Below are 72,089 nucleotides of genomic sequence, written 5' to 3'. Positions count from 1 at the left end.
AGAACCAAGTCGCTATCAGCAGAGTGGTGCTGATTCTGATCTCAGCCACTGTCAGCCTGTTGGGATCACTGATACTGGTGGAAATGGCGGTACTCTGACAGTCTGACTGCCAGGTTCGTAATGTGGCAGTCGGACCACCACAGCAGTGGTGGTCCTGACAGCCACCGCGAGGCTGGCGGTCTCAAGCCCGCCAGACTTGTAATCATACCCTTAGCGCCTGGGAGAAAATGACTCGAAATAGAGAGAGAGAAAGATACCAAAGATGAACAAAAATACCAATAAGGCATTACAGAGGTGCAAAATGGGATGATCAACATCAAAGATGGCCAAGGAGTATAATATAGGGAACCGGATTATCTACTGTCATGACAGCTGAAAAAAGGTGATAAATCGGAAAAATTTGAAAAAGTCAAAAAGAAAAAGATTAGAGGGGACAAAGAAACTAGAAATGAGACAAAATCTGATACTGATTCCGGTGATTATATTTTAGACTAATTATTAGCTACATCCCCACCACCTTATGTGAGACCAGTATCAAATGTTGAGGCACAATTGATTAGTAATGTGACAGTAGCTATGGCCCTTGTAGGCTCTAATGCATTCCAGGTTACTGGTTTGATGAAGTAGTACAGCCAGTAGTTGCAGAACCAGTACTGACACAGTCTCCTATGACACAGTCAACTGTAAAACAGCCTGTAACAAGTGTTCTAGCACAAATGGGAACTGCTCAAACCATAATGCCAGGGGCTACAATTTCTGTGATAACGACTTCTGTACAAATTACTGGATTATGACACCAGCAGTAGCTGCACAGGTTGTCTATATTGCAGCTACAGTAGTACAAAAAACTTACTGGAGGTGCATTGGTAACAGGATGTACTCCTTCAACTCAGAATTCACAGATTATGGTGTTGACAACACCACATGGAATACAAGTATTAGAAGAAGGAAGGCGACTCGTTTTTTAAACATAGCAATTATAGAGAGAATCATATTTGGTAGGTGAATGGATTTCCCCCCCATGGTTTGAGGAAGCCGTAAGGAAGGGTGCCAAAGCAGAAAATGCAGAAAAGCTTAGAACTAGTACAAGTGCACAGATGCAAAGAGCATTAAGGCCCTCATTACAACATTGGCGGTAAATCCTGCTTACCGCTGTGCAGAAGCCCGCCAACACACCGCTGCAGCGGCAGAATTCCGCTGCAGCTATTACGACCAACAGCTCGGAATCCACCAAAATCCAGACACCCACACAAGTCCGCCACACCAAAGGTCAGTGACAAACTGGCGATAACAAAACCTCCCCCGTCACGCCAACAGGAATACGCCCACACTATCACGACCCATGAATCCACGCGGCGGTCTTTCAACCGCGGTATTCCATTGGCGGTACACACCGCTGCGCTCAAAATGCACACACATTTACAAAACACAACCAGTTTGGACAAATCGAAATACACACACCTGATACACATACACACACCACTCCCACACACCCAATCCAATATAAAACACACACCCACATCACCCACAAGCCCTTACGAACAAAATTGAGAAAGAAGGCCAGAGAGAGACACCACCAGAAACAACACTAGCATTCACAGGCACACAACACCATCACTCACACACCATCCACGCACCTCAGACAACACACACAAACACATCCCCTCACACATCAGAACCAACACCACCTCACACATCACCCACACCACATCATGGCACCTCAACAACACCCCAGGTTCTCTGAGGAGGAGCTCAGGGTCATGGTGGATGAAATCGTCTGGGTAGAGCCACAGCTATTCAGATCACAGGTGCAGCACACCTCCATTGCAAGGAAGATGGAGCTATGGCGCAGAATCGTTGACAGGGTCAACACAGTGGGACAGCATCCAAGAACTAGGGATGACATCCGGGAGAGGTAGAACGACCTAAGGGGGAAGGTGCGTTCCGTGGTCTCAAGACACCAGATTGCAGTACAGAGGACTGGCGGCGGATCCCCACCTCCTCCCCCTCAACTAACAACATGGGAGGAGCAACTCTTGGCTATACTGCATCCTGAGGGCCTCGCAGGAGTAGCAGGAGGAATGGACTCTGGTAAGTCAACTCTTAACTATTACATCCCCCACCCTACCTGCATGCTATCACATACCCCCACCCTCACCCTCACCCCAATCACTCTAACACCTCACAAATGTCCCACTATCACAACCCACACATCCCAACACCAAGCCCTGCATGCAACACCAAAGCATGGACACCCATCACCAAAGCATGTCCACAAAAGATACCCACACAGATCCCAAATCAATTATCACACAAGGTCCTAGACAAGAATGCAAGCACTGGAGTAGAGGGTCACTCACCAATTGCACACAATGGCACACACAGATGCAATAATCATTCCTTTACACCCCTGCAGGACCCCTACCCAACGTCACTGGACAGGAGGTTCCAGACATGTCCACTCCCCCCACAAAAGAGGCCCACAGTGATGACAGCAGTTCTGTCCAACTGGATCAAGATGACCAGCCCGGCCCATCTGGGACCTCGTGACAGTCGGTTCCCCTGACACTGGCACATGCCACCACAGAGCCTCCCCCCTCAGGAAACACCAGCACAGCACCCACCCAGCGGGCTCATCCCTCTGTCCCCAGGACATGTCAAGCAGCAGTGTGTCCACCACTACAGGGAACCCAGGCAAACCCACCACCCCAAAAAATGAGGGACCTGGGGGCAGTGACAGTGGGCACACGGTTCAGGGGACAGAGGCACAGGAAAACAGGGGAACTGGGAGGACAGCTGTGTGACAGGGGGAGGACAGGCCCAGTGAACCCACTCTCCACGAGGCCCTCTCCAACATCATGGGAGCGTACCATCATTCCCAGGAGATGATGACAACGGTACTGGCCAACTTTCAGGAGACCCAGCGGCTGCAGGAGGAACACTATCTGGGGATCAGGGAGAAACTCAACTCCATCACCACCACCCTGGTCACCATTGTAGGGGTGCTGAAGTACCTTGTCAACACCAGGAGGGACACTGTGGCACAACAAGGGGCCCCTGACACTAGCCTGGATGATGAACAGCCCACCACCTCCTCCGGCGCTAGTGGACAGGAGGTACCGCCACAGGACCACAACACCAGAACCCTACCCCCTGCAGGTTGAGAACCACCCCGCAAACGGTCCCTGAGATCCAGGAACAAGACAGAGAACAATGCCAAGACCACCGCCAGGAAATGAGACCCCCCTGAATGTCTTCCTTCTGTCCCGCTTTGTCACCCTGTCCATCCATCAACTGCCCTAGCTCCACTTCCTATGCCCCTTTGGACAATGCACCTGTGAAACAAATAGACTGGTCTCTGCCATGGACATTCCTCCACCACCATCACCCCTGCCCATTTTAAAACCCCCTCCACTTATTTGCACAGAAATAAACACCCTTGAATCACAAAACAATCTGGAGTCAGTCTGTGCTTTCACAAATGTGTATTTACAATAACTATGGAATATAGCAATGTCACTTTCATTGTCAACATACCGATGTAACACAGCTCTAGTCCCTGGGGTAATATAGCAAAGGTCACACAGTGGGACCCACATCTGTTAAATGGAAAGGCAAAGTGACAAGTCAGGGTCCATACACTGGGTAAACGTGACAGTCTTATGATAGGTCAAACAATTGTATGAGATGTGTGAGGCAGTGATATCTTACCTGTGTCTCACTGGAAGTATTGCTGGATAACATTGTTTCTGTTGTCGATATCCTCTTCTTCTGCCTCCTCTTCCTCACTGTCCACAGGCTCCACAGCTGTCACAAGACCTCCATCTGGACCATCCTCATGCAGAAAAGGCACCTGTCGTTGCAAAGCCAGGTTGTGCAGCATACAGCAGGCCACGATTATCTGGCACACCTTCTTTGGTGAGTAGTAGAGAGAACCACCTGTCATATGGCGGCTCCGGAACCTGGCCTTCAGGAGGCCGAATTTTCTTTCTATAATCCTCCTAGTTCACCCATGTGCCTCATTGTAGCGTTCCTCTGCCCTTGTCCTGGGATTCTTTCCTGGGGTCAGTAGCCATGACAGGTTGGGGTACCCAGAGGCACCTGCAAATGTCAAGGGACAACTGTTAGACACACACTAACCCATAGGGACAACCCCAGACACAGACAACTATTCACAGGGTATAGGGTCCTTGTCCTCACCTATTAGCCACACACGGTGCCTCTGGAGTTGCCCCATCACATAAGGGATGCTGCTATTCCTCAGAATGTAAGCGTCATGCACTGAGCCAGGAAATTTGGCATTCCCATGGGAGATGTACTGGTCGGCCAAACACACCATCTGCACATTCATAGAATGGTAGCTCTTCCGGTTTCTGTACACCTGTTCACTCCTGCGGGGGTACCAAGGCCACATGTGTCCCATCTATGGCACCTATGATGTTGGGGATATGTCCCAGGGCATAGAAGTCACCTTTCACTGTAGGCAAATCCTCCACCTGAGGGAAAACGATGTAGCTGTGCATGCGTTTCAGCAGGGCGGACAACACTCTGGACAACACGTTAGACAATATTGGCCGGGACATCCCTGATGCAATGGCCACTGTAGTCTGAAAAGACCCACTTGCCAGGAAATGGAGTACTGACAGGACCTGCACTAGAGGGAGTATTCCTGTGGGATGGCGGATAGCTGACATCAGGTGTGGCTCCAACTGGGCAAACAGTTCATGGATTGTTGCACGATCAAGTCTGTAGGTGACTATTAGGCGTCTCTCTTCCATTGTCGATAGGTCCACCAGCGGTCTGTACACCGGAGGATGCCGCCATCTCATCACCTGCCCCAGAGGACGTGCCCTATGGAGAAGAACAGCGAGCAGAGAGTCAGCCAACACTGAGGTATTACAAACTGTCATTTGCACACATTTGTTACTCGGCAATGTGCCTGTTACTGTGTGTATGCAAGGCCTAGAGAGGTGTGACGCAGTTATCATTAATGCCATGTGGCCCCCTGAAATGGCGGCTGCCTGACTTGTAAGGTGGGACAAGGGAATATGAGGTAACTGCGCTAGCGTTCTACACCATCGCAGTAGGCGGTCGAAGACCGGGGCGCAATCCTGCACTGGTTAATGTTGGACCCTATGGGTCCTAGGATCCAATGACGATGTACACCGGCGGTGACGGTACACACCGCCGCGGATGTGACCGTCACTTTCTATCTGTACACTCACTTGGTACCTGACCTTCAACAGAAGAGGACCTACACTGCAAGTGCTGCTGTGCCCTCAGTCTGGAAGCGACGATGGCTCATGTTTCTGGAGAAAGGGCCCCTGCCTTCACTTCAGAGGAGTTGGAGAAGCTAGTGGATGGGGTCCTCCCCCAGTACACGCTACTCTACGGTCCTCCAGACAAACAGGTGAGTACACTGTGAGCATGCTGCATGGGCAATGCCTGTTTGGAGTGGTGTGGATGGAAGATACATGTGGGGGGACTGAGCCCTGCCTGAGCGGACCGTTAGTGTATGTGCTTCAGGGTAAGGGTGGGAACGTGGGCCAATGACTGTGACGGTTCGGATGGTTAAAGTTTTTCCTTGTCCCCTGTTCTATTCCTGTAGGTCAGCGCCCACCAGAAGAAGGATATTTGGCGTGACATCGCCATGGACATCCGGGCCCTGGGGGTCCACCACAGATGGAGCACCCACTGTTGGAAAAGATGGGAGGATATTCGCCGCTGGAGCAAGAAGATGGTGGAGGCCCAGCTGGGGATGGCCTCCCAACGTGAGAGGGGTGCCCGTCGCACCATGACCCCCCTGATGTTCCGAATCCTGGCGGTGGCTTATCCGGAGATGGATGGGCGCTTGAGGGCATCACAGCAGCCACAAGGGGGTGAGTACAGTCACATCCATCTGACTCTGCGCGCATTACGAGGTGTCTGGGTGGGGGAGGTGGGCAGTGGGTTACCCTAAGCCAGGGCTAGCTTTGTAGACAAGGTCCCTTTGTGAGGCAGGCTATGTTGCACCCCAACCCCACCAGTGGTAAGAGCCATCTACACCTATTCAGGCTCCTGTGACTCCCATGTGTGCAGAAATCGGACATAGGCCTTGTACCCCATGGCCCTGTGAATAATCTAGGAACTATAAGTGCATGGCGTAGTGCAGAGGGCTGCTGTGTCTGTAGTGTCCGCCAACGGTAGTGGTATTGCATGAACTGAACATGTCTTTCTTCTGTCTCCCCCCCCTTTTTGTGGTCTCCCTGTTCTTCTGTGCAATAGCATCATCAGGCGGAGGAGCAGTGGCACCGGAGCAGGAGGGAGCTGCATCCCACTTGGCCCTGGAGGGCGAGACAACGGAGTCTGAAGCCACCAGTGGGATAGAGGGCGAGGGGAGCTCCAGGGCCACGACAGGAGGTGACAGCAGCGACAGCGACTCCTCCTCTGATGGGAGCTCCCTTGCGGTGGCGTGCCCCTCGGTGCCCCCGCATCAACAGGTACAGCCGCCACCCCCCCTACCAGCACCGCCCTCCCAGCAGCCCCTCAGCATGTGTCCCGTGGCCGCTCACCCAGGAGGGTGGGCATCTCCTTTGCCCTAGGCACCTCAGGCCCTGCCCCAGTCAGCCCTGCAGCTCTCAGTGAGGAGGCTGTTGACCTCCTGAGATCCTCTACTGTTGGGCAATCTATCATTGTGAGTGCCATCCAGGGTGTCGAGATGCATTTGCAACAAACAAATGCATACCTGGAGGGCATTCATTCTGGCTTGGCATCCCAACAGAGAGCATATCAGGCTCTGGCCTCAGCACTGATGGCTGCCATTGTCCCTGTGTCCAGCCTCCCCCCTCTAACTTTCTCCACCCAGACCCAATCCCCTGTACCTCAGCCTATCCCAAGCACACCATCAGACCAGCATGCACACACCTCAACACACAAGGGTGGCTCAGGCAAACATAAACACCACACATCCCACAGGCACTCACACAAGTATCATACCCATGCAGACATACCAACATCCACTGCCTCCACTGTGTCCCCCTCCTCCTCGTCCTCCTCCTCGCTCCCTGTCTCGTCTCCACTCACACCTGCATGCACTACATCTTCAGTCACTACCTCCATCATCAGCACACCCATCACCACACACTGGTCACGTGCACTCACCACCCCACTACCATTCACACATCTCCTGTGTCCTCTCCCAGTGTGTCTGTGAGCCCTCCTCCCAAAGTACACAAACGCAGGCACACACCCACCCAACAGCCATCCACCTCACAACAGCCTCCAGCCCATGCACCTTCATCCACATTCAGTAAACGTACACCTCCTACAACCACTTCCTCTTCCTCCACTGCCAAACCCCCTCCATCTACTCGTCCCAGTGTGTCTAAGAACATTTTCCTGGCTAATATTGACCTCTTCCCTACACCTCCCCGTCGTGTCCGTCCCCTAGGGCCAGGCTTTCCAGGTCCCAACCCAGCACTGCAGCCACCACATCACCAGGCACAGTGGGGCCAGCAACTGCGGGCTATTGGAGAGCGCCAACCAACAGGGCTGCCAGTGTGCCATGGAGCGAGGGCAAGGACATTCCGCCACCTGCAAAAGTTAAAAAGTTGCCCACATCCCGGAGGGAGAAGCAGAGAACACCTGCCACCAAGGGCTCAGGGAAAATGAAAGGGGATAGTGGCAAGACAGCTGCGCCACCATCCAAGGTGGGGTAGGGCCAGAAAATAAAGGGCAGGTCATGAGAGGGCATGGTGGCACCGACAATGGGACCAGTGTCACGCCTTCTGTCCACGTCGACGCCAACCTGTACGGCGGAGAAGACCGCCACCTGCACCGCCACCTGCGCCGCCACCTGCACCGCCACCAGCACCGCAGTCACTGAGCCTGCCACCAGCACCGCAGTCACTGAGCCCGCCACCAGCACCGCTGTCACTGAGTCCGCCGCCACCAGCACCGCCACCACTGAGCCCGCCACCAGCACCGCCGCCACTGAGCCGGCCGCCAGCACCGATGCCACAGAGCCCGCCACCAGCACTGCCGCCACTGAGCCCGCCGCCAGCACCGATGCCACAGAGCCCGCCACCAGCACCGCCGCCACTGAGCCCGTCGCCAGCCCCGAAGCCACAGAGGCCGCCGCCAGCACTGCCACGACTGACCCCGCTGCAAGCACCGCCAGCGGCCCCACAACATCCTGAGCCACTGGCACCACCGCAGACATGGCTGCCATCCCCAGTGGTCAGTCGTCCGAGGCTGGTGGTCAGTTCCAGAAGCCTGGGCAGCTTCCATGATGCACGACTTTCAGTGGAGAAAGGCATCCACTACCTCAGTCCTTGGCAGGATGAAGCACTCTGGGCACAAGGCCCCCTCGAGAATCAGTAGAGACTGTTATCCACTTGAGAGACTTTGCACTCCCCAGGATAAAGCAGTGAGCAAACCACCAACTGGAGAGACTTGAGAGACTGTGGCTTTGCACTCCCCAGGATAAAGCAGTGGGCAAACCACCCACTGGAGAGACTTGAGAAACTGTGGCTTTGCACTCCCCAGGATACAGCAGTGGGCATGGAGCCCCCTCGTGGCACAGTGGCGTCGTGCATTCATCAGGCTGAGATGCCCCTTCTCCCCTGAGGTGCCTATTTTATTTCGATCTGATGCCCCTGCAGTGTTCTCTCCGTTTGACGTCTGGTATCATGTGTGGGCCTCGCCCATGCATTTTGGGCCCAGTGGTCCACGGACAATAATTGGTGCACTATCCGGACTTGTGTATTTGGTGTACATAATTGTATATACTGTATTTTGAGTTTTTACTACTGGATTTTTCATGATTACAATCGTTCAACTCATTTCCTTTTGTCCTTGCGTTCTTCCAGCGGGGCGGGGAGGTGTATATGTAATGTTGCGCCATGTATTTGTGTGTATATTGTAGTGGGTGAGGGTGGGGGTGGGGGGTGTTGCTTGTGTGTGTCACTCTCTTTTCCCTCCCCTGTGTTGTAGGTGCAGTACTCACCGTGGTCGTCGCCGCCATCTTTGGTGCTCCTGATAGAGGAGCAGGAAGACCATCGCAGGGAGTATCTTGAGTTCTGGCTCCATGGTGTCCTGGTTCCTCATGGGGTGTGGAGAGGTGAGTGTTTTCCCTTCCAAGTCCTGTTTCCGCCGTGTTTTTGTTCGCGTTGGTTGCGCCACGGAAAAGGTGGCGGATTGGCATCTTGTGATAGGGTGGGCCGTACATTGTCTTCCGCCTGTCTGTTGGCGGTGACCACCGCAGTGTTTGTTTCTACCGCTGTGGTGGTCGGAGTGTTAAAGTGGCTGTCTATGTTGGCGGTTTCCGCCGTGGTCGTGATTCCATTTTTTTTACCGCCGGCCTGTTGGCGGTCTTACCGCCGCTTTAACACCGACCGCCAGGGTTGTAATGAGGGCCTAAATGTCCCAAGATTTAAAATTGAATCAGAAGAATGAATTAGAGGATGATCTTGATCATGTAAATCAGTATCAAGAAAATTAAATGGTTTATTTATGTAAAGAAATTATGAGAAACGCTGCAACTATTCATGACAGAATAACTGAATTGACAAATAATTGCCTGATTTAAAATTTTGATGGATGAGGTTACTCTCTCACAAATATGACGGATAGCCTGTCCACTGTGTTGTGATACCCATTATATCGTATGGGAATTGTAATATGGTGGTAGGGTATCCATCACATTTGTGACGGAGTAACCCGTCCATCAAACTCTAAATCAGGCCATAAATATAGCGTGGAAATTTCAAAAAGTGTTCCATTACAAAGAAGTTTTAGGGTACAATTGGATGATAAATCAATTAAAAACATACTTTTTTCAGTAATGCGAATTTGCCTTACTGAAATAATAAAATGTGAATGCAGATGGAGTAAATTTGGTGCATTAGAAACTAAGGGCCTCATTGCGAAGCTGGCTTCTTCAGCCCGCCAGCCTGCAGGGGTGGTCAGGACTGCCGCTGCTGCAACTGCTGCTGCTGCAGCGGTCCTACCGCCACATAAAGACACTGGTGGTCACACCGCAATGGTTATGCCAACACTGCCGGGACCCATGATCCCGACGGCCTGGTAGTGGCAGAGATGGCAATCCACCAGGGCAGCGCTGCCCTGTAGATTACAACCTTGTTCTCCGCCGGCCTTTTCAAGGCTGGTGAAGAACAGGTGCAGAGGGCATGGGGGGCCCCTGCACTGCCCATGCACTTGGCATGGGCAGTACAGGGGTCCCCCTGCCCATCATCATTTCAATGTTCAATGTCTTCTGTGCAGAAAATGAACATTGTGAAGGTGTTATTGCACCCTGCTGAGATAGCATTTCCGATGGGTCCATTACAAGCCGGAGACAATGCGGCCACCTGTTTCCCACTGGGCTGGTGGGTGGAAACCTAGTTTATTGCCCGGCAGCACAGCGAGAAACTCTTAATTGGTCTGGCAGGGAGGTAGCCAGTGTGGCGGCAACCTCCCTGTCAGAGGTTCCGCCAAACTCCTAATGAGGCCCTAAATTGCTACAGAAACATGAAAAGAAAAAGAAACAGACAGGAGGAACTGAGGGAAAATTAAAATTGTTAGACCTGTTATCCTTGGCGTGTTTTCCCTTGACTTTTTTTGCCTTCTGACCTCCTGTTATACTGACTTCATTTTTGCTGGCTCTAGGATTCTGGACACTTTACTGCCTCTTTACCAGTGCTAAAGTACACATGCTCTTCCCCTAAAACATGGTAACATTGGCTTATCCACAATTGGCAAATCTAATTTACTTATAAGTCCCTATTAAAGTGTACTACATGTGCCTAGGACCTGTAAATTAATTGCTACTGGAGTAATGATTATGCCACTCACTTCAGCAGCCCTTCAAGCAGGACTCAGCGCTGCCATTGCAGAGTCTGATGTGTAGCGTTAAGCTGCCATGTCGACCTGGCAAGTTAACCCACTTGCAAGTCCCAAACTTCCCTTTTTAATAAATATAAGTCATCCCAAGGGTAGGCCCTGGTTAGCTGTAAGGACATGGTGCAGTGTATTTAAAAAGTTGAACATATATGTTTAAGTTTTACATGTGCAGGTAGTCAACAACTCTTACATTCACTAACTAGTGTGGGATATTTTTGTGTAGTGTTTTCACTGTTTTACTGTTCTACGCAGGAATACTTTACACATTGCTTCTTAAGTTAAGCCTCCCTTCTCAGTGGCAAGCTACCACATGGTGACCACAGGTTAATTTATGGTGTGTTTCTGACTTACCCGAACTAGGGTTGTGGGCTCTACCTAGGGTGCATACCTCAGCCAACTAGAGACCCAATTTCTAACAAAAACAAACTGCAGATTCTGATGAGAATAAAGGGATGACGGCTTACCCTCTAAGGGAAGTTCCAGGTGGAGGCTATGTTCATGTACCTGTGAGTAGAGGAGACCTTGCATTATTTATGAACAATTTCACAAAGCTGAGAGAAATTCCAGTGCAGTGATACACACAGGTTGAGAAGTTTGTCAAGATTTTGAAGGTGTTTTGTGTTCACTTTAATACATTCTTTAAAGTTATTGTTCCAAATGATTTGTGGACTGAATGTAAGATAGCTGTTCCAAGGCCAGATGCTGAACCAGGTAGAGAAAATATTACGCAGGGTTAGAAATGGCATTTCTGGTTGTCTAGGGCATGAACCTAAGTCAGACAGAACCCATCACGCTAGTCAGGGCAAGGAATTTACACACCAAAGATAACCTATGCTCACTCTGTGGTAGCTTGGCAGAGAGCAGTCTGGCTTATCACAGAGGTCATGTGTAAAGTGTTTGCACAACACATTCACACCATCAACACAATAAACACACCACAAATGGGACTTCACACAGGATTATAGGAAAATATATGTATTATACTGTATTGTGAATATCTATCATAGTCCATAACGAATATTATGCAGATTGTGCCACTACTGGAAGGGTAGTTAGTACTCTAATCATACACATAGCAAACTGGTACACAACATACTTGCTGCTTATGAGAACGTAGCATTTTAGGAGGTGTTGAGACAAAATATTGATTACAAAATATTGAGGTACAAAAACAAAGAGTTTTACTACTTTGACACAGAAATATTGTGTGCAAAAATATTGTTGACAGATACTGTATATCTATGATTTAAGGTAAATAATATTGTTTTTTAAGTTTCTTTATGTGTTTAAATTATGTTTGAATTGTCTGTGTTTTATACTGTTTGTGTAATTGTTCCAAATGTTTAAAATAATATTTGTAATTTTAAGATATTTATACATTTAATTTAATTACAAAATAGTAATTTATAATCTCGTAGCGGTTCTGAGGTTTGAAGGGATGAAGAGTAGGAAGTTAAGTATAATTCATTTCAATATTTTAAAAATTATTAATAATGATTTATTTGATTGTTAAGTATGTAAGTGGTGTAAATAATGTTATTTTATGTTATATGTTCTGTGCGGGCTGTTGGGTTTGTAGGGGTATAAGATGGGAAGTTAATTAAATAATATTTGAATAACTATTCATAACTTATTAATTATTAATTATTACTTAATTATGTAAATTGTTTAATTATTATAATTTTGTAATTTATATTTTAGGTGCAGGTTGTTGCATTTGTAGGGATTTAGGCTGGGAAGTTAATTGAATAATTAATTGTTAGTTATTCGTAAATTGTTAATTAGTTCAATATTAATTAATTAATTATGACAATTGAGTAATTATTATAATTTGTATTTTAGATTTTAGGTGCGGGATGTTGGATTTGTAGGTGTATAGGGTGGGAAATTAATTGAATTATAATTATTGAATTATAATTAGTTATAAATTATGTATTTATAATTAATTAATTGTTGATTTATTATAGAAATTGTGTAAATATTATATTTTTTATTTAGATATATGTTTAATGTGCTACTATAGTGTGGGAATTTAATGAAGTAATTATTAAATAACATTTTTTTAAAAAAATATCATAATTTTAATGGTTTAAATGTTTTTTATATATATGTATTTATTTTATCTGAATAGTTGCATAATTGTATTAAATTAATACTTGTATTAAAATAAGTTTTGTGTTTGACGGTTGAAGTGAGGTACTTTCACTACTGTTGTACCGATTGGAGTGGGAATAGCAAATTTCACTACTTCTGAGTACAACTCTTTTCCTACTGTTGAACAGAGTGGAATGGTAATATTACTTTTTACCCCTGTTGAGTACAATGCTTTCCCTACTGTTGTACTAAATGGAGTGGGAATAATAAATTTTACCCCTCCTGAGTCCAGCGCTTTCCCTACTGTTGCACTGACTGAGTGAGAATATTATATATATTATTTCTAGAAACGTATAGTTTTTTTAAATTGTTTAAAATTATATTATTATTACGTTTCTGTGTATTTTAAATGATTTTTTGTAATTAGTGTTGTTTGTAACCTAGTGAATTTTTAGTAAAATTTATTTTTTTACATTTTGTACAGGTAATTTATTTATATATATATATATATATATATATATATATATAGCTATATATACATATATATCTTTATCTATCTATCTATCTATCTATCTATCTATCTATCTATCTATCTATCTATCTATCTATCTATCTAAATATATATATATATGCATACATATATATACATACATATAGGGGGTAATTACAATTTTTGCGGCCGGAAACATACGACCGCCAAACTCCCAATAAAGAGACCGCCACGGTGCTGACAGTCTCCCCACCATTCCCTATACAACTTTCCCATTGGGCTGACGGGCAGGAACCAAGGTTCCCACTATTTAGCCTATTTGAAAAGATGGGGCAGCATTGTTCCTGGCTCATAACTGAGCTGGCGGTAATGCTACCGCACAGAGGGTGCACCAGCAACCTTGAAATATGCACTGTCTGCACAGTGCACATTTCAAGGGTGCTGGGCAGGGGGACCCTGGGCATGGGGAGTGCAGGGGCTCCCCTGTGGCCCCCTGCACTTGTTCTCTGCCAGCCTTTTCAGAGAGGTCAGACCGTCATAAAAGGCTGACAGCGAACAAGATTGTAATCAACATGGTGGCGCTGACTTCAACACTGTCCTCGCTGATTGCAACCAAGACCTCCATCATCCCATCGGGATCAGAGATCCTGGTGGAGGTGGCAGTCCCCTGGCAGTTGGACTGCAAGGGTCATAATGTGGTGGTCAGACCACCACGGCTGCTGCGGTCCATCCATCACCTCGTGTCTGGCAGTCTTGAGACTGCCAAACTCATAATGAGGCCCGTAAACCTTTTAAAAAATAATAAATTATAATATAAATTAAAATTATTAGTTTAATAATATTATATGTGTGTGAATAAACATACCCACACACATATATATTTATATATTTGTGTTCAAATAAGTATATATTTACATATATAGATTGTTTAAATATTTTCAATTTACATTATATTACTGTTATATGGTAATATTTTTAATGTTTACTATTTTTAACTATATATATTTTAAAATGCAACATTTTTCAGAATCAACCCAGAACAGTACCCAAATACCGTATGTAGAATATTCATTCTTTTATCCAATTATATCCTTTAAAATATTATTTACACACACTCCTTATTCAAAACTCCCCTGAAAGAATCTTTTGCATGTGTATTGTTTGACAATACAAATAAAAACAATTGCTCAAACATTATCAAGTGTCTCCAAACCACACATGATCATTCACATTAAACACATATATCCTACAATTAAGAAACTGAACATTTTACATATATTATCATCAAAACTTCATGTTAATGGTACAAGCCACTCATGTTCAGAATCCCATCACGTATTTCAATATTTTGGGCTATCCATACATGACTCCTTGGAATAGCTCTTATCTACTGAGCCGACATAAATTAGCAATATTATGCACATTGTGCCACCACTGGAAGGGTCCTGAGTACTCTAACCATGCACATAGCAAATGGGTACACAACATACTAACAGTGCATTACGAAGTAGCTGTTTTCTAAGCAATATATGCATCATCACATTAGAGCGAAAGCTGTGACACTGATTTAGAGGCTAACACAAGGCTGTTCACAGAATTGTAGGGTAAACACATGAATCAACACAGGTTATATCCCTACATCAGAACCCCTTTGGGCATGACCTATATCAGACAAGGACATCAGCAATCCTAAGGGAACTGGGGACTCGGGACAACTGCCCTCCTATTAGCAAGATGATGGTAATGTTCTCAACTCTGGCTTTCTGAATTCAGGGCAAGTTCCTTACAACAATCTCCTGTCATGTTTGAGTACCCCTCTGTCAAGGGGTCTCCCCATGATGCCCACATGGGGCCAGAAAAGCCGCCCCCTCAAGGTCCAGGACACATGGTGCCCCTCAGCGGCCTCTTGGAGCGGGACAAAGTACTGCTCCAGCCTCTTGACATGCACTGGAGCTGCGGTGGGATCCCTGTGGGTCCAAGCTCCTACGTACAGTGTGTGTCAGGGAGGGGTTAGGGCTGCCGCCTACATCCTTCCTGCAGCATTGGCAGCTACCCTACAAGTAGTGTCCCACTGGTTAATTTCCTCACTGGGCCGCATCCCTCTGGGCTCAGTAAGAGAGGCCAAGGACATGGCGGCTGGCTAAGATAGAGCAAGGCGGCTGTAAAACTCCCCCGGGGCCCTACTCACCATCATACATCCCAGGGAGATAAACTGAGCCTCTAGGGGAGTCTTTATCAATGAGTAAGCACCCTTGAATGGTGCAGAGAGGGAGGAATGCTGGCAAGTGGGTCTCGTCAATGGGGACCCAATCACTGGGATCACAACTCTTCTGTGGTAGCTGCCCACGGCAATGCTCTAGGGTTGGGGTATCAGGGGGTCAGCTCTCATGCCTGGCCCACCCACAGCAACATGTTAGGAGGGGGCCACTGCTGCAATGCTTCAAATGCAGCTGAAGGTGAAAATCAAGTGCTTAGGCTGGGATTCCCTCTCCGGGTTGGTGGAAGCTGGCCCTCCGGTCACACACAGCACTCCTTATGCGTTGAAGTTCAATGGCCACTTGTGCAGACTAAGGCATTAACCACACACTACAGGCAAAGACAGAGAGTTAAGTGCTACACACACACTAAAGGCAAATTAGATGTTGCACACTCTAGGGAGAACACAGAGTGCTTCCTATGTGCATGAGGAGGTGAAAAAAGAAAGCGCTCACGATGCGGACGTTTTTGGAACATGCCAAGGAGCAGGAAATCCATGCTCTTTCTGTGCTGGGCTCCTTGGGAGGCACTCAAGGGAGTATAAAAGGGATGGGCAGGCCAGCTAAGCTAGATGGGTCATGGCTCCTTCTGGCAGTCCTGGTAGAGCCTAGGTGATCCAAAGTCAGGGATCAGCTGGCAGCACGGCAAGTCCTTTATCCCACCCAGCAGGTAGCAGGCCAACAGCAAGAGAGCAGTCAAGATGAGTCCCTTTGTAGTTCACCAATCCTTCTGGCAGACCTTCAGTCCCAGTTCCAAAAGGGCTCTATAAGCATGGGGTCGGAGCCCATGTAGTTATACTCCAAAATGTCTTTGTTCACGGGGCTACTTCAAATGTACCCTTTTTGTGTATCACCTTCTAAAAGGGGCATTTCTAAAATAGTAATATAAAATTAAACTACACTACTAAGTAGGATTTTTCACCATTCCAAACATACCAAACATGTCCACCCTACACCTTTCAGATCAGAAATTACCACTCAAAAGTAGAGAAGGGAATTCCCAATGCTAACCTATGAAGGGTGCATCATGCACAGTAGTGGCAAATGAAATAGGCTGTTTTGTCACTACTAGGACATGTAAAGCATAAAGGTACATGTCCTACCTTCTACTTACATGGCACCCTGCTCATAGGGCTATCTAGGGATTACCACAGGGGTGACGTGGCTATAGTAACAAGGGAGTTTAGGCCTTGGCAAGTAGTTTGAATTGCAATGTCAATGGGGCAGTAAACTGCACACATAGGCACTGCAGTGGCAGGCCTGAGACAAGATTGAAAGGCTACTTCTGTAGGTAGTGCAATCAGTGGTGGCGGTCCGCTAGTAACATTTAATATACAGATCATGGATATATGATGTACCACTTTACAAGGGACTTACAGGTAAATAGAAATATGCCAAACAGGTGTAAGCCAATCATATCAAGTTGTAGGGCAGAGAGAACATGCACTTTAGCACTGGTTAGCAGAGGTAAAGTTCCCAGAGTCGTAAAACCAAGTAAAACAGTGTCAGACACATAGGAGGAGAAAGGCAAAAATGTTTGGGGATAACCCTGTAGAAAGAGCCATTTCCAACATCCGGGCACCATCTCTTACCGTGATGACTAAGTATAATGAGGTAATTACATTTCTGAAAGGCAGAGTTCCCCCAAAGGACTGGAATTATGTAAGAATTCAGCAAGAAATGAAGGAGTCTGTACATGATTATTATGAGAGAGTGTTGAAGGTATTTCAGCAGCATACTGGTCAAACGCATTGTGAACCTACACTTTATTTCACAATTTGTGTTAGCATTGAGACCTAAAAAGGTCAGCATACAGAGCAGAATGTGATTTGTTGGCAGATAAAACTCTTAGATGCACTTCTGAAATATGTGAAGTTTTGCAGTGATGAGCAGGAAATAAAGCAGTGTAAACTAAAGGAGAAGTTTATATTGGCCCAAATTGAGTTAAGCAAAGAGGGTTTCAGAATCAGTCATTTATGGGAAATAGTGGTGCGGTACAAGGTGCTAATGGTTCAAATGGAATGAAAACAGCTGGATCTCAAACATAAATGTAAGGTGTTCAGGAAGATATGGTTGTATCTCAGGTTAGACGTCAATGAGCTCTGATTGATCTGAGTACAGGTGTTGATACTGCTACATTGAAGAAAATGACTCCTGTTTTCTTTGTAACAGGGTAGGCCCTTGTAAGTGCAAGTGTATGATCAATTCAGATAGAGTAAACAATAATCAGATGCAGGGAGTAAATCAAATGCAAAATATGAATGGGCAACAAATGCAAGTGCCAATACAAAATCAGATACAAACATTTCCTGTTCCACAAACATCTATGGTGCAGCAAAATCTGGGTAACACCAGACTGAATCCAAAAGAATTGCGGAGTGCAAAATCAAAATGCAATTCAACAATTTCCTATGTTTGAGGATGAGAGCTTAGATTCAGGCACGTCACAGTGACAGTGCCTGAGAGGGGAGGCAAGATACTTGGTGAAGTCTTAGAGGTTGAACAGAGTGGACCATTTGTTGAAGATGAGGTAAATGGCCACCAAGTGTTGTTTCTTATTTACACAGGAGCGTCCCTTTACTCCGTGAGAACATAAGAAGTTCAAGACCTGCCCCTCTAGGGACAGAAGATCCGGGCTTTAGGAGTTACAAATGGACAGATTACAAATCCAATTTCAGAAGAATTTCCTTTAAAAATAGGCTTCTTTGAAGAAAATCAACAGTTTCTTGTTTGTGATTCAAGTCCTGTGACCCTTATAAGAATAGATTTGCTGTGCAAGTTAAATTGCACTATCTTTAGCACGCTCCAAGGAATCAAATTTCAGACTCATGAGGAGGATGTTGATTTTAAAATAGCTCAACAAGAAACTGTAGGTATCTATCCAGTGATGATAACAAAAGACTTACCTCTGGATTTAAAAGGGACAGTGAATCCAGAAGTATGGAATTTCACCGGAAAGGTGATTGGATTAATCAAAGAATAAATCTCAAGCCAAATGTAATTATTTCAAGAACACCACCTTACCAAATGACTCCTGAAGTAATAACACCAATAATTGAGGGCATGATACAGAAAGGGATCATAAAAGAGATACTCAGGAGTCCATGCAAATCACTGATTATGGGATTATGAAAACGTAATTTGAAATATAGGATAGGTCAAGATTTGAGAAAGGTGAATGATGTTGCAATACCATGTTGTCCTGTGTTGCTCAATCCAGCCACCATACTTTATTCAGATTCCACCCACAGCAAAATGATTTATATGAATAGACCTCTGTGAAGCTTTCTTATCGATACCATTACATCAAGGTGGCCAGCACCTCTTTTCCTTCGTGTTCAGAAAGAAAGTATTAGCATGCTGTTGTATCACGCAAGGCTATACTGAAAGCCCATCTATTTTTAACCAGATCTTGAAAAAAAATCTGAAAACATTGATAATGACCTGCAATTCAGTCCTGATGCAGTATACCGATGATTTACTTGTGGTGTCCGAGATGAGAGAATTTTGCAAAGACAACATTATTGCTGTATTGATTGATTTGGCAGAAAATGGACCAAAAGTGTCTCCAAGTTGCAGTATTGACAAAAATAGACCAAATATATTGGGGACATGTCTTTAAAAAAGGAACAAGAAAAGTGTCACGAGATAGATTTGAAGCAATCTTGCAAAAAGGTCCTCCTAAAACACAGAGAGAATTCAGGATTTTTCTTGGGAATGGTTGGCTACTGCAGACAGTGGATACCCAACATTTCTTTGGTGACAAAGGCTCTACTGAGGTTGACACACAGAGAGGTACCAGATCCAATTCCATGGCACAATGAACGCAGGAAAGCTTTCCTACAGCTGAGAGAGAATCTCTGTCATGCCCCGGCACTGGAAATGCCTGTTTATATTTTGTTTTGCAATGAAAGGGAGGGATGTGATCTCTTAGTGCTTACATAGATACATGAGGATACTAAAAAGCCAATTGCATATTTTTCTGTTACACTTGATCCTGCATCCGCTGCTTTACCTGGATGTCTTAAAGCAGTAGCTACATAAGTACAAGTTTGTAGAAATGGGAAAACATAGTCATGGGACATCCTTTGACTGTAATGATACCTCTGCTTACCAGAACTAAAACACAGCACATAACCAGTATATATTTGACTAAGTATAAGCAGCAGACTCTTGCTGTCAATCATAATGTGTTGTAAAGGTGTTTAATTCCAAGTATTTTATTACCTCTTCCTTTAAATGATGTGTCTGAGGAGATTGATCATGATTGTTTTGATGTCACAGCTTTATGCACCAATCCAAGACCAGACATAAAAGATGAGCCATTGATAAGCCCTGATTATGTTCTATTTGTAGATGGGTCATGTCTGAGTGCAAATGCTGTCTGTACAATCTAAGACATAATATAAGCTTCATGGCTGCAAGGAGTTTCCTCAGCGCAAGTTTAAGAATTGATTGCTCTTACTAGAGCTTGAAGCTCAACAGACGAATTAGAGGGACTATATTTACAGATAGTCAGTACGGCTTTGGTGTGGTCCATGACCTTGGGCAGTTAGGTCACAGAGAGGTTTAATTGTCTCACTTGGTTCACCTGTAAAAAATGGGGAACATAAAAGGAGACTATTGGAATCTCAGCAACTTCCAATTAAAATTGCTATGATCAAATGTGCAGCACACAATAGTTATGTCACAGTCAGCAACAGCTAAGCAGACAAAGTGGCTAGTTATTGTGCAATTGTGGCTTGTACATTAAATGGAACAAATGGATCTGAAGAAGAAAATGTTTTCTCTGTGCTAATGAAAATAGCAGACACCTGAATTGAAACTGATGCAAGAGAATATGTCTGAAGCAGAACTACAGGGTTAGATTGGAGCAGGCTATGGGAAAAATGAGATTGACATTTGGGTTTCAGTTCATGGAAGACCAGTCCTAGTAAATGGGGATAGTTTACCATCCCCAATGACAAGACATTTCCATGGACCCACACATATAGAGAGAAACGCAATGGCAAGATCCTTCAAGCAGCATTGGTTTAATCCTGAATTCAGAGCACAGGCAGAAGAATTGTCGATGTGTGACATGTCAACAGATGAATGTAGATAAACTATTACAAGTAACACTGAGGTCCTTATTACGAGTTGCGCGGTCCTGGGACCGCCAGACTTGTGGTGGTGGTCACACCGCCGCCAAAGCAGCAGTCCGGCCTCTACATTATGACCATGTTGGAGCCGCCACGGTCCAAATGCTAGCACTGCCAAGTTGCCCCCGATCGACAGCCTGGCAGTGCCGGTGGTCTTAATCTACCAGGGGATTACAAGTCTCCTCTCCATCGGCTTTTGCATAGTGGTTCCACCGCTATGCAAAGGCTAGCACTTGGCATGGGCAGTGCAGGGGCCCCCATAGACAGCCGTGTCTCGTCGAGTGATGAGTGCTGTCACACCCAACACACTGCAACATTGCAGCTGGCTCGATTATGAGCTGACAATCAATGTTGTGGCCTGTTTCCGCCTGCTGGCCCAGTAGGAAACTCATAATAGGGTGAGTGGGTGGAAAACCGGAGTGGTGGTTTTCCGTCCTAAAGAGTTTGGCGGGCGGCCAAAATGAGGGCCTGAGTCATATAGAGAGATAAGATGGTCCTTTTAACCGGATGCAGACAGAATTCATCTAAATGCCTGTGTGCAACAGACTGCAATATGTCCTTTTCATAATGTGCATTTTTTCAAGATGGGTGGAAGCCTACTCAACAAGGAGAAATGATAGTCTCACTGTAGCACAGTTACTGTTGAAGGAGCTAGTTCCTATATACAATATACCAGTTTTTCTAGTATCAGATTGAGGTACTAACTTTAACAGTGAGAATATAAAAATGTTGTGCGCAGCATTTCAAGTTGAGCAGAAGTTACATTGTAGTTCCCAACCTGAAGCCTCAGGCATAGTAGAGCATGTCAATGGCACCACTAAATCAATTTTGGCAAAAGTCTATGCATCCACTTCACTGAAATGGCCTGATGCTTTACCCTTAGTGTTGATGAGCCTGTGAAGTACACATGACAGAAAAAACTTTTGTCACTGTTAGAAATGGGGTCTCTGGTTGGCAGTCAGTTTGCACTCTGTCCAAGCAGGGACCGTCACTCTAGTCAGGGCAATGAAGATACACTCTTAGAGAACCCCTGCTCACTCCCTTGGTAGCTTGGCACAAGCAGTCAGGCTTTTCTCAAAGGCAATGTGTAAAGTATTTGTACCAACACACACACAGTAATATAGTGAAAACACTACAAAATGGATGCCACATCAGTTTAGAAAAATAGGTAATATTTATCTAAATCAAACAAGACCAAAACAAAAAAATCCCAACATTCACAAGCCAATATAGGAATTTTCAAGGTAAAAAGAGTCTTACTCCATAGAAAACAATGCAAACGTTGGTTTTACACACCTGGTTTGCATCAAAAATAAAGCCGCATGGGCAAGCGTGCATCGGAAAAGTCAGCGATGCGTCGATTCCTTTCTGGCAAGTGAGGCCGTGCGTTGTTTCTTCTCCAATCGGGTTGGCTATGCGTCATTTTCCTCCCCGCAAGAGAGCAATGATGCATCGATTTCCGGACAGGGCACCCTTGAATCCACGCAGGTGCACAATTACTTTGACGCCCAGCCACGATGCATTACTCTCCCAACCGCGATACAGGTGGAGCATCAATTTCAACCACACAATGGGTGGCGCGTTGTTTTTCAGCCGCGTTGTAGGTGGTGTGTCAAAATTTTCCCTGCTTGACTTCCTGTGCGTGGATTTCTGTCCTTTTCCTACCAGCTTCACCTTTCAAGGGCCCAGGGATGGGATAGGACACCACTTGGCAGGGCAGGAGACTCAGCAGAGAGTCCAGCTGCTGGCAGAGTAAGTCTTTGATGGTCCTGAGACTTCAAAGCAGGAGGCAAGCTCAGTTCAAGCCCTTGGAGATTCTTCACAAGCTGGAATATACCACAAAGTCCCCAGACACAAACCAGGGGGTAGAGAACGCATTGTGTGAGGGCAGGCACAGTCCATTCAGGTGTAAGGGCCTACTCCTCCCTCTAGCTCAGATGGCTCATCAGGATATGCAGGTTACACCCCAGCTCTCTTTGTGTCACTGTCTAGAGGGGATTCACAAACAGCCTAACTGTCAGTCTGACCCAGATAAGGAATACACAAGCAGGCAGAGTCACAGAATGGTTTAAGCAAGAAAATGTCCACTTTCTAAAAGTGGCATTTCCAAAAAAACAATGTAGAAAACAACTTTACCAAAAGATGTATTTTAAGTTGTGAGCTCAGAGACCCAAAACTCCTTATCTCCATCTGCTCTCAAAGGTAAACCACACTTTAAGGATATTTAAAGGGAGCCCCTATGAGACAGATAGGCCCTGCAACATTGAAAACCAAATTTGGCTGTATTTCACTGTTAGGACATGTAAAACACATCAGTACATGTCCCGCCTTTAACATACACTGCACCTTTCCCCTAGGGCTACTTCGGGTCTCCCATGGGGTGCCTTACATGCATAAAAAGGGATGGTTTGGGCCTGGCACCCACTTGCCAGGTCAAATTGGCAGTTAAAATCTGCACACATAGACACTGCAGTGGCACTTGACAGTGTACCCACTTGTCAGGCTTTAACCTTCCCTTTTCTTTCATGTAAGACATCCCTAAATAGGCCCTGGGTAGCCCCATCACAGGGGGAAGTGTATATTTAAGGTAAGACATATACTAATGTGTTTTATATGTCCTGACAGTGAAGTACTGCCAAATTCGGTTTTCACTGTTGCAAGGCTTATCTCTCTCATAGGTTAACATGGGGGCTGTCTTTTAAAATGATTAAAGCGTAGATTCCCTTTGGGAGTGGATAGACTTTTGGAGTTTGGGGTCTTTGAGCTCACAATTTAAAAACATATCTTTCAGTAAAGTTTTGAGATTATGGTGGTCATTCTGACCCTGGCGGTCTTTGACCGCCAGGGCGGAGGACCGCGGGAGCACCGCCGACAGGCCGGCGGTGCTCCAATGGGGATTCCGACCGCGGCGGTAAAGCCGCGGTCGGACCGGCACCACTGGCGGGGTCCCGCCAGTGTACCGCGGCCCCATTGAATCCTCCGCGGCGGCGCAGCTTGCTGCACCGCCGCGGGGATTCCGACCCCCCCTACCGCCATCCAGATCCCGGCGGTCGGACCGCCGAGATCCGGATGGCGGTAGGGGGGGTCGCGGGGCCCCTGGGGGCCCCTGCAGTGCCCATGCCACTGGCATGGGCACTGCAGGGGCCCCCGTAAGAGGGCCCCTAAATGTATTTCACTGTCTGCTGCGCAGACAGTGAAATACGCGACGGGTGCAACTGCACCCGTCGCACAGCTTCCACTCCGCCGGCTCGATTCCGAGCCGGCTTCATCGTGGAAGCCTCTTTCCCGCTGGGCTGGCTGGCGGTCTGAAGGCGACCGCCCGCCAGCCCAGCGGGAAAGTCAGAATTACCGCCGCGGTCTTTCGACCGCGGAACGGTAACCTGACGGCGGGACTTTGGCGGTCGGCCTCCGCCGCCCGCCAAGGTCAGAATGAGGGCCTATGTGTTTGAAAATGCCACTTTTAGAAAGTGAGCATTTTCTTGCCTAAACCATTCTGTGACTCTGCCTGTTTGTGGATTCCCTGTCTGGGTCAGTTTGACAGTTGGGCTGCTTGCACTGCTCTCTAGACAGTGACACAAATGGAGCTGGGGTGTTGCCTGCATATCCTGATGAGTCATCTGTGCTAGGAGGGAGGAGAGGAGTGGTCACTTACAACTGAAAGGGCTGTCCCTGCCCTCACACAATTCAATATCCAACTCCCTGTTGTGTGTCTGAGGCCTGGCCTGGGCAAGGCAGGATTTCACAAACAAGTGAAAATGGGTATAAGAACGGCACCCAAAACCACAGACTTTATATCACTTCTGGAGATCAAGAGGAACCTCTGCCTGAAGAAGAGCTAAAGTTCTGAGGAGAAGGGTTGCCCTGCCTGTGACTGTGCTTTGTGGAGCTATCCTGCAGTTGCTGCTCCTGTCTTTGCAAGGGGACACAGACTGGACTTTGTTATGCATTCCTGCTTGTGAAGAAATCTCCAAGGGCTTGTCCTGAGCTTGCCTCCTGTTGTTGAAGTCTCAGAGCCATCAAAGACTTCTCCTGCCAGCACCGGGACTCTCTGCTGAGAATCCTGCCCTGCCAAGTGGTGCCCTATCAGTTCCTGGGGCCTTGGAAATTGAAGCTGGCTGACCAAGGCTGAAAATCGACGCACAGAACTCCATGCAGGGAAAATATCGACGCACCTTCCGAGACGCGGCTGAAAAACGATGCGCTGCCGGCTTTGCAGTAGAAATCAACGCTCCACCGGCATCGCAGCTGGAAGATCGACACACGCAGCTGGAGAAACAACACGCAACCCCGCTGACCGAGGCTGATATCGTCGCAACCCACATTGCGCGATTTTGTTGATACCGTGCAGTAGGATTTTCGAAGCACACATTGCTGGGCGCAGAAAAATGACACAACACCTTCCCGGATCTGAGGGCTGCCCGGATCGATGTAGCACTCTCCTGCGGAGAGGTAAAACTGACACACGCCGACCCAACCTGAGAAGGAGAAACGACGCACGGTCTCGCTTGCGGGTGAGAAATCGATGCACCGCTAACCTTTTTTGACACACACTCGCCCGTGCATGTTATTTTGACGCTACCCAGGTACTTTTCAACACTAACAGTGTTTTTACTGCTTACTAAAGGATTTAAGACTCTTTTGCTTTTAAATTAATAACATGACTTGTCTATGTTGGATTTTTGTCATTTTGGTCTTGTTTTGTTTAGATAAATATTTTCTATTTTTCTAAACCTGTGTTCAGTCATTTTGTAGTGTTTTCACTGAGTTACTATGTGTGTTGGTACAAATACTTTACACCTAGACTCTGAAGTTAAGCCTGCCTGCTTGTGCCAAGCTACCCAGGGGGTGAGCAGAGGTTAACTGAGGGTGATTCTCCTTTACCCTGACTAGAGTGAAGGTCCTTGCTTGGAGAGGGGGTAACCTGACTGCCAAACAAAGACCCCATTTCTAACACTGTGAAACTAACAATCAAAGTAAACCAACCTGAATGGTCCACCATTCCACAGTTCATGACAGCTATGCAATGCCCACTACCAGTATCATTTACAAGCAAATCACAGCTACAGCTGTGTCCCATACCAAACTAGACTCTGAGAAAACATCCCTAGTAATGTCATATACTCCTCACGGAGTCACCTAAATAGCAAACTGGACGCACTTGCAGTACATCCAGACAGAGGCCCACAGCAAAATGTAACACCAATTTTGTGTGCCAGCTCTGACATCATTAGGCATTGTTCAGGTTGTAGTTGGCTCAATGATGCCATACACCTTACTAGAAGAGAAATGTACCTTGTCATGTCTTCACTCAGACAAGATATGAGGGTATTTGCAGCCATTTTAACACCAACATACTAGAAGAGTGTGGAGCATGCTGTATGCAATTACAAATCTCGGGGTACCAGATTGCACTAACCCAGATTAAGTAGCAGCTGTCATTGTCATGTCAGGGGATCATGTAAAGGCAGTATATGTATCTCACATTCCATGTTTAGTTGTTTAATGTATACATCACTTGTTGCAACACTTTCACCAACTGTGTATTCTACTTCTCCTACTGGTAACCTTGCCATCCCCAACATGGAGAGGATACCTGAGACAGACACCACCCCCCTGGATGAAGGCACCAGAGAGGAAAACAGCCCTAGATATCTGGAAACCGAGGATAAAGTTGTCTCATCAGGGACACCTGGTCGGTCAACAGTGGTCAGCCTCACCCTGACGCAACAACTCCTTCCAGCCCTGTTGCAACTACATCACAGTCAACCATTCACCCCCAATCCTATGTATCTAGTATAGTCTCTTCCATTGGGTGTCCCCCAATACAGGCACCTGAGTCTCCTCATGTCACCCTTGACAATGATGATGCTGCCACCAGTGAGAGTAGGCACACTGTGCCATGGGCACAGGTACATGGGGGTAGGGTGTGCGGGAGGGATGGTGTGGGCCAGAGGATGGGGGCTCCAAGGGACACAACTGACCAGAAGATCATCTTCCAAGGCTTGGGATCCTACTAACATTCCCCAGGCATGATGGGCCAGGTACTTGCCATGAAGGGGGAGATCAGACAGCTGCAGAAGGACAACCACCAGGAAGCCAAGCAGCAGTGGCAGGCCCAAAATGCCACCCTGGCTTCCATTGTTGGGGTGCTGAGGGACATCAACACTACACTGAGTCGCTTTGGCACCCAACATTAGGCTGCTTCCACCAGCCATGAGGCATCAGGCCCCTTGACATATGTGGCTTCTAGTGGAATAGAGGCCCTGTAAAGGGAAGGGAATGCATCAGACACCCCACCCTCTGTAGCAGAAGATTCCCCTGCAAACATGGACGTCCACTCAGACATGTAGGAGGAGCAGACTAAACCCAATGCCACAATGTGAACCTCTCCTGATTTGTTCCCTTTGTGTGTGACTGATGCACTCTGTTGACTGTTCTGATGCCTAGCTCCATTGTCCTATAGGGCAAGCACACTGGACTTGTGTTTCCAAATGGTGTAGCAGCTACCCTGATGATTTCATCCTCCATGACTGAACCCTTCACTGTAAACTTTATTTCATTTCTGTTTCAATTCACTCATTTTGTTGCTCACTCCCCAATAAATGCCACTTAATCACATATCCTTTGTAAGTGTGATGTATCAACCGTATACAACTTTCAGGTATGACAACTATTGTACCAAAATGTTCCTCTCCAATGTTATACCTCAGTTATGGTCATCACACATCTAATGTGCAACCACAATACATATTGCATTGAGTCTGTAGCATACACATGACACACTTCACCTGTATTGTACATCTCCACATATTTATTTGGACAATGGCAATCAGCACATTGTGAAGTCATGCTGTGGACTTCAGTGTTTCATCTTAGGTGTAATTCACTATCAACCCACAGAATACAGAAGTTAGCAACATGTCAGTCTATCACCAACCCAGGAGGCAGACAGATTGGTTCAATGTATCATCAGCTAAAGCCTTATCACATACCCATACCTTATCCTTCAAAATGACCAAACCCATGAAACAGACAGAGGTCAGTACTAATCTCCACAGTCATGGAACATTCCACTTACCATAGGCAGGTATCTGTAGGTCTGTCACTCACCTATGTCTGTCTTCAGACACATGCATATTGGTCAACAATGAGGAAACACACTGACAGCCATGCACAAGTTAGGTCATATACAAAACAAACCATAATGATGGTAGAGTGCCTGGGTGCCACATTATGATATGTATTAGACACAAATGTACACACACATGCCAACATTTGAGCCACCTCCAACAACAAACAGATCTATGTGGTTGAAAAGAACACTTCCAAACCACTGTCCTGACAGCCTGGGCACAGAATTCACGCACCACAAATCTCATGCAAAACAGTACCTGGTTTAATCCATGTCCACTGCTCATGTCAGTCTGCAGATCCCATCTGCCTGTGACACTGTCTGACAATTGCCAAATGAGGATGAGCCAATCAGCCAATCTGCAAGTCTGTTATTGACAAAGATAAAGTATAGGCCAGAGTGGAACACAAACATCACATTGTCTATTCATAACTACATATGTGACTCTGATTGTGCATTTTCTAAACAATAGACTATATACATAACAGTTCTGTCCATAACTTGAAGGAACACTCAACATGCTCATCTGAATCATGGGCTTCGGAGCCACTTAAGACCACATTGATGGTGGTAAAACGAACATTACATGGAATGCATAACCTCAACAATACCCTGTGGAATCTCTATTGTAAACTCACATCATATACCTTGAGTCAGTTGATGTACTGATTGATGATATCTGCCCTGATGTCTGCTGCTTCACCCTCGTCATGCTCATCTTCACTTGGCATAGCTGCATTTCCACCCACAGGATCTGCTGCCTCCTCCCTCGTCTGTTATGAATGATATCTGATGTCTCAGGGCAAGGTTGTGAAGCAAGCATCAGGCAACAATTATTTGACATACCTTGTATGGTGAGTAGAGGAGGGCTCCTCCAGATTTGTCTATGCAGCAAAATCTCTCCTTCAGGAGCCCAAAAGTCGCTCCATGACATATTTTGTCCTTTGTGGGCCTCACTGAAGCGGACTTCCCCTGCCATGGTTGGGTACCTCACTGGTGTCAATATCCAAGGATGGTTTGGGTAGCCAGTGTCCCCTATAAGATTTAGTGACACCAATCCATACTTTAATTTTGGACATCCACATATATAGTAGCAGGAAAAAAAGTAAAGACACACATGACATAACTGACTTACCAACAAGTCAGGCCCTCTCTATTTGTAGTTGTGTCTTCAGCCGTGGAATATTGCTGTTCCGCATGAAGAAGGAATCATGGACTGATCCTGGATACCTTGCACAAACCTGTGAAATGTAAAGGTGAGCCAAACAGACCACATGGACGTTTATGAAGTGGACGTTTTTCCTGTTCCTATATACCTGTTCGTTAGCACTTGGGGGAACCAATGCTAGATGGGTGCCATCTATGGTCCCAACAACACGTGGAATGTGGCCCAGAGCATAGAAATCAGCCTTCACATGGGCCAAATTCTCACACTGGGGAAATCTGATGTAACTGTCCAAGTGTTTTAACAATGCAAACAGTACAGCCTTCAAAACTAGACTGAACATGGGCTGAGACATGCCTGCAATTAGGGCCACTGAATTCTGAAAGGACCCAATCTCCAGGAAGTGCAGCAGTGACATGATTTGAATGATAGGAGGCATGCTATTGGGATTGCGAATGGCAGGCACCATATCTGGCTTCAACTGACAACATCGATTCATAATTGCATGCCTATCCAGCCAATATATTTGGATTACGTGTTGCACCTCCATGGTCTGCAGGTCTGCTAGTGGACGGTACACTGGAGGTTGTCTTGCTCTCCTCAGGCCGGGGCTTCTATGTGGGACAAAAGCAGAATGTATGCGAATTACTCAATCCATACATCCTAACTATGATTACAACAACATCAAACGAATATTTAAATCATGTCACATGAAAGAGTGAATATGTGGTATTCAGCACATATGGATCCAAAATATGAAAGTATGCTGGATTCAACTCGCCTAAACCCTTGCATGTACTGTACTTGGAGAAATGTGTCACTGGCAGTGAAAGTTACATCAACCCTGTAGACATGTAGCACATATTGGTGGCACATATATCATCTTCAGATTGTCATTAGTATGGTGACAACACTGTTTCATTTACATAACCAAAAATACCTAATTTCACTATCTCTTCTAATGACACGAACATTAATACTTATAAACAGTAGGCCTACACTTCAGACATTTTTTATAGAGGTTTCAGTAAATAATGCAACTTTCATTACTACATCATAAATATTTGAGCCCTAAAATGGCAGCTGCCTGACCTACTGCATTGGACATCAGGAAGTGACCTGACTACGCCGGCGGATGTCGTCATGGCGGTAGGCGGTTACAACCACAGTGGACATTGCCACTGGAACACACTGCTGCCCTTGGCAGACTTGGGCCAATGGTGACATCCGGCGGCGGTGACGTGACCACCATCTTCTGCACAATCCTTCACTTGACTCCTGACACTGCTGCCAGTAAGACCTCCATGACCTGAGCTGCTGTGTTCTGCTTCTGGGAGCAATCATTCCACGTCCTGCATGTGATAGGGCCCCTGCCTTCTCTCCGGAAGAGCTGGACATGCTTGTGGAGGAGGTCCTACCCATGTACGGACAGCTATATAGTGCACCAGAGGAGCAGATGAGTCCAATGCAATGCCAGTGAGTGAAAGGTAGAGTGTATGATGAGGTAGATGAAATGTGCATGAATGAAGGATTGAGCTGTCATGTCTGGGTAGCTGGTTATGTGCACATATGTATAGAAAGACTGTTACCCTGGATACATAGTAGATAGAGTGTGATATATGTACCCTGATCCACATATGTACATTACAGCATTTACATCAATGTTTGTGTGACAAATAGTTGTAGAGAGGTACCACTTTAAGGACATACTTGTGGTCTGGTCCTGTATTTCTAGCCAAAACCTAGAACTGGGTATGCATGTTTTATGCCTGACTCCACTTCACACATGGCCTGACTGCAGAGGGTGCATTGCAAAAGAGTTTGAGAAGTAAGGAAGGGTATGTTTGGCTCCTTGCACTAACTTGATTGTTCACCATACTTGTTTTGTGATGGTGCATGTGTACAGGACTCTCTCCTCTTGTCTGTGTCATCCATGCAACGCTCATCAGAAAAAAGGAGTGCCATTGCCAAGAAACTGCGGACCTTGGGGGACCATATTCGGTGGAGCACCCACTGTTGAAAGTGGTGGGAGGACCTGAGATGCTGGGCCCGCAAGACCGCTGAGTCCCAACTGGGGAAGTCCTCCCAAGGACAAAGGGTTGCCCATCGGACCTTGACCCCCCCATTGGCTTGCATATTGGTGGTGTTCTACCCTCAGTTGGATGGAGGTTTGAGGGTAGCACAGCAGTCACAAGGGGGTGAGTACTGACAAAACTTATTTACATTCCCCTGCAAGGTCAGAGTATGATGTGAACGACTCTAAGCTATGACAATGTGGTAAGTACAAAAGGTAAAATATCTTTTAGGAAAACCCAGGTGTAGAGTCCTCAACATTGGTACATGTAAAGGGGCATACTACTCCCCTATGTCATCCCTTCTGTACAGTAGCATATGATGATGCACTGGTGACTGTGTCATATGTGTACCACCGTACTGCTCTTAGTACCCTGCTGGTTGTTCCTTGCAACCTACAAATCCACACTCTCAATATCCTGATGGTAAGTTGTCCTGGTCTTTGCCCTCTGTCCATTCAAATGCCCCTTGACCCATCTCTATGTGCAACATTGAGTCTGACAAGTTGAGTATGTGCCTACTATTCCTGATGATTCCAATGAGTGTCAACTTAATGTGGGGCTGTGATCTCAATCTGACATTTCACATGCCACACTTGCTGCACTTACTCAGATCTGTTAGGAGGTGTCTCCATTGGTAAGTGTGGACTAAACAGTGGCATGTGTGATGTTTCCGCAGAATGGACATCCTGCATGTACTAAACCATGGTGGTATAACTAGACTCCTAGCGCAACCCATGTCATTGATATGGGAGCTCAGAATATTAGTACCATGTACATGTTATTTGGATGTTAAGTGGCTACACAACATTTTCCTATTACAATGTGTTGTGGGCATGCTAAATAGGCTACAACATATTGGTAATTTGACCAATCTGAACTGTTTTTTGCCAACATCATTGTTAGGTCTAGACATATATCAACATTGTGATGCAACTTCTACATACCTACATTTGCAATTGTGGATATGTTTTATAGGCTTTTGGTATGGAATCCTATAGTTTGTACTAACTGAATTGTGTTGCAAGTGTGGTATTTCACCTTCACATGTTGGGAATAGTATGTGTAGTCAGTCATTTGACTTGTTTGAAAGTATATGTCCCTATCATGCTAAGCTCAGTAATGTGTTGTAGAATTGTAATGTTCATATACAGACGTACGATTGCTCTTTTCTGAAGTGTGGATAGGGATGCTGCCACGTGGATAATAGGCTATTGATGTTGCCAATCATCATGATTAGTTGAACTCTATGTGGCCTTTATGCACATGACAGGTGTACATTTTATTTAAGGTGTTGGTATGGTACCTGGGCTTGTCTATGGGTAACTCCTGTGGGCTGTGTTCACCCCTATTAGGGTACATGACTTTATTAACAAGTGGAGAATGACTTAGATGAGTAGCTCCACAAAGTATGTCTCATCTTTTCCTACATGACTATTGAGACATTTGTTGCTGACGTGTTTAGACTCTATCATACTCCAATTATTGAAAAGGTAGGTATAGTTGTTGCATGTATGCAAATGTCAATTGTGAAGGTTGTGGACTCTGAAATGGTTTTGGCTTCTATGCAACATGCAGCCCTGTGTTTGGCACATTATGTGGTTCCTTTCCTGGTACATGACATCAGCAACAAATGTAGGTATGTGTGGATTTTGTGTATGTGATATGATGAAATGAATGTTACCACTATTTCCCATTGTTTGGTTGTTGGTTGACTATGTTGCTGTGGATAGGGACTCATATTCATGTTGGCAAGTCAGGTTGTCATGGAATGGTTATTGTGATTGCTCTACTGATGTGATGGTATAGTAGGTGTGTGATAGGTGGCTTAGCTGGTGTGTGACATTGTTGTAATGTAGGGTTGTAGGTGGCATCTAGTTGTGACATTCTGGTCTACCTGGGGGTGTAGTACAAGTGGTTGTAACATGATTGATGTGTACAGTGTGATGTTAGTGTTTGAAAAGAATATGATGATCCTACCTCTCTTTCTGTTTCAAAGCATCAGCATTAGCAGGCAAAGGAGACAGGGCACAGCCGAGTGGGAAAGCTGCTGGCCACAGGACCTCAAGTCATGATACCACTGACACCAAGGGACAAAGTGGCCCAGAGGGCGAAGGGAGTGCCACGGGGGAGACAGAGTCCAGTTCATCATCACTGGAATCCTCCTCCAGTGGACACTACCTGTCGGTAGTAGACCCATCTGGGACCACCCCAGCACCATCTCTGTTCGCCACCCCCCCTTTCTACTACCACCCTTTATGTAGCTTCTCATCCAGTTGGCAATGCCCATTCACCCAAGAGGGTGGGCATCTCCTTTGCGAGAGGCACCTTTGCCCCAGCCCCTGTCAGCCCTGCTGGCCTCAGTGAGGAGGCTATTGACCTCCTGTGGTCCATCTCTGTGGGTCAGTTGACCATTGTGAATGTCATCCAGAGACTGGTAACTCAAATCCAACAGAGTAATGCGTTCCTAGAGGGAATTCACAGTGCACTGGCTGGCATACCAAGATCCTTTCAGGCTCTGGCCTCCACACTGACGGCAGCCAGTCCCCCTTCATCTACTATCTACTATCCCCCCTCCTTCTTCCTCTTCCCAATCCCAAACTCCTCTTAACAGACACAGCCAAATCACACAAACAGACAGGCATGCATCCACCTCAACATCCAAGGGTAGCTCAGACAGACATAAGCACCACAAGACACACCACCAGCATGCACACAAGCAGCATTCAGATGCACACACAGCAACAGTCACAACCTGCCCTAAGACCCCTACCACTCCCAGCATCACACACAACACACCTGACACACCTGCATGTACCACACCTACATTCACAGATCCAGCCACTAAACCTATCCTACCCACAGACAGCACCACAGCAGCAGACACTCAGACATCCACTCCAGTCACCACACCCACCAATACAACAACCACTGACACTCCTACATGCAGTACATCCATCCTCACTCACCCACCCAACAGACACCCAGCACCCACAAGCATACTTCGCACAAACATGCACCCAGGACATCCAAACCAACACCTCTTACAACCACTCCCTCGCCTTCCATACCCAAACCCTTTTGCTATGACCGTCCCCGTGTGTCAAACAAAAGCCTTTCTTTTGGAGTTTACCCTTTCCCTGCTCCTCTCCACCCGTGAGACCCCTAAACATTTAGCTTCCCTCCCCAAGTCTGTTCCTACCACCTCTAAGGCCTCCCCTCCCTCTCTGCAAGTACCCATGCCCCTCCCCTTGTCAAGAAATCTACCCCTCCCACAAAAAGCCAACCCCCCTTATGCCTAAACCTAAACTCCCCCCTCCCAAGCCACATCCCAAAGACCCCCCTCCCAAACCTCCCCTCCACCACCCTTTCCCGATAATGCCTGAGGTGCCTTCCTGACCCCTTGATGCCCCTACCTGTGGAGGTTACATGGCAGTTAGGAGTCAAGTTTGGGGCACACATATGTGCACTGGGTGCGTTCAGACTGTTGCCTAAGGACCTGCCTATGGCCCTTGTTTTTCAAAATGTTGAAATCTAATAATAGTTTAAACCAATCTGTTGTTGGTTTAGTGGTTACATCTTTGTCATGCATTTCTTTTCATACTATGGAGTTGTTCCTGTCTGACTATGATTGTGTGTCAGTATTTGTGGAACTTGTGCTACCTTCATTATTTGGGCAGTACGTGAGGTTGTGTGCTGTGCTTTTGTCACACAGTGATAGTGTGTGTGTTGTGTGATGGGCATGTGTCTGTTCGAAACATTTTGTTGTCATGCTATTCAGTGGTGTTTGTGTTAACATGTGTTTGTTGGTGTGTTGTGTGGCTTGGTGTGTTTTGACATGTGTGTGAGTGCATGTTTAGTGCCTGCCTGATAGATACGATGTGCTGTGTGTGATGAATATGTTGAGTGGTAAGTTGTATGGTTGTGTGGTTGTGTGTGTTCGTTGCCTGATGGTTGTAGGTTGTCTTGTATGTGTGATCTGTCCCTGGATAGTGTCTATAGTGAGTGCCTGCCAACGTATTGACAATGGGATGGTTGTGCTGTTGATGTGATGTGTTGTGGTGCTGTGTGTTATAGTGTATAACTGGGCCAATGCTATGTTCCGGCGTGTGTGTTTTTAACACGTGTGTGTTGGCTGTAGTGTGTGTACTGTGCATGTGCGGGTGTGTGTGTGTCTGTATGTGAGTGTGCGTGTTAGTGTGCAGTAGCATGTGGTTGTTGCTCTCGCACCCCCTTCCCGATGGTATATTGTGTGAGTGTACATGCATTGACAATATACAACAGTTACAGGTAAGTGTGTGTACTTACATTTGCTGTGTTTGTCGGCAAAGATTCTGTCGTCTTTGTGCAAGCAAGAGCAGCCGGATGACGTGTACTTCTGGTTCCATGGAGGCTCCGGACGAGTATGGCTTCCGGAAGGTGAGTGTCTCCTTATATGCAGTTAATTTCCACCTGGGTTTCTGTGGTGGTGTGACCGCAGGGGAAACCCTGGTGGTGTGCTGCCTCGTAATCTGTCTGGCAGTAACAGGGTATCCGCCGGCCTGCAGGTGCCTTCCTTCATCCATTGAGGACTGACCGCAGTGGTGGTGCCAGCAGTGTTTTGGCTGTATTCTGTTGAGAATACTGCCATTGTCCTAATTTGGTGGTCTTCTCCACCAGCCTGTTGGCGGTACAACATTAGCTTTGCTGTAATACACATTTGCTGGTAGTAGATGTGATTGTAGAAAAACATGTGTACCTTAATCGGAAACAAAAGCTACATGTTAAATTTTTAAATTTGATGTTCAGGCAATCGTTATTCAGGGAAAATTGTTGTTTAGACAGTAGTTGTTCAGTACTTCGTTGTAGAGACTTTTTAGTTGTTTAGTAGTAGTGGTTTAGGCAAGTAGTTGTTAAGGACCTAGTTGTTCCATCACATATTCGGAATAAGGTACCACATGAGAGGAAAACAACAGTTTATAAAGGGAAATCACCAGGTCAGATGCAGTGAGATTAAAACTGGTGCTAGTGCTGGGTGGGCTGGAGTTAAGGGACAACGGAAAGAGGAAGTAGGCAATAATGATATACAGGCTATCACAAAGAGAATATGGGAGTGAGGGGAGTAGGGAGGAGTATTGACGACATAAATATGGAAGGGAAGGAGAGCCAGAAGAGAAGAGTTGACAGAGCTGGTGAAAGAAACTGGGTAAAGAGGAGCAGTACAGATGGTATTAAAATGTATAAACAGGGTGTGGATTCTCCAAGTGCTATGATGAGAGAAGCTGGATTTTATTGAATACCTAGGGGCTAAAGTTATGCCTTAGGTTCTATTGCTAATTCCAAGTAGTCCTTTTAAAGCTAAACGAGAATCAGAAACAACATTCCAGAATTACTACGCGGTAGTCCAATTAAACCCCAGTCAACTGTTATCCGTCCGTTTGAATCTGCTCTGTGACAAAAATAACCTTTTTGCTTCTAAAATGAAGAGAGCTGGAACAAAAATACAATTCTTGAAAAGCTGCCTCCTCTTCCAAACTTCTAATTAACAGAACAGAAAAGATTAAACTGTAAACGACAAAAATTAATCAAATGTAACTCACATAGCTAGACAGATGAACTTGGCCTATTATCTCATATACGCACGAGACTCATTCATCACAATCCACACCCTTCTAACTATCATCATTGAAACCCATCCTTGTGGTCTCACATAAGAAAGAAGTAAGTAGCTCCCACCATCACTTTAAAATTCACTCGTCTTTTACTCATATTTTTGCAAACAAAGCACCTTGCATAATTTTGGATGATCATAAAATCTAGGGTAAAAGTATTGAAGAATTCTTATTTTTAGCCCTCCATTAGACCCGAACCAAACCGCATCAGTAACGCAAATCTTTTTTAAAATCCTCCAACACATGGACAACGGATATTTTTCTGACGGATATTAAACATATTAAATTTGCCACCTTCATCCTCAGCTGCTGAAAACTCAGAAATCTATTACCTGGTCATCTTTCATACAGTGTCAAAATAAATCAATATCCCATAGGCAATCATACCTAGCCTGGGGAGTATGCCTCAGCTTGACTAGTTTCATGACCCGTGAATCTTAATCAATTGACATTTCTCCAATTAATTTGTGACCTGCAGACACTGCAAATCTGTAGAAATTTATCATTCTATAAATTAAACCTTTTGAATCAGATATGAAATTATATCTGTATAGCAGATGCCTTCAAGGGATCCAAATCCCTTTCCATACACCAATGAACGTAGACCTACCAAACTCCTCTTTATATTGTCCTCATGCCTTGGGCCCAAGACTCATTCAGCAGCTCTCTAGCTTCCTGCAAAGGCAACAAACGGCCTATCTCCCCTGATTTCTTCCATACAAGAAGGTTTAAAATCCCCTGACACTACCAAAGCATGCATCTCTCCATATGGACCTATGCTTACACTGTGCATCACAGGCACCAAGAAGGGCTCTGCAACCACAAGCTCCCATACCCATTCAAAACCATATCTGGCTGACTCCAAATGGAGTTACCAGACGTATTTGCCAATCCTGCTTCCTGACTGTCCTCAGAACTCTCTGAATTATGGAGAAAGTGGGAAATGCATAATCTAACATTCATTCCCAGTCCTGAAGGAACACATGCACTGCTACTACTACTTGGTTCGGCTGCCAACTGAAATAGTCATGAAGCTGAGCTGTTAACCTCGTTGCAAAATGATCCCCACACTGCTAGAATCTTGCTGAAGTCTATCTGAGTCCGCTTCTAGCTACTGTAATCTCTTAATCTCCTCAAATTCAAGTAATCTGCCAAATTCTCCCAACCTTGCAGATATTCCACCCTCAGAGACATTTTGGGCCTCATTTACAAGGAAATGTGTTAGTGCGGAGCTGCACCAAATTTGGTAGTGCCACATTCTGACACTTCAAAAACGCAGGGATGAGCCATATTTACAACAATACAGCACACTGCTCTGTGTTCCCTCAAAGTGGCTCTAAAATTAGCTGCGTAGCGCAAACGCAGGCCCTCTTGCACCACAGTACACGGGTGCCTGCGTTGCAGGAAATGATTGTTTATGTGCAGGAAGGTGGCCCTTCCTACACATTAACAATCAATAATGGTGCTTTGATGCTTCTATGTGTGCTGCAGGATGCAGCACACATAAAAAAAGCAAAAACGAGGAGAAATAAAAGTATTTCTCCTCAATGCACCACTGTAACCCCACCTCTGGCGTGGAGTTAGTTTTTGGTGCTGCCTCAACTTTGAGATTTCTTGGGTGTTGCTTAAAAAAAGTCCACAGCAGCACCCATTGCACACCCCTCTGCTGCAGAACACTGCGTCGGGGGCCCCATATTTACACGGCAGCATTAAGCCACACAAAGTGGCTTAGCCCCACCTTGCAAATATGGAAAAGGGCACCGCGCCACCGGAGCGTCGCTGAAAGTGATGCTCTGGTGGTGCTAGGAGCTTGTAAATTAGCCCCTTTGTGTTCTAGGCCAGTACTTCCCAAACATTTTAGAACCACTACTCACGTTTCAGTACCACAAACTTTTGTCACTTACCTAACTTTAATGGACATGAGGTGGACAATTTTTCAATGTAATTTTAATGAAACTAAACGTGTAGTAGCACATTTTCCATTGACATGGTCCACACATTTGCACAGACATACAGTTTTATTGATAAAACTATATTGCACACAAATGATAATATTGGGAAATTGTGGCTCATGGCATATTTATTATTTGTGTATTACCCTGTAATGTGTCTTGATCTGTTCTGATCTTATTAAAATCTTTGTTTCCTTCACACTTCAAAATTACAAAGAAATGCTTCATTTGTGCGTTCTTAACTGCTGGATGTGTACAGTTAATTTAAATGTATTTACATTTTGTTGTGGGTCATCCTACATCTTTCTTTTCACATTTCGTGTACCCTAGCAAGATTGCCTCTTAATGCACTCTATTTTTCTTTTTTTCTTTTTTTTAGTCCACATACATGGCAAGAGGCAAGAGGTACTGTACATGTACTAGTTGTAGCCTAATCCTAAAGGGGTTAATCCCTTTTAAGCCAAACCTCGTTCAACAACTGGAAGGCAAATGGGCAAAAACCACCCCAAACCTCATCTTTTGTTGAGCCTTGTCTTTAATCAGAGAACTTCTAAAACTGAAGGCAGAACCTCAGTAGAGTTCACCCAGTCCCTGCTTGCAGTATTAGTTGTTTTGGTACATATGCAAGGAAAGGTTCCCAGATCTTTACCCACCTCTCTGATTCATTAGCACAGTCCAGACTACCTATACTCCTCCCAGAGTAAATCCATTCTGTAACCATAGAAGGGGAGTTTGATAACCACTTAAGACAAATTTCTCTGCATGCAATTGATATCAAGAAAAAAGTAATTGAGCTTGACGGTTTCCCAACTCTACACCTGTGCCTCCCGTTTCTTGTATACCAAATATGACTAATACCAGGCTAATCTAAACTTCTGTTCTTATTACTGCCATTAGCACCTTACCCACACCGCCAAAACATATGAACATCATCTTCATTCTCAAGGGTGCACTTCGGGCATCATCTCACCCTCTGTCCTCCCACTTTTCCCAACTTTTTCGGAGACCAGTAGGCTCTATAAGTAGTAAACAGATGGTTTCTCCTGAGAGGTGCAGATTTCACAGCAGACCAAAGTATAAACCATGATACCTGCCATAAGTGAAGTGTATCCAGCATAGGCAGGTCCACTCTCTAAACGTCTTCAGGCAATGTGAGTGGCCCATCCTCTGCCTGTACCAAGATCCAATACCATTTGGAAACCTCCTTTTTAGTCGTCGGGTACTCAGTAACTCTTCCTCCGATGCCACTTTAGTGCCCACCTTAGGTTTAGACTGAAACCAGCTCTCTATTTGGAAATACCTACATTTGGACAGGGATTTTTTGGGGGGCTAGCTAAAGAATCCCATGAGTTCAAAGTGTCTCCCTCAAGAAGCTGATGCCATTTTGATATTCCTGCTTCTATTAACGGGATAGCCTGTATATCTTGATAGCACTGTGGAGTTCCAGGAGAGTTCAATATAGGGGCCATAGTGCTGTAGTACTGTATGCCCAAGATCTTCCTGATTTGAAACCACACCTTGCACACCACTGTTAACACTCTAAATTTAATCTTTTTAAAATACTTAGGATGGCCAAATTTGAAAAGAAAGTGGCTACCTTTGCCCTGTAGATCTGCTGTTAATGCCTGATAGCATGAAAAAAAACAGTTGATAATCTTTGGAGATCAGTAGTCTGATATTTTTTAATTGGAAAGTCCAACATTAAAACTGCAAGTCTGGCCATGCAATACCTCCATCCATTTTATTTTTTCTTCCACGCAATCCTCGCATTCTTGTTGGTCCAAATAAAACTACCCAGCACCCCTGTAAATCTTTGAAACCACTCTGCCCGAAAAGGTGGGGTTAGCGTGCTAAAAGTAATGATAAATTTGGGGAAAATCATAATTTTAATCAAGTTAGTTTTTCCCAAGCTAGAGATTAGAAGATAGGACCATGGAGCCAAATGTTTCTTAGTTTCTGCCATAATCCTATTGAAATTTACCGGGGCTATCTTTTCCAGATCTTTAACCACTCAAACCACTAATAGTGTACTTCCTCCTTCTCTAGGGGATTGTCGGTGGGGCCATTCCATGTCATCAACTCTATTTTATCTGGATTGACTGAGTAACCTGAAACTTTCCCAAAGGTATTCTGAATACCCCAAATTACCAGGAAGGAACGTTGAATGTCTCACGTGGAAATCAAGAGATCGTCGGCATAGAGTGACTCTTTTTTAGCCTAGTGATAGTATTGGAAGGGAAGCATCCTTTGGTCTCTCCTGATCTGCCTTGCCAGCGATTTGATATGTAAATTAAACAATAAGGGAGAGAGAGGGCACTCTTGGCGTGTACCTCTACTAATTTAAAACTGGGATGAGAGGTTACAATTGACCAATATCCTTGCGGATGGTGTTTTATAAATGATCTTTATTGCTTTGAGAAAGTTCTCTCCTAGTCCATTCAGTTTAATTACTGCATATAAGAGAGGGCAACTCACTCTATCGAAAGCCTTGGCACCATCAACCAGACCCAGTCTCTTGGAATGAAGCTACTATTGCTATAATTTTAAAGCCAAACAAAGATCCAAAAAACTGTGAATCATATAGACCTATTTGTCTGCTTAATAGCGATTATAAGATCTTTATGCAAATTTTGACTAGAGAAAGTAATAGGAGGATTGGTTCATGAGAATCAAAAGGGCTTTATGAAAAACAGACAGCTACATGAATTGACTCATGATTTAGTGGGAGCTATAGACATCGCAACACAGACAAATTCCTCCCTGGCCATAATGACTGTTGATGCTGCCAATGCACTCTACTCTTATTTCTCTGGCTGCAAAGTGAGAGGAGTATGTAGCCCCTATGGTAAAAAAAAAAAAAAACATAAGCAGCTATATGGCAAAAGACATAGCCTTACATTTGACCACTGTCTTTGAAGCACAACAAATGTAGCAAGAGAAATACAGAATTTAAAGACATTTTTACATAATGCTTGTCCTTTCAGGATCCACCAAAATCCGGCTTGGGACCTACGTGTGGGTTGCGACCCACAGTTTGGGAAACACTGTTCTAGCTAATACTGCCATAACTCTCTCACCAACTCTGATAGTTAGATTCCTAAGTCTGCTTCCTCCTAAATGATGCATATTTTAAACTGCTGACAAATTGTCCACCTTTAAAGTTGTGAACATCACATTGACTTAAAACACTCTGAAGGACAAACAACCTACTTTAATTTCCAAATAACTTATGTGGGATTGACTTCACCCTTTTCACCATCTGTCCCCAATTTCCAAACTGCCTAATCTTTCTCCCCAGCCCAACAGACTTGCATCTGATTCTATTATGTAATCCTGGACCACAACAAAGTATGCTAACAATTCCAGGCTTCTGTATTGCTCAACCACTAACTCAGAGGAAGAGGCATACATCTGCAGTGATGCTATTCCGTCAGTAAACTAATCACCTTGTCTGACTAGATGAGAACTGGGAAAGGGGGTGTGGAGAAAGAGGGAGAGCAAATATCCCACCTTCTGCTGTTGCAGATGTATAATGCAGCTGTCTGAGAATACAACCTATATACAGGAGAACTAAAGACCTAGAACTCTCGCTAGCATCCTCAAAGTGAACTGATTCCAACTCAACAAGCAGCCTTGATTAACTTTATAACCCTGCCAGGAAGAAACAACATTGCCTTTAGAATATAGACTTGAAATTCCAGCTGCCTGTTCAGCAGCAAGAATGATTACTTTAAATAAACCGGAAAGTCTTCAACAAATTCACAGTCATCTGTAAAAAAATGAATACATCTTGATCCAGACCCATTGTAATCCATGCCTGATTTTCCACCACAGGCCTTTCACATTCTGCCTTTCATATGTTTCTTTATCTATTGGTTAGTTCATTCAAAAATTTAAATATTCTCCGACTGGGGGTGATTGGCTGCCAGCCAACACTTCAAGGTTCAGAGGTGTCTGTTAGGTTAAACAACAAATAGTAGGCTCCTTCATAGGCACTCTTGATGATTTATTTCTTTTAAAACCTTCCTAAAAAGACTCCTTGCAATTGTCGCCTTCAGTTCCATACTCATTTGCCTCAGCTGTATTGTCAAGTTTCACACTATGGTGTGGTTCATCGTCTTAATCATCGGATAAAACTGAGCTTTCATTTATGCCATGACATCTCTCAATGGTACTCAGAGTATACTTGACATCTATTAAAGCCACACTCCATCCCAAATGTTTTACCTTCTGTGGTTTCTTCTGTTCCTCACTGTCTCCTGCAGTGAGTGGCAAATATTCCTCTTTAGGGAAATCATCCTCCTTCCTCGTGCCAAGCACTGAACATAAATGCTTGTTAACAGATAGTTCCACCTGTTTATGCACCATCCTTTTTAGAATGTCTTCATGCTCTGCCTCAGCAATGGGGCCTGCAGAAAACTCAGCTGATTCAACCATGTGTTCAGAAAGACACTAAAAAATGGATATTCCATTTGAAGAAACTCTGTCAGTTTTTCTTAACTGTTAAAATGAGACTGGCTGCTGTAATCATATTGCAGACAATCTAACGCCCAAATCACATGAGAGGCGATGCCACTGAAAGGCCTTCCCATTGTAATGCAATCCTTCACTTTAAGTATCTTGCCACACTGCTCCTGGGCTGGGAATGCTCAAGCTGACAGAAGAAGGTCGGAGGGCCAACACTTTAGAATCAATCACAGGAAGGGCTCCATTTTTCAAGTTTAAGTGGGAAGGGATCAGGCTGCTGTGGGAGGTTGGGGCATAGCTCCAAGGCACACCATGTACAACATGTTTGAATGTTCAAGAGGGCTGTGCAGGGGGACTGGTACAGGGGTGGTGTGATGAAGTGTAACCCTATGATTGGCCAGGGATACTTGCCTCCTATCATTGCTTGAAGCTTGGTTTCCGAAGGGGGCTAAGCAAGAAAGTACGAGCTCCCCGAAGGTCAGCTTAACCTTATTAAATTAGGTTTTATGGGGAGGGGGTGTGCATGGCTCCCCCTAACTGAATTCATTTTTGGCTCTGGGAGTCCATCCCCCATGGCCCCATGACTATCCTGCTGACTCTATTGTCTGGGTCAAAGAAGAAGACACAATGAAGTGCTTCCCATGCCACTGGATTCAAGCTAGCCTGGCTGATGAGGGGTGAAACTCCGAAACCGGTCCCAGGATGCTTGTTTCCGGTCCAGTGAGGACCTGGCTTGGCAGTTCGGTCTGGACTGTTCCCATGAGGAACAGGGTCAAGACTGATTTGCATATTGCTGGGTCCAAACTGGGGTGGCATGGTGAGCAAAAGAACGATGGATTAAACCCAGATCTATGACTGGGGGTGAGTGTTTGACAATGTTCAGCATTCCGTCCATCACTTGTTGTTTTTGCTTTGTCGCCCTAAGTGGGAAGGGTATGCCCAGACGTGGGTCCCGTGCTTCCCATGCCACTGGATTCAAGCTAGCCTGGCTGATGAGGGGTGAAACTCCAAAACCGGTCCCAGGATTCTTGTTTCCAGTCCAGTGAGGACCTGGCTTGGCAGTTCGGTCTGGACTGTTCACATGAGGAACAGGGTCAAGACTGATTTGCATATGGCTGGGTCCAAACTGGGGTGGCATGGTGAGCAAAAGAACGATGGATTAAACCCAGATCTATGACTGGGGGTGAGTGTTTGACAATGTTCAGCATTCTGTCCATCACTTGTTGTTTTTACAATGAAGGGGTCACCACAGGGCTGGGCACATTACCTGTCCCTCGTGCCTATGTCTAGGAGGTAGGGTGTACCAGTATACTACCTCCTCCCTGCAGACAGCATGAGCAGTAGAGGCCCATGCTGCTCTATTATTACTAGCCCAAAACACCTCTGTTAAGTAGGCCTCTGGCTGCTCTGCTTCGTTACCCTGAGAAAGTCAAGTGCTACAATGAGGTAATTTGCTCACAATAAAAATAAAAAAAACTTGCAGACGTATTACTTGTGAAGGGCACAAATCCTTTATAACTAAAAACACAGTTTTCCATAATGTTCAAAAGAATATAAGAAGAAAAATGCCAATGGTTCCTTAAATCAAAATTCCTTTCACATACTCAACCTTTGATCAGCAATTAACTTCACCACCCAAAATAAGAAATCGTTTTCAAACCTGGTAAATGAAACAAAGGTACTTAGCTGTCATGGAGCAATAATGACAAGAGGAAGGACTGTATTTGACAGGGTTTATATGTGCTAAGTGTTCCAATTCTGGAATGATTTACTGGTTATTGTTTGGTTTTAAGAGGGCTGATTGAAGTTAGTAATAAAGAGAGGTATGCATGATGGTAGCCTCCGGTGTACAGAATTCATGAGATTAAGGCATGTAAGGAGGGGGTAGAAAGAACACAGAACATGGAATCTAGTAGAGGCTCAGCAATATTATTTGCAAGTTAAAGCTGATAATGCAGCCGTTCAATAGCCTCTTGCCGAGGAAAATAGTAAAGTGTGCATTCTGTCTATGGACATGGCAGAGCTACAGCAGCGGGTGACAGATGCAGAGGAGGTGGGATCAGCTACGGTCCAATCTATTATGCAACACAACAAGCACTTGGCTCTTATACAGTATAAGACTGTAGATTTGGAAAATCGCCAGAGAAAGAACTATCTGTGGGTGTTTGGGATAACTGAAGTTAGGGAAGGGGGTGCATCCTTCAACATATAGTACAATTGTTTGGGAAAACATTTACAGATCTAGCAGACTGAGATGTGGATTCTCAGGTCCAACGGGCACATCTGCTGCTGCCTATCAGTTGAGACAGAAACAAAACACTTTCCCAATCATGTTTGGAGTACTCTTGCCTTCTGCTGGTCTTTATCAGGAACTTCTTGCTGAGGCAGGATTGCTCTGAAAGTCTGCCCTACAGTACCAGTCACTGTGAATGGCATGCAGATCTTTGCTTGATCAGATCTTTGCAGGGCAACAATGGATAAACAATGGAGGCTGCACCAGCTGATAGATACTCTCAAACCTGTGGGTACACAGGTCTTCTTACAGGAGCAGACCCAACTCAAAATGATTCAGAAAGGTCAGACTCAAATGTGTTTTTCGGAACAGGAAGCCAAGCTGGGCCTTAGTAATTTCAAAGCAGCATTGTAGTGACTATGTTATAGCTTTTGAGTCTGTTTTTTTCTCTTTCCTTCAGTTAATGCCTGGCTTACGAGTTGCTTGGAAGTGGCTGGGTTTGGGTTTGGATTCAGACTTGGCAGGGTAAACATTTGTTTTCCGTTTCTCTTTCTGCATGTGTATTTGTCTGGGTAGCTCAGTGGGTTCAAATGCACCAGGAGGCATGGGGTGGCTGGCTCCCTGGGCTGTTCAGTCATCAGCAGCCTGAGGGTAGGGAAGATTCCCTTTGCCAGACTCAGGGAGAGTGAGTGGTGGGGCAGCTGGGGATGGGGGTTGGGCTCACTACCAAAGTTTGCAGGGAGCACACATGGCAGGCTGGGTGGGCAAAGGGTTGAAACTTACCAGAGCAATCAGTGGTGATGGCCCAAGGAGAAGCGACTGGAGGTGTACATGTTTTTTGGGCTGGTGTGACATGGGAAGGGGGAAATTCTGCAGGCTCCTTGTGATAGTTGATAATGGTTAGATTTAAAGCAAGGTGCTGGAACGTGCCTGAATTGAACTCATCAAATAAATAACAATTGGCTCACGAAGAGATTAGAATGTATGGCCTGCATATAATTTTACAAACCTAGACTCACCTGGCTGATCACCACTTACTCAAATATTTGTGATATACTGTGATTATTACTACCTCACAGATGGTGTGCCTTAGGAGTGTAGCTATTCTGGCATTCAAGAATCTAGAATATAAGGTTGAGGATGGCCTCAGACGCTAGGGGTAGATAGGCGATAGCCCAGCTTATAATTTTTGCGATTACATTTGTGATCTGGGCCTAATATAGACGACCCGGCAATGTTTAACACATTTTGCATGGAATTATTGGATTGGCCTGGGAAAACAATTCTAAGGGGAGATTTTAATTGTGTAATGGATTATGCTCTAGATTCTACCAATTATTTTGCTTCTTGGTGTATGGTGAACATACCAGCAGCTATTCTTGACCTGGCTCGGAAATACGCGCTCACAGATGTCTGGAGGGCCTAATTCCCCACTGAGCCTGGTTATACTTTTTATTCCTCACAGCACAGACACTATTCTAGGATCAGTATGATCTATAATAATAGGTGGCATCGAGGGGATGTAGAAATGAAGATACACCCTAAGGTTTCATCTGAGCATAATCCTATTTCTCTCATTTTCAAACTATCTAGTGCAAGGGCGAAATCACTTCCATTCTCATTCCCAAGGCCCTTGCTGGCTAATTCAAACTTCTGTCAGGTAGTGTCTAACTTTCTCCAGGAGTTTCTCTTAGTAAATCTGGGTGCTACCTCTCCTTTTGTAGTTTGGGACGCAATGAAGGCCTATATTAGAGGTATTACAGCACAGTACATCTATAAATCAAACAAGGCCAAGCAGGACCGGGACAATCAGCTTGGTCAGGAAATATGGCTTTTGGATATTGCGCCCATAACAACTCGATCCTTGTTGAGGGAAGGCCATGAGGATCAAGTTGCGGTCAGTTACTCTCAAATCCATTCAAGTACGGGGAGCAGGTAGGCCATATACTAGCCCATCTGATCTCCGACAAATGGGCTGAGGGACGATTAAGCATATTATCAACTTGGATGGATCTGTTCACACTTTTCCTCAATCCACTGCTTCCCAATTCTCACTCTTCTGTATGGACATATACAGCTAACCTTTGGTTTTGTGTGTGGTATGGCTTATAAAGAGGAAAGTGTGTTATGGAAATTGGACATCACACAGCCTGCATCCCTGCAGGCAGATATCACAGCAGGGGAGCTGGGAAAATGCCCTTGCTGCGTTCCCCTCTGGGAAGGCGGCAGGAGAGGATTCTATCCCATTGGAATTTTATAAAGTCTTTAAAAGCACCTTACTACCCTCCTTTCTCGGTATTGTGCGGTTTATCCATGAGGACAGCAAGGTCCCAGATTCATAAAATATGACTAAGATTATGTTTTATCTTCAGAAGGGCAAACCACTAGAAGAGATGGGCTCATTTTGTCCCATATCACTCATTACCCCATTTAGGCCCTTATTATGACCTTGGCAGTAATCACCGCCAACCGCTGTGCCGACGGTGAACAGAAGGCAGCCAGTGGCGGTGGACTGCACACCGCCGAATAATGATGCTAAAAAGACAAGCCTCCAAAAATCCTGCAACCTCCACCTACCACCAGCCAACGACGGCAGAAAGGCAGTACACCACACCACGCCACTGCCATGCAGACAAATCCTCTGCCCACCAAATAATGATGCACAAATCAGCTTGGCGGATAGTGAATGTCAAATGACCACTGACGGTATGGAACGCCACGGCCAGTAATGGGACAAACCAACAACAAATGCACACATTGGCAAGTCTGAAACCCACACACCTGACACATATCCACTACACTATAAAACACTCACATACACACCCCACAATCCTGTGCATTGCCAATGGCACAATAGATATTGACAACACAACATGCATACACTGAACCCAACATCACACAAGTCACACACACAAATACACCAACAAAACACATACATACCCCAAACACCAGAACAAGCCACACACACAACCACACAACAGCACCCTCACCAATGGACCCACAACACACACCATGGCACACCCTAAGCACCCCCGTTTCACAGACAGGGAGCTAAGGACGATGGTGGACGAAATACTCAGGGTGGAGCCACAACTATTCAGGACACAGGTGCAGCAGACACCCATGGCCAGGAAGATGGAGCTATAGCAGCGGATAGTCAGCAAGGTCTACACAGTGGGAAACTGTCCATGCACAAGGGACGACATCCTAAAAAGATGGAATAACCTGCGCAGGAAGGTTCGGTCAATGGCATCCAGGCACTACATCGCCGTACAGAGGACTGGTGGTGGTCCACCACCTACTCCACCAGAATACACCGACTGGGAGGAGAAGGTCCTGGCTATCCCGCACCTGGAGGGCCTCACTGGACTCACTGGAGGACTGGACTCGGGTAAGTCAACTACAATACCTTAACAGTCGAACGACCTATAATGCATGTATCTCCCCATCCCTCTCACTACCACGAGGACCCCACCCCTACCATTCAACAACACCCACATCCATGTTCGCTGCATACCCACAATCCTACAAACAGATCTCCATCCAGTCCCCTGTGCACAGTCACCTACCCCTGCACGGAATCCCAGTGTCACTACAGACCCACAATGCACCCCCACCCCCCACATAAAATGCAACTAAATGTACACGAAGGGACCTTGCATGCCACAACAGGGGAATATAACCATCATATAGTGAAGAGCAGTGCAGCAATTGCCAATAAAGTACCTGACATCTACATGTCTATTCCTCCACACACAGGCACCACCACCCAGGCCACCCGGACGGAGACGTCAACGAGTCCAACACTCCACCTGAAGACAGAGGCCCCACTCAGGAGAGTGAAGAGGGATCCCTGGAAATAGAGGAACTCCCTGGCCCATCACACAGTCCTGGACTGTCACCCTCCAGAAGCCCCACTCAGGATACCACTGGCACCGCTAGCACCCAGCCACCATCATCGGCTCTGGCCAAACGACCTCACACCAGTTCCTCCCGGCCACGGACTGGCAGCCCACATGTACAGAGGCCAGAGTCTCCACCCACTAACAGGCAGGATGATGAAGGGCCAACTGCAAGTGGGACTGCCAGACCTGTGAAGGGGGCACAGGCACAGGGTGCTAGGGCCAGTGGGAGGGCATCAGATATCACCTCCTAGGGTGCAGCACCCATCCTTTGGCCAGGGGGGTGGCCAAAGGATGGGTGCTGCACCCTAGGAGGTGATATCTGAGGTCCTGGGAGCATACCACCAAACCCAGGACAGGTTGGCCAGATCCTGGCCATCCTGGAGCAGAATCAGAGGCTACAGATAGCACACCACCAGGAGGCCATGGAGCAATGGAAACTGCTCAATACCACCATGGGCTCCATTGCAGGGGTGCTTCAGCACCAGCACCACAGCCAGCCTGAGACCTCCACCCATCTGCAAGCTCCTACCACCTGTCAGGACACTGCCCTGCCTCCTACATCAGCAGCAACTACTGGACTGGCAGCAGGAAGTGACTCCACCCTGAACTGCCTCCCTTGTGTGCCACTGAGCTATCTTGTTGACATGTCACTGCCATCACACCATCTGGCCACATGGACCAAAACCCAGTGCTACCAACAGCTGAGCATATATACCTGAGCATGTTTTTTCACCATGTGCCCACTCCCTTTCACTGTCCCAACAATGATGTATATTTTGCCATTTAATAAATACACCTATGCACTCAAATCACATGTCCCTCATCAATATAAGATATGAATTGTGATTATGTATGCATTAGCCAGTTACTATCATAATCACACCTTTATTGCAGGAGGGGATCCAACGCACTGTAGTGTCTGAAGTATGTCACACTGTACCTAATATTGGGTTCCCTGGCACATTTAGCATTGTCACTGACAAAAGACACCACAGTACTTATTACACGAGTCAGACTGTGAGTATGCAGTGAAGACATCAGCATCATTGAACAGAACCTTAGAGTCACTGGAAGTATAGCCAGATTAGCTGGGTCCTGCAGTTGAGAACTTACCCCTCCTCTTCATCACCATCACTCTCATCCCCTCTCTGAGGTTGCAGGGCTGGTTGAACAGCACCCTTCTCTTCCAGATGTGGGACAGCTTTCCTCACAGCCAAGTTGTGCAGCATGCAGCAGGCCACCACTATCTTACACACCTTTTCAGGGACATAGCAGAGGGATCCCCCAGAGAGATAGAGGCAATGAAATCTAGCCTTCAGGAGACCTATAGTGCGCTCAATCACCCTCCTAGTATGTGCATGGGCCTCATTATAATTCCTCTCTGCACCTGTCCTGGAATTCCTCACAGGTATCAGGAGCCATTGCAAGTTGGGGTAACCAGAATCACCCGCAAACGTAGGTGAAAGAGGACTTTAACAAACTGCCTTTTGCATACAGCCTAGCTGTCAGCTATGTACTTGTCCAGTGTCATACACACTCACCTATGAGCCAACCTCTGTCCCCTTGTATTTGTTCCATCATGTGTGGCACACTGCTGTGTTTCAGGACATATGAATCCAGGGAACCTGGCGTTGAAATGTGATACGTACTGATCAGCAGTACACACCAAGTATGCATTTATGGAGTGATAGTTCTTATGATTCCTATACACCTGTTCATTCACCCATAGGGGTATGAGAGCTATGTGGGTTCAATCAATGGCACCCATCACATGGGGGATATTAGTGAAGGCATAGAATCCAGATTTGATGGCGGGGAGTTCAACCCTTTGGGGAAACTGGACATATGTTTGCAAGTGCTGAACGTAGGCATCCAGGAATTTGGACAGGATGTGGCTGAAAATTGGCTGTGAGACCCCTGCACCCATGCCCACTGTCACCTGAAATGAGCCTGTAGCCAAAAAATGGAGCACAGATAGCACTTTCACTGTTGCAGGGATGGCATGCTGATTTCGATTTGCCAGTTTCACAACAGGATCCATTAATGCACAAAGGTCATGGATTGTAGCTCTATTGAGTCTGTAGGTGATAATGATGTGACGTTCCTCCATAGTGTCCAGATCTACCAGGGGTCCGTATGCAGATGGGGTCCTCCCTCCACACCTGGGTCTTTACTCTATGGGGGAGGAAAGAACACATTATGAGTGTCAACATACACTTACATCCCATGCTGTCACTGTACTTTTCAAAATGCCTCACATAGGTAATGCACACAAACGGAAAGAATGAGGTACACCATCAGGCAAATATGTGCTGAGTTAACTCTGTCATAATGGCATCACAGTGTGGACACACTTCCAGAGATAAGTACATGTGAAGATTATAGAATGATGTCAGCAAGCGACAAAGGGGAGAGAGATTGGGGCCCTGGCCAGGCTATGGAGACGTGGTGGTAGCAAAATGGCAGCCTCCTGCCATCAAGGTATGATAGAGTGGAAGTGACTTCATTCTACTGGGGTTAGTCGTCCTGGCAGAAGGTAGTGTTCACTGCCATGCACCTGATCATGGGATTGCATGGTTGTCAATGGGGAACCCTGGCCCATCATGATCGCCGGCAGCGGTGACGGAGCCCACCGCCGAAGTACCAACACCATTTTAGCAAACCCTTGGCTCCTGATTCACGTGAAGGGTAGTACTCTACTGCATGTGCTGCTGTGTCCTGACTCTGGTCCCTGAGATGGCATGTGTTATAGGGGAACGGGCCCCGGCCTTCACCACGGAGGAGCTGGAGAAGCTGGTGGACGGGGTCCTGTATACAAAGTTGTATGGGCGACCAGAGGAGCAGGTGAGTTGTCATCTGTCATCCGTAGATGTGTGTGATTGTGGCGGATGCCTGTATGCATGTGAGTTTGATGTGTGACTTCCCAGCCGTAGTTTGTCTGGCAGGTTCTGCCTGTGAGTTGAACAAATGCATGTCAAATATGGCCGTTCCATATGGAACGACATGGCTTTTGTATTTGGTGCACACATACTGACATCTGTGTCTTTGCTCTGTGTGTCCCATGCAGGTCAGCGCCCATCACAAGAAAGGCCTGTGGCAAGCCATCACCAAGGAAGTGTGGACCCTGGGGGTCTATAACCGGCGGTGCACCCACTGCAGGAAGCTGTGGGAGGACCTGAGGCACTGGGCCAGGAAGACTGGAGAGGCCCAGCTGGGGAAGGCCTCCCCACAAGGAAGAGGTGCCTGTTGGACCTTGACCACCCAATGACCCGCATACTGGTGGTGGCCTATCTGGATGGGCGCTTGAAGGCAGCACAGCACCCACAAGGGGATGAGTAGCAACACTGTTGTGATACCACTGTGATGGATGTATTTGGGTGCTGTGGGCTGTATAAATTGTAGTGCCAGGCACTTAGACAGGTGTGTCTCTGCAGTCCTGCCCCCTCCAAGTCCTAGGGATGATGTAAGGGCTAGTTTTGGCAGGCTCTAATGGTCTAACAGGGGTCCCCTTTCTGTCATCTGGTATTTATTGTGGCCTTATGGAGTTGTAAGTGCATTGGCTGGGCATGGTCTATCATGATTGTAATTTACACAGTGAATCAGGTTTGTGTTCCATGAGGGTTATTTGGTGTATTCTTGGGTCATGCCCACTAGTCAGGGGCACATTCATTATGTATGTTGTGTGTGCTGAGGGTACGTGCGTGACCTGGGTGGGAGTGTGTGTGAGCCAAAATGTACATATATAGTTCTCCCTTGTTTTGTTTCCCCAACCCTGTGCTCTTGTGTCCTTTGTGTACATTAGCGTCATCTGGCGAGGGAGCTTATGCACCAGCGAGTGGGGATGCAGCAGCCCACGGCTCCAAGGAGGCAGAGTCAACCAATGCCAAGGGGCCCGGTGGGTTGGAGAGCGAGGAGAGTACCACGGGAGAGGCAACTACCACTGGAGGCAGTGACTCTGATACCTCCTCCGATGGCAGCTCCTTCGTGGTCGCGGAACCTACTGGGTCCACCCATTCTTTGCCATCTTCCGCCACCCAACATACCATCACCACCCTCCCAGTTGCTCCCCACTGAGTTGCCCGTGCCCACCTACCCTGGAGGGTGGGCGTCTCCTTAGCACAAGGCACCTCATCCCCTGCCCCAGTCAGCCCTGCTGTCCTCACGGAGGAGGTATTGACCTCCTGAGAACCATCTCTGTAGGGCAAAAAACCATTGTCAATGCATACCTGGAAGGCATTCACTGTGCCATGTCTGGCCTACAGAGATCTTTTCAGGCTCTGTCCTCCTCTTTGACGGCAGCCAGTGTCCCTGGTCTTTCCGTCCTCCCTCCCACCACCTCTACCCCTTCCAGCACCCCACTTCCTTCACCCATTCCAAGCATACATACAGACAGCCATGCACACAGATCAACACACAAGAAGCAGACTGAAAAACACAAGCACCACACTTCCCACCACAGGCATGTACACACCCAACATACAAAAGCACACACAACAACATCCACTTCCCTCAGTGTGTCAACCTCCCCCGCCACACTGTCACCTCACCATGCACACCCACACGCACTGCACCCTCAGTCACTGCTGCTGCCCCCATTCATGCAGTCACCAAAACATCTGCCATCCAGACATGCACCCTTGACACCACACCTGCACTCACCACGACTACATTTACAGACATTTGCAGCACACTCAGCAGACCTGCAGACACCCAGACAACATCCATCTACACTGGCAGCCTGTCATCTCCCACTGTGTCCACCCCCCTCCTCCCAAAACACTCAAACATTCGCACACATTAGCATACTTTACAGGCACCTGCATCCACGTCCGGCACACCTACACCTGAAATGGGCCCTCCCTCAACCTCCACTCCCAGACCTGCCCCAAATCCCCTCCAACTGCACATAAGAAGCTTTTCCTATCCCGTGTTGACCTGTTTGAACCTACTGGCCCACCCCGTCTTGTCCCTAAATGTGCCCATGTCCTTGTCCAGTCCACTCCTTCCTTGTCGAAGTCTGCCCCAGTCCGCCTTTCCCATTCTTGTGTCCCTTCCCCAAGGAGGAAGAGGCCCTATGTTGCCCCAGGTCTCTCTGCCACCCCCCCGGTCTAAGCCCACTCCCCCTCCTTCCAAGGGCAAGCCCAAACCCCCTCCACCTCCCAGAACTAAGTCCAAGACTCCCCCCCTTACAGACCTAAGTCCCCACACCCACCACTCCCTGCCCCTGTTCCCTGAGGTGCCTGGCTGCCCCATTGATGCCCCTTTCAAGTGGACTACCCTTTGCACATGTGAGAGTCAAGTTTGGCCTACATTGGCCCATCAGGGACTTTCAAATGGACTGGCCAATGGTCTTTTTTGGACAATACTTTTGTTCGTTATTATAAAATTTCAGTGCCCAGTAGTGCTGTTGGCACAATATTGTGACGTTGTTCAGCGTTTCACTGTAGGGGTGTGGTGTGCACATGTGTTTACTTTGGTGCAGGTCTTTGTTGCCTTGTGTCTGGTAAGTACATCTTGTTTTGGCATATAGGGCTTGGGATGTGGAAGGGGTTGGGAGTGCATTGCAGGGTGGGTGGCGTGGGTGTGTAACTGTGCCCTTTCTTCCCATGTGTGCTAGGCTGCGGTACTTACCGTCATCGTCTTCATCGTCTGTCACGGTCCTGGAGGAATATGGCAAGGAGCAGCACTGGCATTATTTCCAACTCTCGCTCCATGTCTGCTTCGACATGTTCTGTGTGCCTCCAATGAGTGTTTCCTTTTATATTGTTTGTTCCTACCATGCTTTGCCTGGCGGTGGTTCCCGCCCCGTAACTGCTGGCGATCTCGTGTTTTATTATTTGGTTGGTGGGTAGGTCTTTTCCGACGGCCTGTGGGCGGCCTACTCTGTCCTCGTCAGGACTACAAAGATGGCAGTGTGTGGATGGACTGCTACGTGTTCCTCATGTGCTTCATTATTTGGCGGTCCAAACCGCCAGCCTGTTGGCAGTAGTTACCACCACCGCCGGTGGTACAGTGCTTTCCACCAAATTCATAATGACCACCATAGTCTCCACACAACAACATGGTTAGGTTCCCAGCCACGACACCACTAGCCATATTAAAATGGCTGTTGATGCAGTTGACATTGAGAAGAAAAGGGTGATTATGTTGGCAATAATTCTATTAGACGCTGAAAAAGCATTTGACCGGGTGGCCAGGACTGTGGGGGTTATTCTAACTTTGGAGGAGTGTTAATCCATCCCAAAAGTGACGGTAAAGTGACGGATATACCACCAGCCGTATTACGAGTTCCATAGGATATAATGGACTCGTAATACGGCTGGTGGTAAATCCGTCACTTTTCCGTCACTTTTGGGACGGATTAACACCTCCTCCAAAGTTAGAATAACCCCCTGTGTGTGGGTCACAATGGGGGCGCTTGGGATAGGTGAGCGATTTTCTAAATGGGAACAGTCTCTGTATCAACCCCGGGTTGCTAAGTTAACCTATGCTAGCATTACAACAACATCTTTGAAAATACAGCGGGGTACCCAACAGGGCTGCCCACTTTTTCCTCTTTTATTTTTGTTATATATTGAGCCATTTTTACGGGCGTTACAGAAGAATGCAGAAATAGAGCCTTTGACCTACGTGGGTGCATACTGAAGGTCTGTGCGTATGCAGACGATGTGGCTGTCTTTCCTAGACTATTCATAACCATGCAACTGATCGTGAATGAGGCCGAGAAATTTGGGCCCAGATTTAGGAGGGCCTAGTGCCTCCTTGTTCCACGTTAGCGTATTTTTTTATGATGCTAATGTGGCCCAACAAAACAACAATGCAGCTTTACAGAAGGGACAGATATAGTATATATCCTTTTGTTCAACAGTGAAATTATCAATTAATCGCTGGAAATAATTTTTATTATTTCAAATTCTTCTTTTTTATTATTTTTGTTTAACTCTCTTTCTCTAAGACTCCTAAATTACAACATAAAACATACAAAAAACATATGCACATATAACTGTGCTCATTTTTGTCCACTAAACATATGCCACTTGGCATTTTGAAGTTCAAAGACCTCTTTTGCGGTGACACGTACAATCCTGTTTTATTCTTTTCCTTTATTCACCAATTAACACAACACTCCTCTGATAGATAGTCAGCGTGTTTTGGTCTTTCAACTTGTGGCCTCTTCAGGACATCAGAAACAGTGCCTTAAAACTTATATCCAACTGGTCGTTATTACTTTCACGTGATTTCAAGCAATACGAATGCCATTGTACAATTGGCCCGTTGTTCACACTGTTATCATAGGGTAGATTTTGCACTTAGTATAATATTGTTTAAGACCTCTCGTCTCGCTATGCGGCCAGCGTGTCTTCCGTGTTGAAGCGTCCATGCAAAAGGTCCGCTTCTATCGAGTGAAGAGCTGGGTTATATGGCCCATATACAGAGGGGTTACAAGGGCCTCCCGAGATGGTACAAATGTGGCCCAACAAGGCTAAATTCAGCACGCCATCTTTACAAAGTGGCGCAATGCATGACTTGCGCCACTTAGTAACCCATTGCGCCACATTATGTTCATGCCAGGCATAATACATGCAAGGTGGGCATTCCCCTGTTAGAGGTATTGCAAATCTAAAAGTTTCCACTGCACTTTTTAGTGGTTATTTTTAATGTCTGCACAGAGCAGGCGCTAAAAGGGGGCACACCATTGTTTTCAATGGGCCCCTGTGTACTCTACAGGATTAGCGCCAAAAAGTTTGATGGCCTACCAACGCCATGGTGCGCCGTATACTAAATAAGACACACACATGGTGGAGGTATGGGGGGGCACTAAGAGGTGCAAAAAAAATAGGGCTGCATTGGGTGCAGTAACACTTTTCTTAAATTTGGGCCTTGGTCCGATGTCTAGCTATAAACTGAAATACATTCAAATGTCAACTACTGCTGGGTTATGAACCGAGTATTCCACTACAGGGGGTGTTGAATACAGTTACGTATCTGGGGGTCAAATTATGTGTCCCAATATATAAAAATTCTAATTAAGTTATGAGGCATTGCTACAATCTGTTATTGTCAAATTGCGGTCCTGGAACAAATTACCAATAAGTATCATTGGCCAGCGCAACATGATTAAAATGAATGTCCTCCCTAAATTCCTCTATCTTTTTCGGGCAACCAGACTAGAGTGTTGACTTTGTGTTGTTTAAGAAGTTAGAAGGTGCTGTCAGTAGTTTTATCTGGAGCTATAAATGAGCAAGGTTTGCAATAGGACAGCTAAAATTACCCCATAGGCAGGGTGGGTTACAACTCCCAGATATCAGGTTATATTTCTGGGCAGCATTTGTGGGTCATCTGCGTATTCTGTTCATCCTAGCAGAAACCGGTCCATTTGCCATTTGCTATCATCTGGCTTTAGGCCATGACTATTGTTTTTTTTATACCGGATCACTGATTCTAACCATTACAACCAAGTGTAGTTCCTGTTTGTTAGGGATACAGTAAGCATTTGGCGGGAAATCTCCTCCAAGTACTCTCTAAAGCTAATCCATTAGGAAACACCTCTCTGGGATAACCTGGTGTTTAGGGTGTCTTTCCTGATCCTATTTGTAAGGCAAGGGCAAGACAAGAGCTTGTTAATGTGGGGCAACTGTTTGACACCAATGGTTTCGGCTCATTCACCAATTTGCAAGCTGACTTAGCCCACAACCATTTTTTTAAATATCTGTAGCTGAGGGATCATTTTTTCCACAGAGGGTTTGGTTCCGTAGATCTGGAATGCTGTTCTGTAATGTTAAAACTTGTCTGATCTAGCCTGGAGTCTCTAATTGACATTATGTATCAGGGTTTTTGCCATCAAAGACAATCGTCCTGACTTGCAGCCAAATGGAGTAGAGTTATGTTCTGCGAACTGCTGCCCTCACAGATACGTTGTGCACTGCAGACAGTGGAGGGAGCTGTGCACTTAGCGAACTTAAAGCTGCATCAGTTTAGGACAATATGTATGCTTTACTATGCTCTGAAAAAATGGTGAGCTGGGGCATGGATTGCACATCAGACAAAGCTAAATGCCCTAAATGTGGATTATTGGCAGCAGATGTTTTACAAATATTCTATGCATGCCGTGCCCTTAGGAAATTCTGGGAGGAAGTGCTTAATGTGATCAACACAGCTCTTGGGTATGAGATCTTGCTCACTACGGAACAGGTCATGTTAGGGTATAGGACAGAGTGTGACATTGGGCTAGAGCAGCTGTTTTCGATACTAATTACATCAGTCAGGCTCTTTATAGCCAGATGGTAGGTGTCTGCTGTTCCCCTGTGCCTTAAAGAATGGTGGGCGACTATACAACAAATATATGATCTCTAAAAGGCCTTGACCAAGGCAGGGGGTTTTGGCTCTATTAAAATAGTCATAGGGCAAGATTCATTTGGGGCGTTTGGATGTCTTAGGTAACCCACAACTCTTAGCAAGTTGTGCATGATTTCAACCCCATACATAACTCAGCTACTGTTTCAATTTCTCTTGGTCTTAAATCCAGTAATAACCTTTTTTTTTTCTTTTTTTTATAAGCTTTCCCCTCTCCTTTTAGCCTACTCATTTGTGAAATTGAAAATGGAAGGTGGTCTTTCTCCTGGATCTTTTCTGGATCTTTTCTTTTTCCATCGCTCTTTTTTCTCATTTTCTGTTTTTTTCATTTTTGCAAAATGTATTGGATCTGATTGGTGTTATAAGGAAGTGGGAGCTGCGGAAGCAGGCTGAGGTTTGTATACAAAAGGAAACAGGAACAGAATGCAAAGAGGAAGAGAGGGAACCATAGAAGTTTGAGTTTTCTAAAGGCATGTCTTTGTGCATGTGCAAACAAGAAAATAAAGAATTGTTACAGTTCACGCTTATCTTAAAATGATTTAATTGAAAGTGAGTGAAACAGCAAGTTTTAGACCTATCTCCTTAATGCTGTTTCCAGCAAAACTACTGTAAAGACTACTAGAAGTCAGGTACATGAGCTTGTATTGGAAACAGTTATTTTACCATGGTCTCAAAATTGAATCAGTTTTTGTTTTGGTGGTTGATAAAGTAAGTAACTATAACTGTAACTCTGTAAGAAGCATTCAGTAACCAAGGTTTCCACCCATCAGCCAAGTAGGAAAGTGGTGACAGCATTGTTGCCGGCTCATAATCGCAGGGGCACCAGCACTCTCGCAATGCTCACTGTCTTCACACATAGGTCATACAGGGGGTCATTCCAACCCTGGCGGTCGGTGTTAAAGCGGCGGCAAACCCGCCAACAGGCAGTCGGTAAAAAAAATGGAATTCTGACCCTGGCGGGAACCGCCAACACAGGCCGCCACTTTAACACTCCGACCGCCACGGCGGGGCAAACAAACAGCGCGGCGGTCACCGCCAACAGACAGGCGGCAGACAATGTACCGCCCACCCTATCACAACCCACCAATCCGCCACCTTTTCCGGGGCGGGAGCCCCGCCGATAAAAACACGGCGGAAACAGACCACGAACGGGAAAACGCTCACCTCTATACACTCCACGAGGAATCTGGACAGCATGGAACCCGAATTAAACATCCTACCAGCGATTGTCTACCTGCTCCTCTACCAGGAGCACGAACGCCGCCGCAGGAGACAACGGTGAGTACTGCACCTACGACACAGGGGATGGGGGAGGAGAAAAGATTACGGGCACACACATACGCAACACCCCCCACCCCCCAAATCCCCACACACCAATGCAGAGCAACAAGTCAGAGTTACACCCACCAAAGCCCCCGGAATAATTCAAAGACAAAATAAAATGGACCCCATCAACAAGTTTATCCAATTCCTCAGATGTGAAGGCAGGGGCCCTTTCCCCAGTCGCAGCAGCCATTGTCTCTTCCAGACCGAGTTCACAGCAGCACTTGCAGTATAGGTCCTCTCCTGTGGATGATCAGGTCTCGAGTGATTAAGCAAGTCGAAAATGGCGGTCACGCCCGCGGCAGTGCGTACCGCGGCGGTGCGTACCGCGACCGCACGCGCACATTGTCATTGGCTCCTGGGACCCTTAGGGTTCAATGTTAACCAATGCTGCTTTGCGCCGCGGTCTTCGACCGCCTACCGCCACGGTGTGCCACGCCAGCGCATTGACCTCACATCCCATTGTCACACTTCACAGGTCAGGCAGCCGCCATTTCAAGGGCCCACATGGCTGAATTTCTACTGCGTCACACAGGCCTAGGCCTTGCATTGCCACTCATACAAGCCATTCAATGCATAGCGAATCGTGTACTGTGCAAGCTGTGGTTACGTACCTGTGGGTTACTTGACTCTGTGCTCCATGTTGTCCTTCCTAGGCACCGTCCGCTGGGACTTGCGAGGAGATGGAGGAATGTTCCCGTGTACAGACCGCTGGTGGACCTGTCGACAATGGAAGAAAGACATGTCATACTGACATACAGACTTGACCGAGCCACTATACAGGAACTGTGTGCCCAGCTGGAGCCAGACCTGATGTCCCCCATTCGCCAACCCACAGGGATTCCCCCTCTGGTGCAGGTGCTGTCAGTACTCCATTTTTTGGCAAGTGGATCATTCCAAACAACAGTGGCCATATCATCAGGGATGTCTCAGCCGATGTTTTCTAAGGTTTTGTCCAGAGTGTTGTGTGCCCTGATGAAATACATGCAGAGCTACATTGTTTTCCCTGAGGTGGGCGATTTGGCTACAGTGAAGGGTGATTTCTATGCCCTTGGACATATCCCCAACATCATTGGTGCCGTTGATGGGACCCATGTGGCCTTGGTTCCCCCCAGTGGAAGTGAGCAGGTGTACAGGAACAGAAAAAGTTATCATTCTATGAATGTCCAGGTGGTCTGTTTGGCTGACCAGTACATCTCCCATGTAAATGCCAAGTTCCCTGGGTCAGTGCATGACGCGTACATCATGCAAAATAGCAGCATCCCTTATGTGATGGAACAGCTACAGAGACACCGTGTGTGGCTAATAGGTGACTCTGGTTCCCCAACCTGTCGTGGCTACTTACCCCAGTGATTCCTCACAGGACAAGGGCAGAGGAAAGCTACAATGAGGCCCATGGGCGAACTAGGAGGATTATAGAAAGAACCTTCGGCCTCCTGAAGGCCAGGTTTAGGTGCCTGCATATGACAGGGGGATCCCTAATGTACTCACCAAAGAAGGTGTGCCATATCATCGTGGCCTGCTGTATGCTTCACAACCTGGCTTTGCGACGCCAGGTGCCTTTCCTGCAGGAGGATGGTCCAGATGGTGGTGTTGTAGCAGCTGTGGAGCCTGTGGAGAGTGAAGAGGAGGAGGACGACGGGGACGACACAGACAACAGGGACACAGTGATACAACAGTATTTTCAGTAGCACACAGGTACGAATCAACCACGCCATTTTACATTTACTTAAAGTCTCCTGCCTCTCTACTGTCTGAGTTCCCCCCCAGTTCCTGTTAACTGAGTTGTGACTTTCCCTTCCGTTTTCAGAGCTGTGGGCCCCACTGCGTGACCTCTGCTTTGTTTGCCCATGGACTACAGCTGTGTGACAGTGGTATGTTGTCATCACAATGTAACTGAACATTTTGACACCGTTTTGTCTAATACATTTGTTCAAAATACAAGCAGACTCCAGATTTTTTTAGTGCAAGAAGTGATTTAATGAAAGTGCTAAATTTAAGGAACATGATTGTAAAACGGGGATGGGTGATGGTGGAGTAATGTCCATGGCAGAGTCCAGTTCTCAGTCGCACAGGTGCATTGTCCATATGCCTGTGGAAGGATGGAGCAGGGGCAGTTCAAGGTTGGACAGGGTGACAATGTGGGACAGTGGGATGACATCAGGGGGTATCGTTTGCTGGCGGGGGTCTTGGCATCCTACTCTGTCTTCTTGTGAGATCTCAGGTTCCGCTCGCGGGGTGGTTCTTCTTCTGCAGGAGGTGGGGTTCTGGTGGCCTGTCGTTGTGTGGGGGCCTCCTGTCCACTAGCGCCGGCGGAGGTGGTAGGCTGTTCCTGGTCCAGGCTAGTGACAGGGGCCCTTTGTGGTGCCACATGGTCCCGCAATGTGGTGACTATCTGGTTTAGGACCACGACGATGGTCCCCATTGCGGAACTAATGTTCCTCAGTTCCTCTCTGAACCCCATGTACTGTTGCTCCTGCATGACCTGGATCTCCTGGAACCTGGCCAGTACCGTAGCCATCGTCTCCTGGGAGTGGTGGTATGCTCCCATGATCGAGGAGAGGGCCTCTTGGAGAGTCGGTTCCCTGGGCCTGTCCCCCCCTGTCGCACAGCAGCCCTCCCAGTTCCCCTGTTTCCCTGGGCCTCTGTCCCCTGGACGGTGTGCCCACTACCACTGCCCCCAGGTCCCTGTTGTTGTTGGGGTGGTGGGTCAACCTGGGTGCCCTGTAGTGGTGGACACACCGCTGATAGACGTGTCCTGGGGACAGAGGCATGGGCCCGCTGGGTGGGAGCTGTGCTGGTGTTCCCAGAGGGGGTTAGGTCTTGTGTAGCCTGTGGCTGTCTGTGGGGAACCGACTGTCCCGAGGTCCCCGATGGGCCGGGTTGGTCATCAGGGTCCAGAAAGACAGAGCTGCTGTCATCACTGGGGGACTCTTCTGGGGGTGGGATGTACATCTCTGGACCCTCCGTGGCGGTGTGGTGGCGTTCGGGTCCTGCAGGGGTATGAGTATGGTTATTGCTTCTGTGTGTGGCATTTTGTGTAATGGGTGGGTGGCCGTGTCCCCCAGTGCTGGCATTCCCTTGTGGGGGCTTTTGTGACGGTGGCTTGTTGGGGTGATGGGTGTGTGCAGTGGGCATGCTTTGGGGATGGGTGTCCATGCTTTGGGGACGCACGCAGGGCTAGGTTTTGGGATGGGTGGGATGTGATGGTGAGCCATTTGCAAGGAGTTGGTGTGATGGGGGTGGGGGTGAGGGTGGGGGTATGATTTGGCATGCAGGTGGGGTGGGGGGAATGGAGTAGTGAAGATTTGACTTACCAGAGTCCATTCCTCCGCCTACTCCTGCGAGGCCCTCAGGATGCAGGATGTGCAAGACTTCCTCCTCCCATGCTGTGAATTCTGGGGGAGTAGGTGGGGGTCCGCCGCCAGTCTTCTGCACCGCAATGTTGTGCCTTGATACCATGGAACGCATCTTCCCCCGTAGGTCGTTCCACCGCTTCCTGATGTCATCCCGATTGCGTGGATGCTGTCCCACAGCATTGACCCTGTCCACTATTCTTTGCCATAGCTCCATCTTCCTGGCAATGGTGGTGTGCTGCACCTGTGCCCCGAAGAGCTGGGGCTCTACACAAACTATTTCCTCCACCATGACCCTGAGTTCTGCGTCAGAGAACCTGGGGTGTCTTTGGGGTGCCATGGGGTGGTATGGATGAGGTGAGGGGTGGTGTATGTGTTGTAGAGTGTGGTGAGTGTGGTGGTGTATGGTGTTTTGTGCGTGGAAATTGTGTGGGTGATGTTGTGATTTGCCTCTGTGTGATGGTGTACTCTATGCTGTGCTCTCTCTCTCTGTCCTTCAGTCGCAATTGTGGTCGTAAGGGTTTGTGGGTGATGTGGGTGTGTGTTTTATATTTAATTGGGTGTGTGGGAGTGGTGTGTGTATGTGTCTCAGGTGTGTGTATTTTGAATTATCCAATGTGGTTGTGTTTTGTAAAGGTGTGTGTATTTTGACCGCAGCGGTGTGTACCGCCAATGGAATACCCTGGTTGAAAGACCGCTGCAGGGATTTGTGGGTCGGAATGGTATGGGCGTATTTCTGTTGGCGTGACGGTGGAGGTTTGGTCATCGCCAGTTTCCCGCTGACCTTTGGTGTGGCGGACTTTTGTGGATGTCGGGTTTTTGGCGGTTTGCCAGTTGCAGGTCAGAATGACCGTGGCGGTTTACCGCGGCCGTGGCGGTGTTATGGCGGCCTTCTGGCCGGCGGTAAGCGACTTTTACCGCCGAGGTCAGAATGACCCCCATAATGTAGCTGAATAGGTTTGTATTGAAATTTTAATGACTTGTTATCCATACCATTATGTTGGATCCAATGATTCATTGATCTTATCGGGTGTTCATTTCTGCAAAGGAAGAAATGCACCAGCATGGGCATCACAATTCTTAGGGATGCAGGTGACACCTAGTAAATATTGAACATCAGAGGGACTGAAGCTATAAACTTCACCTGTGCTTAGAGTTCACCCAGTGATGAATAAATGTGGAAGGCCCATTCCTAACTCTGCAAAACCAGATTTTTTTTCTAATGAGAAATGTAATAAATTACTAGAACCGTGCATTTTCACCTTGCCCCTATTATGGACATGACTCCTGATCCAACTAGAAAATGAGAAACCTAGGAGTAGTGCTACATGTCGATCCATCATTGAATTTTTAAATCTCAGCTTTTGTCACAATCTCGTTTTGTTACCTGAGATGTCTACCAGATATTTTTTATTTTCTTAGGTATGCCTTTGAGTGTTACATTTATGTATACTTTTGTTCATTCCTGATTGGATTTCTGAAATTTTGGATACACAACTAAATCATTACCAAGATGAGAGCATACATAAAATGTTGTTGCTAATATAATTTTATGGCTCAAAAACATTGTGCTGCAGGCAGCAAAGGTCAAGGTCCAATGCTGGCTGTCTGTCATTGAGAGAGCTTGGTTGACAACACCATGTTTCAGGCACCACCATTTCTATTTTCCATTCAAATATTGTGAGGGCTCTCTTTAAAAGTTCAATGAAGGGGTGGAGCTAGTGAGCGTAGGAAGGTTGGCCACATGGTAAAATTGTTACTGCCAAGAGGACCTGCAGGGAGCAAAAAATTGAGGTAAGCACACATCGAGGGGTAAGTCTTGAGACAGGACTGAAGCCCTAAGACACCTGGCACCAGGAAAAGATCAGAGGGGGTCTCGCAAACATGCACAAGGTTACAAGCCCACCTGTTGCCATACCCATGTGCACACTAGAGAAGTGAAGGAGATGGGCCGCCCGAGAGTACTGAAGTAGATGGGCGGCGCTTCACTGCACCTTCAGACTCTAGGGCCCTTGACACTGGGCAGTGGTAACACATAATTGTGAATGCACCATCATGTGTTACAGAAGTGATATAACCATATAATCAACAATACATATATTATGTGCTTTAACGCTATTAAGGTAAAGTAGAGCATCTAAATCATATTACGGAAGGTGCATTCACTGTGGAAAATGAGACTTTTATATAGGTGTGTTTTAATGTTTTGATTTTAACTTCCTGACATGTAGTTCCCATGCACATTTATATTAATGTATTCTGATTATGTGATATGGTGTAACTGCATATAATCACAATTCATTTATAATTCTTTTTATCATTTATAAATGTAAGATGCACTCATAATCATGTATTTCAAATGTGCATTGAATGTTTTACTAAGTCAGCATAACCAAAGGCCTGATACATTTGGTCTTAAGTGTTTAACTTTTAATGTGGAGTTTTGCTTGTGTTAAAATATTCCTTCTTTGTAGGTGCATTTGTGAGAATTTACAGTTAATGGAAGGCATATTGTGTATTTAAGATAGTTAGGTAGAGGAGGATATTTTGGCAAGGAGCACTAACAAGCTGAGAAGAAAAGACTACTGCTTGTGAACTAGACACTGAGAGACATGCAAAGCTGTCCTGATGTCCAATTCATGGGATGTGAGGTTTGTTTGGAGATGCCAACTTCAACTGTGCAAGAAAGATGGAAAACTACTGGCACTGATGACATATACTTCGCAAAGGTTCTGTAGGTTTAATTGGTATTCAGCTTGTTAAACGAGAGCAGATTCTGATTGTCCATCAATGAGGACAGATTCCCTTCAGACTTGGAGGGATACAGACCTCTCTACTCTTTATTGCTATTATGGCCCAAAGTATATCACCATGAAGTGTGGAAATGCCTCTAGGAGGGATAGTGGATACACTTTTAATCAGGATATAGGAAATCACCCATGCACAAAATGTTGAGAACTATTACAACCCTTCAGGAACAATTTACAACCCCGGACACAAATAAAGCTGAGCTCTAATGCTTGAAATTAAAACAAGCATACTTTCCAATGGGAAATAAAGAAAGGCTACACCTGGCTCAACTCCTCCGAGCAAAGAAGGAAAGGGCCTTTATTGGGCATTTACTCCTCGAGGATGGCACTAAGGTGACCAGAGAAAATGGAAAATTGCTTTCCCCTCTTTCTACTCCCTACTCTATGGATTGGAGAGAGCCTCAGACACCCTACAGAATGTTTACCTGGAGTCCTACCATTCACCAAGGATCACTCACCAGCAACATGCAACACTGGAGGACCTGATTACAGTCAAAGAAATAAACTTAGCAATCAAATCTGTGAAAATAAACAAAGCCCATGACTCATGTTTACAGGCAACTTCGATAAACAGTTCAGGCCCCAGCAGACTCCCTTCTTAGTGCGCCTCTACAACTCCTTCATGCCAACCAACACAATCACACCCTCCATGAATGAAGTGACAATCTTCCTTATACATAAGAAGGGTAAGAACCCCACCTGGTGCGCTTCATATATGCCTCTGGAATATTAACCTTAGATTCTACAATAAAATCTTGGGCGCACGCCTAGAATCAGATATGCCCTCTCTTGTACATTCCGAACAATCAGGCTTTATAGTGGGCTGACAAACACACACCAATATCCAAAGGGGGGTGGTCCACCTGAACGAGAAAACAAAGAAAAAGACTGTTCCTGCAATTCTTGTATCCCTTGTCACAGAGTAAGCTTTCAACCTGGTGGATTGGGCCTTCCTGTCAAGGGTATTAGAAAGGGTGGCAGTGGGCCTCCTTGGTCCTGGCCGAGCTTCCAACATCCATTATCACAAATCCTAGTTAACGGGTCCTTATTAGTGTCTATACACTTGACCAGAGTCCTTCACATCCCATATTAAAGAAGACAAAGAGATAACACGCTTCCCCTTCAGAAAAAAAAATGCATACATTAAAGGTATTAGTAGATGATGTCCTGTTGAGACTTACCATATCAGAAACAGATCTTTCTGAACTGCAGGTAGAATTACCCTCATACGAAATTGCATCAGGCTCAAAAGTCAATCTGACCAAATCAGAGACACTCAGTCTCACATTTTCACCTGATTCGCTGTTGAGAGCAGACAACATTTTGGCCCTCATTACAACCCTGGTGGTAAATCCGCTTACCGCCGTGCTGAACACTGCCAACATACCATGGCCGCGGGCAAATCGAAATACACACACCTGATACACATACACACACCACACCCACATACTCACAACACTATAAAACACACACCCACATTACCCACAAACCCTTACAATGACATTTTTGTGAAGAAGCACAAAGAGAGAATAGTTAACACTACACCAGCATCCACTAGCACACCACACCATCATGCATACAACATCCACGCACCTCAAACAACACACACCAACACAACATTTCACACAGAACAACAAACATCACCTCACACATCACCCACACCACATTATGGCACCTCAAACACACCCCAGGTTTTCAGAGGAGGAGCTCAGGGTCATGGTGGAGGAAATCATCAAGGTGGAGCCACAGCTTTTCGGATCACAGGTGCAGCACACCTCCATTGCTAGGAAGATGGAGCTATGGTGGAGAATCGTCGACAGGGTCAATGCAGTGGGACAGCATCCAAGAACACGGGATGACATCAGGAAGTGGTGGAACGACCTACAGGGGAAGGTACGTTCCGTGGTATCCAGACACCAGATTGCTGTACAGAGGACTGGCGGAGGGCCCCCACCTTCTCCCCACAACTAACAACAATGGAGGAGCAAGACTTGGCAATACTGCATCCTGAGGGCCTCGCAGGAGTAGCAGGAGGACTGGACTCTGGTAAGTCAAATCTTTATTACCATATCCCCCCACCCCACCTGCATGCCATCACATACCCCCACCCTCACCTCACCCCTATCACTCCAACACCTCACATATGCCCCACTATCACAACCCAGCCATCCCAATACCAAGCCCTGCATGCAACACCAAAGCATGGACACCCATTGCCAAAGCATGTCCAGTACAGACACCCACACAGACCCCAAAACACTAATCACACAATGCAAACACAACAAGGCAAGCACAGGAGTAGAGGGTAACTCACCCAATGCACAAGATGGCACACACAGATACTAAAACTATGCATTTCCACCCCAACAGGACCATACCCGACGTCACCGGACAGGAGGTGCCAGACATATCCAGTCCCCCCACAGAAGAGGCCCACAATGACGACAGCAGCTCTGCACGCATGGATCTGGATGACCAGCCCGGCCCATCAGGGACCTCTTGACAGTCGGTTCCCCTGCCACAGACAAAAACCACCACAGAGCCTTTCCCCTCAGGAGACACCACCACAGCACCCACCCACCTTGCCCATCCCTCTGTCTCCCAGACATGTCAATCAGCAGTGTGTCCACCACTACAGGGACCCCAGGCAAACCCACCAACCCAAGACAATCAGGGACCTGGAGTCAGTGGCAGTGGGCACACGGTTCAGGGGACAGAGGCACAGAATAAAAGGGAAACTGGAAGCACTGCTGTGCGACAGGGGGAGGACAGGCCCAGGGAACCCACTCCCCACAAGGCACTCTCCAACATCATGGGAGCATACCATCATTCCCAGGAGACCATTGGCACGGTACTGGCCAAGTTTCAGGAGACCCAGCGGCTGCAGGAGGAACACTACCTGGGGATCAGGGAGGACTTAAAGTCCATCAACACCACCCTTGTCTCCTTTGCAGGGGTGCTGGAAGACCTGGCCAACACCATGAGGGACACAGTGGCACACAAACGGGCCCCTGACACTAGCCTAAATGATGAACAGCCCTCCACGACCGCCGGCGCTAGTGGACAGCAGGCCCCGCCACAGGACCAACAGGCCACCAGCATCCCACTCCCTGCAGAAGGAGAACCAGCCTGCAAACAGCCCTTATGATCCAGGAACAAGACAGAGAACATTGCCAAGACCCCCGCCAGGAAATAACACTCTGCAGATTGTCACCCTTCTGTCCCACTTTGTCACCCTGTCCACCTTAAACTGCCATTGCTCCCCTTCCAATGCCCCCTTGGACAATGCACCTGTGAGACCAAGAGACTGAACTCTACCATTGACAGTCCTCCACCAACACCCCAGCCCATTGCACACACCCCTCCACTTATTAGCACAGGAATAAACACCCTTGAATCACAAATCAATCTTGAGTCAGTCTGTACTTTTACAAATGTGTAATTGCAACCTTTCGGAAATATAGCAATGTCAATGTTCATGTTCACACACCAATGTAACACAGTTGTAGGGCAGCAGTAAACATAGCAGAGGGCACAAAGTGGGACCCAGATCTGTGAAATTGAAAGCCAAATTGACATGTCAGGGTCCATACACAGAGGTAAAAATGCAGAATTATGCTATGTCCTACAGTAGTATGAGATGTGAGAAACAGTGCCATCCTCTTACCTGTGTCTCACTGGAAGTATTGCATGTTGTTTCGGTTGTCTATATCTTCTTCTTCTATCTCCTCTTCTTCACTGTCCACAGGCTCCACAGCTGCCACAAGACCAGAATCAGGCCCATCCTGCTGCAAAAAAGGCACCTGGCATCGCAAAGCCAGGTTGTGCAACATACAGCATGCCACTATGATCTGGCACACCTTCTTGGGTGAGTAGTATGGGGAGCCACCTGTCAGATGGAGGCACCGGAACCTGGCTTTCAAGAGTCCGAAGGTGTGCTCTATTATCCTCCTAGTTTGCCCATGTGCATCATTGTAGCGTTCCTCAGCCCTTGTCCTGGGATTCCTCACTGGGGTCAGTAGCCATGACAGGTTGGGGCAAATATCGAGGGACAACTGTTAGACATCCTCCAAACATTAGTGACTCTCCCATACCCAGACACCTATTTAAACTGTGTGGGGACCTTGGGCTCACCTATTAGCCGCACCCGGTGCCTCTGGAGTTGCCCCATCACATAAGGGATGCTGCTATTCCTCAAAATGTAAGCGTCATGCACAGAGCCAGGATACTTGGCATTCACATGGGAGATTTCCTGGTCAGCCAAACACACCATCTGCACATTCATAGAATGGTAGCTTTTGCGTTTCTGTACACCTGTTCATTCCTGTGGGGGGGGGGGGACAAATGCCACATGTGTACCATCAATGGCACCAATTATGTTGGGGATATGTCCCAGGGCATAGAAGTCACCTTTCACTGTGGGCAAATCCTCCACCTGAGCGAACACGATGTAGCTGCGCATGTGTTTCAGCAGGGCAGACAACACTCTGGACAACACGTTAGAGAACATTGGCTGTGACATCCCTGATGCCATGGCCACTGTTGTTTGAAGGGACCCACTGGCCAGGAAATGGAGAACTGACAGGACCTGCACTAGAGGGGGGATTCCTGTGGGATGGCGGATAGCTGACACAAGGTCTGGCACCATCTGGGCACACAGTTCCTGGATTGTGACACAATCAAGTCTGTAAGTGATAATGATGTGTATGTCATCCATTGTTGACAGGTCCACCAGGGGTCTGTACACCGGAGAATGCCACTATCTCATCACCTGCCCCAGTGGACGTGCCCTATGGAGGAGAAGGGTGAGCAGAGGGTCATACACCACATAGGTTTCACAAGGCTGTTTCGCACAATCGTGAACTAATCTTTGAGTGCCTTTGTCTGTCCACATTCATGGCCAAAAGTGCTGTGACAGAGTTATTTGGCTGCCATATGGCCACTTGAAATGTCGGTTGCCTGACCTTTAAGGAGGGACAAGGGGAAATTAGGTAACTGTACTTGCGTTGTGCTGCGTCGCGGTCGAAGACCGCTGTGCTATTCAGCATTGGTTATCATTGGGCCCTATGGGTTCCAGGAGCCAATGACGATGTACGCCGCAAGTGCTGCTGTGACCTGAGTCTGGAAGCGACAATGGCTACATTGTCAGGGGAAAGGGCCCCTGCCTTCACTGCGGAGGAGTTGTAGAAACTGGTGGATGGGGTCCTCCCCCAGTACACGCAACTCTACGGTCCACCAGATAAACAGGTGAGTACCCTGTGTGCATGGTGGATAGCACATTGTTGTATGGATTGTCGTGGATGGAAGAGACGGGGGGCACAGGCCAGCATGTGAGGATGGTGAGTGTATGCTTTTCTGGGCCAGGGTGGGAGGTTTGTGGCCAATGAGTGAGTAGAACTGGACGGGGGAGTAACAACCATTTTTACATTTTTACTTCAGCATTCCTCTAGGTCAGCACCCACCAGAAGAAGGGTATTTGGTGTGCCATCGCCAAGGAAGTGCGGACCCTGGGGGTCTACCATAGATGGAGCACCCACCTTCGGAAAAGATGAGAGGACCTGTGCCGCTGGAGCAAGAAGACGGCGGAGGACTAGCTGGGGATGGCCTCCCAACGTGGAAGGGGTGCCCGTCGCACCATGACCCCCCTGATGTACCGGATCCTGGTGGTGGCATATCCTGAGTTGGATGGGCGCTTGAGGGGCGGTGGGCTGTGGGTTCCTCTAGGGCAGGGCAGACGCACCAAGGTACATCCATTGTTTTGCCGGCTCAGTGCCACTCCAACCCCAAAGGTGGTAGTTGCCCTCTACA

Source organism: Pleurodeles waltl, chromosome 7 (genome assembly GCF_031143425.1).
Source record: "Pleurodeles waltl isolate 20211129_DDA chromosome 7, aPleWal1.hap1.20221129, whole genome shotgun sequence".
Lineage (NCBI taxonomy): Eukaryota > Metazoa > Chordata > Amphibia > Caudata > Salamandridae > Pleurodeles > Pleurodeles waltl.
The sequence above is the reverse complement of the archived record's forward strand: the minus strand, read 5'-3'. Positions refer to the sequence as shown.